The sequence below is a fragment of the Lissotriton vulgaris genome, chromosome 3_1 (genome assembly GCF_964263255.1).
Source record: "Lissotriton vulgaris chromosome 3_1, aLisVul1.2, whole genome shotgun sequence".
Taxonomy (NCBI): Eukaryota; Metazoa; Chordata; class Amphibia; order Caudata; family Salamandridae; genus Lissotriton; species Lissotriton vulgaris.
This window is the reverse complement of record NC_141689.1, coordinates 1,775,628,387-1,775,700,475: the sequence shown is the minus strand read 5'-3', so window position 1 is coordinate 1,775,700,475 and position 72,089 is coordinate 1,775,628,387.

Genomic DNA, 72,089 nt, shown 5'->3' with positions numbered 1-72,089 from the left:
GTAATTTTCAGTCATTTAAGCGTTTGTAAAGCGCCACTACCAGGGCCAGACTGGGAACCACAACCGGCCCTAACAAAGGCCTTATATCTCGCAACTGGTTCTTATGTAAAGCGCTCTGACACCTTCGGGGTAATGTTCACGCTATAGAAAATTGCATTAAATAAATAAATAAATAAATAATTAAATAGTGTCCGTAGGTGTTGGCTGATGTGGCAGTGGCACAGTAGGGGGAGGAAGCTGGAGCATGAGTTTTGCAAATGAAATCAGCTCGATCTAATCTGTCTATGAGTGTGGATTAACTAGGAACATTGACTAATTATGAGATTTACTAACACGGAAAATACTTACTGTACAATTTGGAAATGTACAAAGGAAACTCGACAATGTTTCCTAAGTGTAGAGAAAATGAAAAATGGTCAAACGTAATGAAAAAGAGAGAGATCTCTTTCAGAAAATAATGGGAAACAAGTAACCTGCATAATGCTTGGAAACATAGACAATTAGTAATAAATGATTAATGAAAATGTATTTTGTCTATCTAACAAATGTGATTCATGTCTCCTAAAATGCAGAAAGTATGTCAAGTTCAGAAGAAAGTGCTTTTTCCTTCGTGGAAGACTTTATGATTCTTTAGAATTATTTTCTTTTTGCTAAAATAAAGTCGGCCTTGGATGTTGTTAGAGGATGTGCCTTTGTCCTTCAAATGTTTATAATGTTTATAAAATGCTGAACATTTGTCTTTTTCTGAATGAATATGTCTAGGCTTTTCCTGTTTAGATGAGAGATGATGTTTCTTTCACTAGGATGGCATTGCTGTGCTCTATCTGGGCTGCCAAAACTCTGATGCACAGAGTTCCAAAAGGGATGAGCCAATTAAAAGAATGGAAAAGTATAAGCCACGGAGCAGTCATCCATTAAAGAGCAGGATGTGTACTGGTAAAGGATGGTGGGGACACGCAAGATACCTTATGGCCTGCCACTGCTCAGAATCACCAAACGGAAGGGCACCCTCATCACTGCTTTTGAGGAGGGTGTATGTGTGCAGTAGTGAGTAGTGTATCCTAGTTAGGCCTGCCTCCAATTGTGGAGGTAGCCTGGAAATGTGTCAGATGTAGAGAAGCCCAGCTGGTGGGTGAAGAAGTACACTAGCTTCAGTAGTAGATAAAGATAGATCCTTTATGAAGTTGTACACTCCAGAGACCCCATCCACCAGTGGTCTGTCAGCTCCAACTCTCTGCAGAGAGCTCCAGTATCTGAGCATACACATTCCGAGCAGGAGTCCCCCCTGCTTACCATTCTAACTCCATTACGTGCACTTGCCACATGGTGCTTTGAGATGGGACCAGAGGAAGAACATGATGAAAGGGAAGAGTGTCGAAAACTTACCCTGAGGGGGCTGAACCAGACCCCAATATTCATTCACATCCAGGAGTAAGATATAAGACATCACCAAATCAGAATATTTTGCCACCAAAATAGCTCCCAGTATGATCCACAGTCTCATTTCAACCTTGCAACCGCCTGCAGGACTTTGTTGTCTGAATGACTTGACTGTTGCTGGTTTGCTTCATCCACTTACAAACAAGTGGCCAAGATGGTCTCTTGTTGTAGTTTGGGGAGGGATGCTATGTTCTTTACAGTGAAAATAGTGCTCCCAAATGTCTTGGTTGCATCCCCCACTGGGCACACCAATGACATTCCAACTAAGGAATTCTTCAAATTAAAACATCAAGCCTTATGATTTCTTTCTTCAAGCTTTTTGAATTTTATTTTGTACTCGAATGTTGAAATTTATTTCATTTCACATTTTTATTCATTGTTCTGCATTATCCAAATGCTTTCTTTTGCATATTGTACTCCAATGCATTTCGAACTTACGCTCTTCATCAGGGAGCAATATCTACAATATAACAATAATGCACTGAATGTTCAACCTTATATGATTATGCACACAACAATTACATAATAACAAATATTGTGTTTTTAGTGATCTTTTCTTGCAGTTGTTTGTGCCATGACCGTCATTCATGTGATGATAACAATATTAACGATCGTGTGTGTGTGTTTGAAACACGAAGTGTGTTTCCGTGCTTAACGAGATACATGCGTGGCGTCTTACTCAATTTTGACAGTGGTCCTATGTATCTCCTGAAAAAACTGAAAGAGATCATAAGATGTGCATATTTAGACTATGTTGACCAAGATGTTAGTTCATTTACAATCTATCGCGCTATGCGAGCGCTTCCCATCACTTACATGTTCCGCAAGTATGTACGCCGTATCTCGGGGTTCCTATTTCAAACGAGCGGGTTGCAAGTGCCAGCGTTTCGAAAGTGTGAAGTTCCTCGCCAATGTTATCAGTAGTTATCAGACCCGCGTTAATTTGATGTTTACAACGTAGCGTAACTTGTGCGTATGTGGACTCTAACGGAAAATGTAGACGGACTGTATTACTGAAGGCTGTTTGTGGCGGCCATGTTAACGGCCATTGTACAAATTGTACTCTGTACAGCTGATGTTAAATCACTTTATACATCGATCCCACACATTATGGGATTAGAATCAGTGGAATATACATTATTACGCACAGATCTGCAAACACCTATGCAAATTTTCCTAATGGAGCTAGTACATTTTACGCTATATCAAAGCTATTTCCAATTGCAAAAGGAGTGGTATCTTCAGCTCACCGGAACTTCCATGGGCAATTGTATGGCGCCTGCGTACGCGAACCTGGTAATGGAAAGATTCGAAGAGGAACACATGCTATCAAATCCAGAAAGGAAAAGTCACATTAAAGCATATTATAGGTATATAGATGATATATTTATGCTGTGGTATGGCACACATGAAGAGGCACAGACCACATTACAAAGATGGAACACTATAAACGAACATATACAATTCACAGGTGAGACATCGGAGACTCAAATAACTTTCCTAGATGTAATGATTACCAAAACAGACAAAGGTCTGGAAACAGACATTTACCGCAAGAAAACAGACCGGAATAATACACTTCATTACAGTAGTCACCACCAAACATCTCTAAAGATTCATTTGCCCACATCGCAAATGATACGAATAAAGAGAATAGTATCTAACCCGGAGAAATTAACATAGAGGATTTCTGAAAAGGCAGAAAGATTCGAAGAAAGAGGGTACCCTCCATCGGTCATAGAAAAAGCCAAAAAGAAATGTCAACGTATAACTCGTGCACAGGCACTAAAGCCAAGTGAAAAACAGAAGAATAGCTGAACAGTGGTAGTGTCAAAATGTTCCACATCTAGCAGAATATTCAAAAAAATTATTTCTAAACACTGGCCAATACTAACAATGACACCTGACTTTAAGAATTCATTTGCACAACCTCCAATCTTCACCGACACCAGAAACAAGAATATAGGAGAGATACTAAAACAGGAAAACAGAGAAATGAAGAAACATAGCGGTACACAACCGTGTATGAATTGTAACAACTGCAACAGCATAATACGTGGAACCATCATTAATCACCCAATGAAGGGTCAAAAAATTAAACTTCACGTAGCAGCAACTTGTGACACATCTAACGTAATATACCTACTAAAATGCCCTTGTGGCAAAGTCTACGTAGGAAGAACAGAAAGGAAATAAAGGATAAGAATTAATGAACACAAGTCAAATATCAGAACCAAGAACATGAAGTCAACAGTTGCGACCCACTTCATGGAAGAGAAACATAATATATCTCAACTCAGATTCATGATATGAAGTAATCAATAGAAAAGAAGGGAGAGATAACAATAAACATTTGTAAAGAAGAGAGAACTATTGGATAATGAGGATGCAATCTTGCAAACCACATGGACTCAACGAGCAAATTGAATATGCCTGTTATCTCTGAGTAACAGCCATATTGTTCTGCCCCAAGGAACTGTAGCAGTTGCTCGCTCATGTAAAATCAATGTATATATGTATAATTTATGCTACAATGTAACATTGTTTAACAGTTTGAGTTTCACATTTCATGCCCGTTAACTACACTCAACATGGCCGCCACAAACAGCCTTCAGTAATACAGTCCGTCTACACTTTCCATTAGCGTCCACACACGCACTGGTTATGCTACGTTGTAAACATCAAATTAACGCGGGTCTGATAACTACTGATAACATTGGCGAGGAACTTCACACTTTCGAAACGCTGGCACTTGCAACCCGGTCGTTTGAAATAGGAACCCCGAGATACGGCGTACAAACTCGCGGAACATGTAAGTGACGGGAAGCGCACGCATAGCTCAATAGATTGTAAATTAACTAACATCGTGGTCAACATAGTCTAAATATGCACGACTTATGATCTCTTTCAGTTTTTTCCAGGAGATACATATGACCACAGTCAAAAGTGAGTAAGACGCCATGCATGTATCACGTTAAGCACGGAAACACACTTTGTGTTTCAAACACACACATACGATCGTTAATATCGTTAACATCACATGAATCACGGTCATGGCATAAACAACTGCATGAAAAGATCACTAAAAACACAATATTTGTTATTATGGAATTGTATGCAAAATCATATAAGGTTAAACATTCAGTGCATTATTGTTATATTGTAGATATTGCTCCCTGATGAAGAACGTAAGCTCGAAATGCATTGGAGTACAATACGAAAAAGGAAGTATTTGGATAATGCAGAATAATTAATAAAAATGTGAAATTAAATAAATTTCAACATTTGAGTGAAGAAAGAAATCATAAGGCTTGATGTTTTAATTTTAGGAATTCCTTAGTTGGAACGTCATTGGTGTGCCCAGTGGGGGATTCAACCAAGACATTTGGGAGCACTATTTTCAGTTTAAGTATTCAATATGTTAAGCAGGATGGAAACGTCACCCCGAGAGCACCCAAACTAAACCTAAAACTTTACTTAATCTTCAACTAGAAAACTCTTTAAAACAGCGTTGTGCACTATCGACCATATACCATTGCATGTTCTTTACAGTGCCACTCATCTGGCCTTTGGGTCAAGAGTAGAGTATTTCTGTTTCTTGATGCATGCTGCAAGTGCCTGAGATGCCAGGCATCGCATCTCAGGATCAATAAATGGAGATATTCCCTGTTCTGTTAGGAAGTCCATGTACACGCGCTGGTGCTACAACACAACATATATGTCAATGTGTGCCTTACAATAAATAGCCATTCTCCCAATATTATCTGTAACTGATAGATGACTCTAGCGTCTGATGTTTGAGAGTGTACGTTTAATTAGTAAACTCCACTTATCATGCCAGCATGGGCAGGAGCCCTTCTAACCTGAGGCCTGAACAGCTCTCCTTTCACTAAGCTGTAAGTAAACTGCTGGCCTTTTAGAGCATCAGTAAACACCACTGACAGGCCAGCACATTGAGAACAATTCTGGAATGTTTGAAAAGCATTATTTACAAGCTGGCACATTGAGATATATTATTAGCAGACCCCTGGACTTTTTAAGCATAAACCTACAGCATAATTTTTAATATCATGGACTATTTGAGCAAGGATTATATACATTGGGTGTGCTCTTACATATGATGACAACACCTTGGCATATAATGGCATTCATTCTGACATTATTTTGCTTTCTGACACAAGGGTTTGATTGGCTATTCCTGGCACAGGAAGAGTGATGAGCATTATGCCATTTCACGGTACGTGTTACGGTGCAATTGTTACAGATTGATGGTCAGTTTTCACTTGTTAGGTCTCGCCTAACGTTCAGCACGCATGCACTGCACGCTCTGCGAGACATATTGTGGTAGAGGAGATTTCACAAGGGGACTTGAAGCTTCATTGGCTGGCGTCATCGTTTGTGCTAAAAGGTGGCCTCCGATTGAAAATGAGGCTTCTTTGTTACCACCCTGTCTCCTTTTGGAAAGGCCCATCCAGGCTGGATCATTTGCTTGACAGCTGTCGTGAGGGTATTTCTAAAGGAGGCCTGTAATGACGGATCATGTTTCCGAAGTCTTGTTATGACTGGAGTCTGCACAAAGAAGCATGCAAGAGGACACAAGGAGCTCTCAATGGCTGGCTGCTCACCAGTGTCCTCACACAGCACCTTACTCCGAATTCCCGATGGCTGCTCACTGCACCAGTTCAGCATTCCCAGAAAATTATACGGGCGGTGCTTTGATAAAAATTAAAGATTCTTCTCGGAGAATTATTGGTGAGTTGTGACCTTTGTCAAGAACCTGACCCCATGAGTTAGTATTCTATACAGACAGGCACACTCGCACACCAGAGGGCTCCCACAACACTTCAGGGGTAGGGAGGGGCATACACACAAACGCGAAGCCACGCACACAAACGCTTGATTACCGTGCTTGTGAAAATGAGATATTTGCCTGTATTTACATTAATTGTTTTCAAGTTTTTCTAGGCGCTTACTTCACCCGAAGGCAACATACACCGGAGATAAAAAAGAAAACATTAACTGTGGCCCCAGGTTATTATTATTATTATTATTAAAAATATGTATAAAGCGCGTAGTCACCCGGAGGTATCCCAGTGCTAAGATCCCTACACCTGCGGGTCGGTGGGCAAAGAGAAGGGGAGGGGGGGAGGTCAGAGTTCAGGGAGGACAACGTTTTAAGGGAAAAAATGGGTTTTCAGGCGCTTCCTGAATCGTAGGTAATTTGATTCTATTCTCAGGTCGCGGGGAAGTGCGTTCCAGAGGCGTGCGGTGTGGACCGAAAAGCGTCTTCCACCCGAGCGTGCCTTCTTGAATCTGGGGATGATGATAAGAGACTCCTTATCAGATCGGAGGGATCTTGAAGCTTTATAAGGTCTGATAAATTTTCTTAAAATTGGGGGGCCTTTATTTTGAAGCAGTTTGTGGGCCAGGCAGAGAGCTTTGAACTTCACTCGCTCCCTCACTGGGAGCCAGTGAAGGAGCTTCAAGGCTGGTTTGGCCGAAGCTATGGCAGGAGTATTAGTGAGGATCCGGGCAGCGACGTTTTGGATCCTTTGTAGCTTGTTCAAAGTTGCCTCAGGGGCGCCCAAGTAGATAGAGTTACTGTAATCTAGCCTAGATAGTATCAGGCCTTGGATTAACAGTTTTTGCGAGGTGGGAGGAAGTAAGGGCAAAATCTTTCTCATTGACTTAAGGAGCCCAAAGCATGTCCCGGCTACTTTTTTTGCTTGTGTGGTGAACGAAAGATCGGTTTCGAGCCACACACCCAGGCTTTTTACCTCATGTTTCGGGTCTGGGGGGGGGGGCCCAACAGGGTGGCCAGATGTTCTGGGGGAAGGCGAGCCCTTTCTGACCAAGGAGGAGAATGTCAGTCTTTGAGCCATTCAGTTTTAAGGCTGAGCTGTTCATCCAACCTTGTATCTGTGTCAGACAGTTGTATAAGTCCGCAGGTTGTTGGCTTGGGTGGGATAAGGACACAACTAATTGTGTGTCGTCAGCGTAGCTGACGATACTCACTCCGAACGGGATGACAACCTCCTCCAATGGGGACATGTAGATATTGAATAATGTGGGGCTCAGGGAGGAGCCCTGAGGCACGCCACATTGGAGGGGTGTTTCGGAGGAGCGGGTGTTGTTCTCCCAGATCTGAAAGGATCGTTGGCCCAGAAAGGACGAAAGCCAGGATAGTGCGGTACCTACCACACCAACCCTCCTAAGCCGTTTGATAAGGAGCTGGTGGTTGACGGTGTCGAAGGCCGCACTAGGGTCGAGGAGGATCACTGCCACTGATCCTCCTGCGTCTAAAAGTGCTCTGGCCTCCTCCACCGCCGCAAGGAGGGCAATGTCAGTGCCCTGCCCTGGGCGGAAACATGGTGGGATCGAGTCGAGGATTTTCTGGATCTTCTCTTTGAAGAAGGAGGCTAGCTGATGGCATTTTTCCTGATCTGCCTTGGGGTCTGGTGGGTTTCTCGGTCCGGGATCTGGAACCTTAAGAAGTTCTTTCAAGATAATAAATGATTCTTTGCTGGAGCAAACAGAATTTCTATTCTTTTCTGAAAGAATAAACTTTTTGTCTTGCATATGGCGGTTTTGTAGGTTAGTAGAGAGGTGAGGTAGGAGTCCTTCTTTACCTTAGACTTATCCTTCCTCCAGGAACGTTCTGTTCTCTTACATTCCTGTCGCAGAGACTTAAGCTCTGGGGTATACCAAGGAGCGGGGGGCACTCGTTTGGTATGTTTGAGAGTGGCGGTTTTAGGGAGGAGTTTGTCTAAAGAAGATGTGATCCAAGAGTTGAACTGTTCGTCGGCCGTAACAGGATCGGTGGAGAGGATAGGGATAGAGTCTGAAAGAATGGTGGCCCATTCGGTTGGTACAAGCTTGTGCCACCGTCTGTCGGTGACCTGAATTTTAGCGGTTTGGGGGGGGGTGCTGTGGGTGAATCCCAAAAGATAGGGATTAGAAAGTGATCTGTCCATGGCAGAGGCAGGGGGGGACAGGTGGTAATATCTGCGATATTAGTGAGGACGGGGTCTAGGAGGTGTCCCATATCGTGGGTGGGTTCGTTATTAACCAGCCGGATGTTGAATGACATAAGGTCCAGAAGAAGGTCGGATGCTGTCCGGTCTGTGGGGTCTGTAAAGTGAAGATTGAGATCGCCCACGATGAGGAAATTAGAAGCGGAGGAGGCTAATTGTGATACCATTTCAGTGAGAGCATTAAGGAATTTCCCTGGTGTACCCGGAGGGCGGTAAATCAGCAGTCCCGAAAGGGAATGTACCGGGGAGGTTTGGATGGCAAAATGGCAGCTTTCACAATCTTCAAGGTTGGCGTTGCTGATTCTACAGATAAGTGCAACAGCAACCACACTCACGTTTAATCTGTGAGTACATTCCAGTAACAAGCATTAAAAGCGGCATAATTTGCGCAGTGCAAAAAATGGCAGCCTTGCTGCAATGCAGATGCATTAGATGTACAAAGAAAGGTCAAACGGGGGGACGTCCGGCCTAGAGGCCTTGTATTGTGAAATGTGTGTTTACTGAGCTGACGGGCAGGGTACAGTGACTTGAGGTCACACGCGGCTGTTTGTTAACGTATAGTTTATAAACACAAGGAGAGAGGTATTCTGAGGGCTCAGGGCTTGTCAGGGAGGGATCTCTGAAGCCCACAGCAGACTCCACACAGCACAGTGGCGGCTTCAGTGAAGATGTCATCACTGTAATGCAGGAGCATGCCGCTACAATGCACTGTAATTAGTTACAAACCATACAATTCTGTACGCCATAAAAGAACGTTTGTGGGACAAAAGGGGGTGGTGATGGACGGAGCATCTGAACCAATCAAACACTCACACCCAGTCAACAGATCTGGGTTTAATCCATCACCGTTCTTTAGCCCACTCTGCCATCCCAGTTCAGACATGGCCATATGCAAATCAGTCTGACCCTGTGCCTCATGGGAACAGTCCAGCCCAAATTGCCAAGCCAGGTCTTCCCTGGACCGGAAACAAGCTTCCGAGGACCGGTTTCTGGCATTTCAGCCGTCTTCAGCCCGGCTTGCTTGAATCCAGTGGCAAAATGAGCAAGGGACTCATGTCTGAGCATACCCTGCCAACTTATGGCGAACAAAGTGGTACAAAAGGGGGTGGTGATGGATGGAGCATCTGAACCAATCAAACACTCACACCCAGTCAACAGATCTGGGTTTAATCCATCACCGTTCTTTAGCCCACTCTGCTACCCCAGTTCAGACATGGCCATGTGCAAATCAGTCTGACCCTGTGACTCATGGGAGCAGTCCAGCCCGAACTGCCAAGCCAGGCCTTCCCCGGACCGGAAACAAGCTTCCGAGGACCGGTTTCTGGCATTTCAGCTGTCTTTAGCCCGGCTTGCTTGAATTCAGTGGCAAAGTGAGCAAGGGACTCACGTCTGAGCATACCCTGCCAACTTATGGTGAATAAAGTGGTACAAAAGGAGGTGGTGATGGACGGAGCATCTGAACCAATCAAACACTCACACCCAGTCAACAGATCTGGGTTTAATCCATCACTGTTCTTTAGCCCACTCTGCCACACCAGTTCAGACATGGCCATATGCAAATCAGTCTGACCCTGTGCCTCATGGGAACAGTCCAGCCCGAACTGCCAATCCCGTCCTTCCCTGGACCGAAAACAAGCTTCTGAGGACCGGTTTTTGGCATTTCAGCCGTCTTCAGCCCGGCTTGCTTGAATCCAGTGGCAAAGTGAGCAAGGGACTCACGTCTGAGCATACCCTGCCAACCTATGGCAAACAAAGTGGTACAAAAGGGGGTGGTCCATCATCATGAGCTAAAGAATGGTGATGGATTAAACCCATATCAGTTGACTGGGGGTGAGTGTTTGATTTGCTCAAACGCTCCATCCATTATCCCCTTTTGTATTGCTTTGTTCGCCCTAAGTTGGCAGGGTATGCTCAGGCGTGAGTCCCTTGCTCACTTGGCCACTGGATTCACGTTAGCCTGGCTGATGAGGATTATGAATCCGAAACTGGTCCCAGGATGCTTGTTTCCAGTCCATGGAAGACATGACTTGGCAGTTCGGGCTGGACTGTTCCCATGAGGCACAGGGTCAGACTGATTTGCATATGGCCATGTCTGAACTGGGGTGGCTGAGTGAGCTAAAGAATGGTGATGGATTAAACTCAGATCAGTTGACTGGGGGTGAGTGTTTGATTTGCTCAAACGCTCCGTCCATCATCTCCTTTTGTATCGCTTTGTTCGCCCTAAGTTGGCAGGGTATGCTCAGACGTGAGTCCCTTGCTCACTTGGCCACTGGATTCAAGATAGCCTGGCTGATGAGGATTATGAATCCGAAACCGGTCCCAGGATGCTTGTTTCCGGTCCAGGGAAGACATGGCTTGGCAGTTCGGGCTGGACTGTTCCCATGAGGCACAGGGTCAGACTGATCTTCATATGGCCATGTCTGAACTGGGGTGGCTGAGTGAGCAAAAGAATGGTGATGGATTAAACCCAGAACAGTTGACTTGGGGTGAGTGTTTGATTTGCTCAAACGCTACGTCCATCATCCCCTTTTGTATCGCTTTGCTCGCCCTAAGTTGGCAGGGTATGCTTAGACGTGAGTCCTTTGCTCACTTGGCCACTGGATTCAAGATAGCCTGGCTGATGAGGATTATGAATCCGAAACCAGTCCAATGATGCTTGTTTCCGGTCCAGGGAAGCCATGGCTTGGCAGTTCGGGCTGGACTATTCCCATGAGGCACAGGGTCAGACTGATTTGCATATGGCCATGTCTGAACTGGGGTGGCTGAGTGAGCTAAAGAATGGTGATGGATTAAACCCAGATCAGTTGACTGGGGGTGAGTGTTTGATTTGCGCAAACGCTCCGCCCATCATCCCCTTTTGTATCGCTTTGTTCGCCCTAAGTTGGCAGGGTATGCTCAGCCGTGAGTCCCTTGCTCACTTGGGCACTGGATTCAAGCTAGCCTGGCTGATGAGGATTATGAATCCGAAACCGGTCCCAGGAAGCTTGTTTCCGGTCCAGGGAAGACATGGCTTGGCAGTTCGGGTGGACTGTTCCCATGAGGCACAGGGTCAGACTGATTTGCATATGGCCATGTCTGAACTGGGTGGCTGAGTGAGCTAAAGAATGGTGATGGATTAAACCCAGATCAGTTGACTGAGGGTGATTGTTTGATTTGCTCAAACGCTCCGTCCATCATCCCCTTCATAAAATAAAGGATAACATGGCCTGACCTGAACAAAACAAAAGCAGTGGCATTCATTCTTCTGAGTCAACATATCGCTGCCTCGCACACACATAGTGGTCAAGAGCAACTCTGTTGGAGGGGAACACTGTCTATAGGCACACATCAGTTACGTGCAGCCCAGTAAATTCACGAGCTGAAACACAGTTGTGTGCATTACAGTCCAGCACTGTCTATTACAAGCCTGATCCACACTTAAAGACATCCTTTGAATATTTACTTCATAGCTACTGTCGCGTACATGTTTAAAGCAACTCCACTGCCGACAGCGACATCACCAAATATTTATTGGAAGTGTTTGACATTGTGTGTGTGTTTATATGTAGTGTGTTTGCTCTGTGTAATTGTGTGTATGGTGTTTGTGTGCATTGTGTGTGTAATATGTTAGGGGGAGGTTTGCTGTGTGTGAGTGTTTAGTAAAGGCTGGGCCTGGTGTGTTAATTTGATATGCAAATTTGTGAGAGTGTTTGTGTGTTGTGTTTATGTAGTATGCATGTGTGTGTGTGTACATCGTGTGGGTTCTTGTGCGTGGTACGTGTGTGTTTTCTTGTGGAGTTTGTGTTTTTGTTCCTGGTGTGTGTCTGTGATGGTCCATATGTACGTGTAGGTAATGTGTGTGTTATGCGGTGTGTGGGTGCATGGTGTTTGAGCGTGTGTTTGCATGTATCTGTGTGCATGTATGAGTCTGTGCAGATTGTGACTGTATGTGTGTTATCATCACTAATCACTACAGTAATCTCAACCTGACGATCATTCCTAGCCTCGCGCTCCGTGACGTCGGTGAGCGCCTTATTTGAGCTCAGGGCGTGGGCTATTTTCCTGTAACCAGCTTTTATAACTGTGCCTCTGATAACGTTGGTGAGGCGTCAAGGCAAACACATGTTGCCGCATATTTGCATGCAGAGTATGTGCGTACAGGCATGAAGGAGAAATGGTCTATCTTCTAAGTAACCTCTTTACCTAATTTACAATCGCAGACTTCAGGCGAGATCTCTCTCCCCGCTATACATAGAATTCAAAATATTCCTGAATTTTCTAAAAGTTGTGCAATAAACTTTGACACAAACTGTGACTCGTTTAGAGTGTTTGCAGGAGACACAACTAGAGATTGGGGGTCTAATGTTTATTCAAGACACCAGAAAGTATGCACGGGTCCCTTCATTTTGTGACAAACGATGTCTGCTTTCAGGTGAAGTTGCTGTTCTTTCAGTATTCTGAGGTGCTTTCATCTGCACCAGTCAGGGTTTTTGCTCTTTGACCTGATATATTTAAGGTGCCCTTTTTATTGGTATAAATGGTGAGGTTCATTGCATTTTTAAGCTATTAGTATTGTAAATAACAATGCCTTGTATTTATGTTCTAAAACCCAAAACATAAATAGAAGGCATTGTCATTTACAATGCCAATAGCTCAAAATCGTGTGAATGTGAGACCTGCTGCATTGCAAATGCTTGTTCCAGCAAGGTGCAATGCAATGGATCAGCACAGCATCTGTAGTGGCACAAATATATCGTTTTTAGTAGAGTGCATTTAATCAGATCAACACAGTATTTGGTTTGGCACAAATATATGTTTACCAGTGGGCTACATTGCATAAGATCAGAACAGCATATGGTGAGGCACATATATATTTTTTCAGTAGGGTACAATGCATCGGATCAGCACAGCACCTGGTGTGGCACATCTATAGGTTTTCAGTAGGGGACACTGCATCCGATGAGCACAGCATCTGGTGTGGCACATATATATGTTTACCAGTGGGCTACATTGCTTCGGATAAGTTTGAATCTGGTGTGGCACATTTATTTATGTTTTTCAGTAGGGTACATTGAATCGGATCAGTTTGAATCTGGTGTGCCACATTTATATGTTTTTCACTAGAGTACATTGTATCTGATAAGGACAGCATCTGGTGTGGCGCAAATATATGTTTTCAGTAGGGTACAATGCATCGGATCAGTTTGTATCTGGTGTGCCACATTTATATGTTTTCTTGTAGGATACATTGCATCCGCTAAGCACAGCATCTGTTATGGCACCTATATATGTTTACCAGTATGGTACATTTAGGCTGTCCGGTTTTAGGTTTAAACCTATAATAACTGATAAAACCTCACCGGAAGGGAAATAGCCCTCACCAGTGTAAACATATAAACACTGAAAAAAAACTGCACAACCGCAAACTAAATGCCATTCAAAGAAAGGAAAAGGAGAGTGAAAGAGTCATTTTTATTTCTTCCTGAAGGGGCCAGTACAATGTAACTTTGTTATATAAGGTAGCAGTAAGAAAGACTGGGCTAACATTATTCTGCTTGAGTAGTGTTGTGTAGGGATGTCACTAAAATAGTGTTTTTCTTCCTTTTTTCAGTTTTGTGGTCTTTGGCCCAAAGATACATGGGTTAGAAGCATATTGTTTATTTATTTTATAAACTGTAAGGAATCAGGAAATATCAAAATCATATTTGATTTTTTGGCTACGTTTCAGTCTTTAACTGATAGGAAAAATATAGGTTTCATACGAACCTTTCCCAATATGTGCCATCACATTTACCCACATAGAATGGGTAAAAACTTGTGATACATCAGCCCACTTTTCTAGTGAGTCATTATTGATATTGTTTAATTGCCAAACACACAGATTTTAAACATTCAATGCAAGACATAGTGACAGTTATATGTGAAAAGAGTGCAGTCACAAAGCATCTGAGATACTGGTGAAAACATGACACCAAACTTTTGCAAAACATGGAACACAGTGTCACTTTGAATGCTGCTGCGAAAAGTTTTACGAAGTTCAACAAAGATTGGAGTGATTTTGTTTGTATTTGCAGTGATTCAGCTACATATATGAAAAAGTTGTGCGATGACCTGTTAAAATCAATACCTGAGCTGAGGTGCTTCCCTGTAAGAGATCCTGGCCACTTGTTAGATGGTATGCGGAAAGCATCTTACAATCTACAGAGCTAATGAAGAATTCTTTTGACTTTTTGGTTTATTTCTGGTGCACAGTTTTGTTATACACAGAAACCAAAACACAAATAATGCTCATTTTGTGCTGTGTGGGGCATCAATGAAAGAGTCCTCCCAACTGTGTCACTTAGCTGGTGGTTCTCAGTCCTAGAGGCCATGAATGCTTGTCGTGGAGTGAGTGTAGCGGGCCGGAAAAGCAGGCGAGGAGGCCGTATGTAGTGGGCAATATTTGGTCTTTATTCTAGATTTACAGTATAGATAGTCCCAACAGGTCGAGGGTGTGGCACCAGGCGATGAACACAGAGGCGTCGCTTCTTCCTCTTCGTGATGTCCGCAGATGGTCCGGGTAGATTTCGATGACGGGGAGACTCCCAGGAGGACCGGAAGAGAGGAAAGAAACAAAGGACCGTTAGTCTGATCGAGTCGACAGAGAGACTCAACTGTACACCTTCACCCAGGTAGTGCAAGAACGGGGTCAGAAACGGACAGTGGGGAAAGGAAGGTACCGGGAATAAGGAACACAGGTTTGGGTAATAGAGAGGGTGCAGGGGTGGGGTGTGCGAGTAACGGAAGGGCTTTATACAGTGAGGTGCTATATATTTATAATACAGTGCAAGGGTAGTGAGACTATGCAGAGAGGGTTTATATACAGGGACTTTAACACGAACTCCTAGTGAGTAGGGATAAAGGAGGCAAAAGGCACTCACGCGGTCCGCCGTAACTCTCCAGTGAGTTACGGCCGCTCTCCAGCCACCTCCAAGGGACTCCACCACTCCTCTGTCCACACTTCTTCCTCGCACGTCTGGTCACCTTCTCCGTCTCCAGCCAGAGGGTCCTGCCACGAAACTCCGACACCTTGTTGTGCTGAATCCGGGCTTTTATCCTGTGCTGACTCTGTCAGGGGGGCGGGACTTCCGGGGTCAGCTGGATATGGTTCCTCCCTTCCTGTTGCTCGGGTTGGCTCCTGTGGGAGAGAGAAGGGCGGGGTTTCGTTGGTGATGGAGGTTGCTCGGCGTCCTGTCTCGGTGCTGGCGTTTCGGTGAGGTAAATTCAGTCCCGGGGGTGTCGGACAAGGCATGATAGGGGGGATTGGGTCCTCAGATAGGGTTTTACGGGCCGTTCCATCACAATGCTATATTATCCATGTGGAAACCGTTTACAGAACTTTTGCTGAGTGATGATATGTGAAGAAATGTGAGGCTCGTTGGTCACATATTGATAGTGATTTGAAAAAAAGTACACTCTACTGAATTGTTAGATTTTTACAGGAAAGAATTACTGTAGTAGTGGACATAATAAAACAACTAGAGATTGAAAACACCCTTGTCTACCAAGTGTTCAGCATAATTGGTGTAGATGTGAAACATCTCCTTGAGAGTAGGCTGTGCGACACTTTTAGTGACTTTGGCACTGCAACATATTCCATGTTAAGGTGCTTGCCACTTGGTAAGCAAAGAGATGTTGAGGAGCAATTCATGAACTTTTATTTTACAATGTGTGAGAAATAGCCCTTCACTAACTATGGCATTTGAAGTCAATGAGGCCTCACTGTGGTACTCTGTACAAGTTATAAATGCCTTTCGTAAAGGGACGTTTTCTCCGAAGTTTCAAAAGTGCTGCCTCATTTTTGACCGCTTCAATAACTCTGAGGGCATATGCGCCCAGTTCAACACATATGTTGCAGAACATGATGCAGCGAATCATAATCTTCAGGTGCACCAGTATTGGCATGGAAAGCTATGTCAGTGACCAGAGTTAGCAAATTGTATACTGGCTATTTTGGTGTTGTGTGTCTCAAGTGCTAATGTTAAGAGGGCCTTTTCAGTGGCGGTGCGTCCATTGGGGGCGTTGGGGCGTTGCCCCACTAGCCATGGACGCCCGCCGCTGGTGCCAGCAACATATTTACAGTATGAGCATTTTTATTTAAAGTTCCTTTTGTGTATAAAATAAAGTAGAGCGCACAGCGCTACAGGGCCGGGACGAGCCCGACAGAATCGGGCATTGCGTATGGAAGTGGGCCGTGGGGGGCGGGGCTGCGGCAGAGAGTGATTGACAGCGCACACAGGCAGGCAGCCAGAGCGTAAGCACCTGCAGCGGGGTCGGGGTGACTCGCTACGCATGTAACAGCCAGGAGTGCTCATAATTGAGACTGGCCTGCGCATGCGTAGTACTGAATAAACCTCGCCCCCCCCCCCCCCCCTGTAGCACTGAGAGACATGGCAGGGACCCGGGCCCCGGTTTCAATACGGGCAGTTTTTCTCCTGCTCGTAGTCCAATCCTGGCGCAGTGGCGCTGTTAAGCCTGCGCCAGGATTGGCTGAGTAGAGCAGGGGTCAGGATCATGGTGCCGCGCCTGGGTGTTTGCTGCTAGTTCAGTAATGGCCAATCACATATGGCTATATCAAGCCAAGTTGAGGTGATTGGCCATAAGCTACAGTGACGTGACCGCGCGTGAGCAACTGAAAGTCGAAGGAAGGTTCTAGAAGACGTTGAACTCCAGACTAGGTGACCACTGAGACAGAAGACCAGTCGATCCAAGCGCGTGACGGTGACTGACTCCTGTCCTGACTCGTCGTATCGTATGGCAAATTAATGTAAGTGCAACGTTATTATCTTATTATAGTACTACTTGTATGTTAATGCAGTTTAATCTTTTTTTACACCCTCTCTCCTGTCCGACCTGTCGCCCTGCAGTGCAGGCCCATTTAGTGCAGCAGGCCTCAGGCCTGCTGCACTAAATGGGCCTGCACTGCAGGGCGCCTCAGCTCAGCCCATCTGAGTGTCGGACACGCACACGAAGGAACTAGGAAGGGTCCCCGACTCCCAGGCCCATTTATTATAGATAGTGCACTGTGCAGCAGGCCTCAGCTCAGCCCATCTGAGTGTCGGACACGCACACGAAGGAAGGATCCCAGTGTTGGTGTATCTGTTTCAAGATCTTGCTTGGCGAATAGGCATAGCAGGTGTGTGTGTATCCAAAGCACTATTAAAAAATGCATTAGAAAATAGGCCCCACTGTGCTCTCAGAACGTTTGCGCCTTGCACTGATGGCCGCACGAAGGATCAGTGCACTGACTGTCGTGCTCTCTGAGGGCTGTGAAGAACACTGTCAGTGGAACACACTGCGGGCTACATACACATTCTCAGTGCACCAAAGCAAAGCGAGGCCTACATTTATTTATTCGATTTTATATAGCGCAAACTTTACCCGAAGGTGTCAGATTCTCAGAATGAATGTGCTTGTCTTCTGCCGACAGTGTTAAGTAAAGGTTGAAGGCAACGCGCGTGCAAACTACCGGCTGCTTTTTTCTTTCGGAAAGTCATCTGTATAATGCCGCATATTAGCACTAGAATTTTGCCAGCCGCAACCCCTCAAAGGTCTTTTGCAAACACGTTGTCAGTCTGTCTTGCGCTTTTTCCTTTCCAATTAATCACACAATGCCACCTGGCTGGAAGCATATTCTGGCCCCTCAAATTGATATTAAAATTAGGTGAGCAGGCCCGGCAAGGTAAAATAAAGCAGTGATTTGTGCTGTTTTTCGGGTCTTAGGAAGCAGGGTTTAGAGGGGGGCTGCGCCATTTTATGAAAGCACCAAGCAGAGAGCCCTGTAGCTACAAGAGCGTCATTGTGTAACTTTGGTCTCAAAGACGGTGTAATTTACACGTTGGTAATCGGGCAGAAACCACATGGACGCCCTTTCGAGTTTCACAAAAGGTTGCTTTAATAAAGCAGCAGGACGTAACGCATAATTGTACCGTCGCACCCAATTCATCATAGAAGCTGTCACGTTCCTCAGCCGTGCTGCACTGTCTCTGTGCGCTACGAGGGCTCTGTGCACCGCCTGTAAGGGCAGTGCCGACACTGTCACACGCACTCACGGGAGGCGTGTCAACGGTCACCTGCAGTGCAGCACCAAGGGCCGAGTGTGCTCTCAGAACGTTTGCACCGTGCACTGATGGCCGCACGAAGGCTCAGTGCACTGACTGTCGTGCTCTCTGAGGGCTGTGAAGAACACTGTCAGTGGAACACACTGCGGGCTACATACACATTCTCAGTGCACCAAAGCAAAGCGAGGCCTACATTGTCAGTTGACTGTACAACGACAGCTGCATGCACTGACAGTTGTGCATATTGAGGGCTGTGTGCACTGGCAGTGTCGCATATTGAGGGCTGTGTGCACAGGCAGTGGTGCGCGCTGAGGGCTGTAAACAACTAGCGTGACCGACTGGGGACCTTTCAGCTGTAAAGCATGGGAGATGTGTGCACTTAAGTAGTGGCGAAGGGCCTCTGCAGAACCGGCCCTGCAGACTGACAGGTGTATTAATTGCACACTGAGGGCTGCATGCCCCCCTTACTCTCTACAGTGTTGGTGTATCTGTTTCAAGATCTTGGCGAATAGGCATAGCATGTGTGTGGGTATCCAAAGCACTATTAAAAAATGCATTAGAAAATAGGCCCCACTATGAGCAATTATTGCATCACTAGGTCTCTGACCACGAGGGACTCTATTTTGTATGCTATCGCAGTTCTAAAACAAGAGAATTGTTTTTTTTTTTTTACTTATGACTATACCTTTTTCCAATTTTCAGCTCAGGATAACTGTGAATGATGCCTCGAATATGAATCCTTTTTTTCCCTTTCCCGTGTAATGATGCATGCCCGAGCACTGTATCTGATACCCGAACAATAATGCATGTGTCTGTTTCATGTACTTCCCTTTATTATCAGAAGTGCACACAAGATCAAATAAATGTTATGTGGTAAAGGTGTCTCTGCTGTGTCCATGACACAGTCTGTCTGATCATTTTCCCCGCTTAGCATGTATCTTGTTAATTTCATGCACGTGCTAGTTTGTAGTGCTGGAATATTTACCTGCAGGTACATGTTCTCTATGTGTACTGTGTTCTGTATGACAAAGCGTGTTTTTTTATCGAGGCTTTGTCAACAGTTTATATTCCATTGTTTAATCGGAATGTATGCTTAATATAGATCCATACTACATATTATCATTTCAATTGGATTATGTTGCACCAGTTTGGTACATTGGGTAATATCGAGCTCGGCATTCTTTTTATTTTGATTTGTAATAATGGTTTTCGCGGCTTGAGAAATACAGCCAAAATAACTTAGCATCAATTGTTTGCAACTTTATGGTCTTTTGAAGTTAATACGTTTTGTTCGATTAAATGAGCCAAGGAGTGTTTTGATTTGTCATTAGACTGTCCTCTATACTTTAATACCTATGCATATATTACTGCAGAGTGACGTTTCACTAACACTGACAGATTAATCCGATTTGCCCTTTGTTGACTTGCAGATTTCTGCCTAAGCCTGCCATAAAACAGCATTGCCTGTTGCATCCCCAGCTCATATGTGCCGTAGAACTCCCAGCCCAGGCCCATTTAGTGCAGCAGGCCTCAGCTCAGCCCATCTGAGTGTCGGACACGCACACGAAGGAAGGGTCCCACTCCCAGGCCCATTTAGTATAGATAGTGCAGCAGGCCTCAGCTCAGCCCATCTGAGTGACGGACACGCACACGAAGGAAGGGAACAGGATAGAATGGAATAGAGAAAGAAAGTGACCAGGGGGAAGACAACCTAGAAACACATGCACGCTGGAGCACTAAATTATAACAGATGAATGTTTTTTGAAATGACGCAATGGAGGGGTTTCTTCTGAGTTAAAAAATACCTTGCCAGTGGCTTCTATTACTTTAATACATGCCCCAGTCGGTATGGTTATTGGTTATAATATGTGAAAGGGATTGGGAAGTTTCGAGGGGTTCAATGGCCCTAAATTCCCCTTTGTACCTGGTCTACATTTTTCTGCCACCCTTTCCTGTAGCTTCGCTAAGACCGTAAATCTTAATCCCTGAGATCACTTCTTACATAAATGTAAGGTGCATACCAATCACACATACTGCATGCCAAAAGAAACATTTACACAAAATACTTAACAGTGCTCCATAGGTCCACGGATGTGAGGCGTGTGAGATCTGGATGCAAGAACCCGGCTTCCCTGTGATAGGTTTCACGGCCCCAGCCCTCACTGCCACTCCGCTATTTCAGATATGGAGATTTACAATGACCTTTGGGCTCCGACAATCCGAAAATTTGCCCGCTCTTTGATAGAAAAGTGCATTCAGGCTGGCAACTTAATTCCCTTCAGAACGGTGTGATGAGACTGCAGCAGTCACGGGTTCCATTCCCTCACAGGGACACAAAAGGACAGAATTCCTCCTGTGCGTTCAGGCCAACCTCAGCAGCCTTATTTGCTCTTGGCTGTGCCACTGCACAGGGCCTATGGTTGTTGATGCCACTAGTGTAAAGCTATTGCACGTGCTTCATAATGAATGTTGTTTGTAGACTCCGCTTTAGATAGTCACTTGTATGTTACTATTGAGCCAGCTCTGTATTTCACCGGAAAGACATGTCATTCATTTTACTGGTCAGCAGTGCACATTCACGTTGGCACAAAGTGTGAGAAGCTAACACTGGTCAGCATTACAAGAAGCTAGCTTTAGTTGGACATATGAGTAGCAGGCACTTGTGAGTAGTGTGGAAGCCACCACTAATAGACAGTGTGAGAAACAGCCACAGATGAGCAGTGTGAGAAAAGTCCACCGATGGGCTGAATAAGCAGCAGGGAATTTTAGGCAAATTGCATAGGTAAGAGTGTTTACTGGTGGGAAATGTGTGTAGTTGGCAGTTTACAAAAATAACACTGGTGAGCAAAGTGAGGAGCAAACGTTAGACAGCAATTTAAGTTTAGGGCACTCATGAACAGGTGCCAAACAGGTGTTAGCATAAGGGGTGCAATTTCTCTCTCATCGCAATGTTTTCGCCCACCGTCTAAAGCATTTGAATTTTCCAGCACTCTTACCTGTGGCTTGTAGATAGATTTGGGCAGCCGCTATTCGAATTTGTCAGCCAGTATTTTCATTGGCATAGCCTACAGGTCGCGCCTTTGGGACCTTATAAATGTTTAGCCATGCAACACTTGTTGTTGCACCAAGGATATTGTTAATGTTTTTCCTAGAGAGAGAGATCAGAGTTTTGTGTAATGAAAGTTTTGACTCATGGAAAGGTAGCGGATAAGGTTAATGCGCCTGCTGCAAAGAACATGTACCTGATGCAGATCACAAAATGCTGTAAATAGGTCAGTGAGTCACTGCATTTCTCAGTTAAATCATTTTCTCACTTGCAGTTCGTAAGTAAAAATCCTAACATACAACAGTGAACTATTGAAAACTGCAAGGTTAAAATTGTACTGTTATGTCCCCCCCCCCCCAGTCTTTGTTTGATTACCCTAATGTCTCAAAAAAAAATGGTTATATTTTTATTTCCAGCACCTGGTAAAGCCTGACAACCTGAACCAATTGTTGGAGAAAGAACAAGAGGCCCAACCTCCTTACTGCTCTTTCATCCCGGCTACGACCCAGCAAACAACCGTGTTCAAGGTAAGGAAACTGATGATACTTTTTTGTAGCTTGGAGATAGGGCTATGTTTGTGGTCACTCACTCTACATGGTGGTTGGGGTGGGTGCACATTCTGAACATTGTACCCTGACTGGATGGAATTTAATAATACTGAGCCTGCCCTTAGTCCTGTGCTTTGGGCAATAACGGTTGTTAAAGGCACTATCTATCCTTGCCTTGTTAAAGGCCCTCAAACTGTGTCTGTTTCAGTGCCACTATGGCACACAGAGGAAGCAGGCAGTCAGGCTGTATTTTTTTCCCTATCCTGTTGTCCAAAGGGGAGCGTTATGTAGGAGAGTAGGGTCTGCTTTCCTATGGTCACCCCATTTCTTTGCTTTTTGCTTTACTGGTTTATGACTTAGAAAGGCTGTGGGCCTGCTAATCAGACCCACAGCACAGCTGTCCTCTCTCTAAATTCACACAATGTACATTAGGTGCATTTGCCAATTGGGTATTGGGTCACTCTTGTGAGTCCCTGTATAGTGTACCATAGGTACCTAGGGCATAGGTGCACCCAAGTCCTACCAGGGGCTGGAGCATGTATTATGCCACCCCTGGATGGCCATTAAAATGAGCTGTTGGAGCTATATCACTTGCTGTCATGCACAAGATATATGTATTTGTACTGACATTTGATATTATTGCACCAAATCTTATACGTTGTACTTTGACTATTGACAGGCTTCTTTCATATTGGTACGGACAGCATCGGAAAGATGAATACGGTACAACAGTTAATTACATGGTCATTCCATGCACGCCCACTAGAAGATAAACTACAGATAAAGAGGTTAGGACCTCATCAACCTGACCTTCAACTCCAACAAGTTACCAAGGACAGAGGAAAATGTTACAATCGTACATTCTCAAAAACCTGGTACACAAAAGCTGATTGGCTTACAGGGTGCCCTTCAAAAAACAGACTGTTCTGCTTCCCCTGCTTGCTGTTTAATGGTGACTTTACTTGGACAAAAGAAGGCGTGTTGGACTTGAAGCATCTGTCTGAAAAAATAAAGAAGCATGCACACTCAAAAAAGCATATGGAAAACGTGACCAGACTGGGAATGTTAGGAGACGCACCGATTGAGCAGCACATCAGCGATGCATATCGACAAACAATACAGAAACACAATCAAACAGTTGATAGAAATAGACACATACTATCAAAAATAATTGATTGCATTCGTTTCTGTGGTGCTTTCGAACTGGCATTGCGAGGCCATGATGAATCGGAAGGGTCCACAAATCCTGGAATATTCATGGGTCTTGTAGATTTAGTAGCAAGCCTAGACAAGGAAATGGAATCACATTTAGCAAGTGCTACAGTCTTTAAGGGCACCTCTAAAACGATACAAAATGAACTCCTGGAGTGTATGCTAGAAATTATGAGAAGCCATATTGTCCAAGAGTTGCAAAACACAGACTTTGTGGCTATTCAGGCTGATGACACCACTGATGTGGCCACACAAACGCAGTCCGTATTAGTCTTTCGGTACCTGGACAAAGGCTATAATGTTGTGGAGCGGTTCTATAGTTTCACTCATTTAAAAAACTCCACTGCAGAAACCATTACTGCTGCTATACTGCATCAACTCAACTTTATTTTCCCAGAGGTGCATCAAAGAAAAAAACTTATTGCACAAAGCTATGATGGTGCGTCCGTAATGAGTGGAAGCCATGGTGGCGTACAGAAAAGAATTAGAGATGTCTACCCGTATGCTCATTATGTGCACTGTCATGCCCACCAGCTTAATCTTATCATGCAACAGGCAGTATCGAAGATCCCAGAGACACGAATTTTCTTTCAGGATATAGGAGGCATGGCAGCATTCTTCTCACGTTCCCCAAAAAGAATGGAAGCACTTCAGGAGATTGTGGACAAAAGGGTTCCGAGGGGAGCCTCAACTCGTTGGAACTATAACGTACGTACAGTCCAACTAATATTTCAATATAGGGAGGACCTTCTGAAATGTTTTCACGCCATACAATCCAATGAAACCTTTGATTTCAAAAGTCAGAGTGAAGCCCGTGGCTTTGCTAGAACACTAAATGATAGAGAGTTTCAGTTCTTTCTATTTTTATTTGAAAAGATAATGTTAAATGTCGAGAGTTTATACAATCAGTTACAAGGACGAGACATAGATACTGTGTTTGTGAAAAGATGTACCACGGTCTTTGTCGCAAGCATAAACCAAGTGAGAGATGAGGTTGACAGTTTAGACAGCCAACTGCCAGCCGGTTCAATTTTTTCAAACCACAGGACAAACATCACCACTCTGGTACGAAAGGCAAAAGAGATATGTGACATTGTAATTGTACATGCACAAGACCGTTTTGCTTTCACAAAACATTTGGAGAGTGCCGCATTATTGGAAAGTACATACTTTGCAAAATATAATGAATCCTTCCCTGAGCATGCTCTGCATGCGGCTGTGGAAGCTTATCCGATGCTCAACCAAGAGGACCTGAAAAGTGAGTTGACAGTAATGTACTCAATGCCTGTGTACCAGAAGGCCACAAATGCCAGGTCTTTGCTGTCTTTAATTCATGAACTTCATATGGAAAAGACCTTTACAGAGACAGTAGCTTTACTAAAAATAGTAATTACCACTCCTATGACCACCTCAGAGGCAGAACGATCTTTTTCCACCTTAAATAGGATTAAGACATTCCTGAGGAACACCATGCTTCAGGAAAGACTCAATGCATTAGCAATGCTCTCTATAGAGAGCGAGCTTGTTCAAAATATTGCTGACTTTAACATTCAAGTAATTGAAAAATTTGCTGCGCTTAAAGACAGACGTGCTGAATTTAGATACAAAAAGTAAATATGTTGAATGGTGATAGTTTGTGACCTGTTTAGTTGGTTCTTTTGTTTGCAGTTCAAATAAAAACAATCTGTGAGGTTCTCAGCATTGTATACTGCTTGAAGTCTGTTATAAAGCTCTGTGGTTATACTGAATAAGCAGCTACCTATGTTATATGACAGCTCTTTAATAATGTAATACCTGCACTTTCACAATTGCTTTATTAACCTTCCTGCTTCCTCAAATTTTCTTGAAAATGCACCATTTTTTCACTATTTTTTCAAAATTTTCTCGGGGGGATTTCCTCCCGAACCGTCCTTAGGGGGTTCGGGCTCGCTCGCTGCGCTCGCTCGCTACGGTGCAGTATGCTGCCGAGTTTCTGCCTCACCACTTTCAAATGTCACCAGCCGCCACTGGGCCTTTTCACAGATAAAAGTTTACATGGGAAGGAAAGAGCAAGCTTGCATGACCCAAGCCTCACTGAAGAAGTATTGTATGGTGTACAACGATAAATTTGAATTGTAAATATGTATTTGGACCTCATTGACACTGTACGTACACTGTCTATATACCATGCACTATCAGTGCAGAAAGCAAGCAATAATAAAAGAAAAAAGTTCCATAAACACCAGAAAAACACTGTTTCTGTTGTTTTTAATGGCGTGAAAATGTGTAACCATTGATAACCACTTTTTTTAATGTATTGAAATCACTTAAAAATACTGAAAAAACACCCCCAGAATTTACAAAAAATAGAAACTGAAAACAGGAAAGCCTAGGTACATTGCGTTGTATAAGCACAGCATCTGTTGTGGCACATAAATATGTTTGTCAGTAGGGTACAATGCTTCCGATCATCACAATATTTAGTGTAGCACAAATACAATGTTTTCAGTAGGGTACAATGCATCAGATTAGCACAGTATTTGGTGTGGTGCATATATATATATATATATATATATATATATATATATATATATATATATATATATATATAAAAATATATATATATATATATAAATATATATATATATATATATATATATATATATATATAAGCTTTTAGTAGGGTGCAATGCATCGGATTCGCACAGTATTTCGTGTGGTGCATATAGGTATATATATATATATATCAATCGAAATACGAGCTTTCTCGCTCGCAACGGCTCTCCTAGCCACTTTGTAACGGCGGTCCATGACGAGGCAGGCAGCCTCTAAACAAATACGCCACAGCGGTTCCCCTTTACGAAAAACAGCAGTCACGGACACTCCAGAGATTACTGCAGCAAAATTGTATTTATTCAAGTATTAGGTCTGGCAAGAAAACACTCAACGCGTTTCAGGATCACTCCCTTGTTCACGAGAATGTATATATATATATATATATATATATATATATATATATATATATATATATATATATATATATATAGATATACATATAGATATATAGATATATAGATATATACACACACACATATATATATATATATATATATATATATATACATATGTGTGTGTATATATATATATATATATACATATATACATGTTTTCAGTAGGGTACAATGCATCGGATCACCACAGCATCTGGTGTGGCACATATATATGTTTTCAGTAGGGTACAATGCATCGGATCAGCACTGTATTTGGTGTGTCACCAATATATGTTTACCAGTCGGGTATATTGCATCGGATCAGCAGAGCATATGGTGTGGCACATATATATGTTTGTCAGTAGGGTACAATGCATGGGATCAGCACAGCATCTGTTGTGGCACATATATATATTTGCCAGTAGGGTACAATGCATCGGATCAGCACAGCATCTGGTGTGGCACATATAGATGTTTTCAGTAGGGTACATTGCATCGGATCAGCACAGCATATGGTGTGGCACATATAAATGTTTTCATAGGGTACAATGCATTGGATCAGCACAGCATCTGGTATGGCACATATATATGTTTACAAGTAGGGTACATTGCATCGGATCAGCAGAGACAGCGTCTGGTGTTGCACATATACATGTTTGTCAGTAGGGTACAATGCATCGGATCAGCACAGCATCTGGTGTGGCACATATATTTGTTTTCAGTAGGGTACATTGCATCAGATCAGCACAGCATATGGTGTGGAACAAATATATGTTTTCAGTAGGGTACAATGCATCGGATCATCACAGCATCTGGTGTGGCACATATATACATTTACAAATAGGGTAAATTGCATCGGATCAGCACAGACAGCATCTGGTGTGGCACATATACATGTTTGTCAGTAGGGTACAATGCATCGGATCAGCACTGCATCTGGTGTGTAACATATATATGTTTTCAGTAGGGTACATTGCATCAGATTAGCACAGCATCTGGTGTGGCACATATATATGTTTACTAGTAGGGTACATTGCATCGGATTAGCACAGCATCTGATGTGGCGCATATATATGTTTACCAGTAGGGTACATTGCATTGGATCAGCACAGCATCTGGTGTGGCACATATATATGTTTTCAGTAGGGTACAATGCATCGTATTATCACAGCATCTGCGGTGGAACATATATACATTTACAAGTAGGGTACATTGCATCGGATAAGCACAGACAGCATCTGGTGTGGGACATATACATGTTTGTCAGTAGGGTACAATGCATCGGATCAGCACAGCATCTGGTGTGTAACATATATATGTTTTCAGTAGGGTACATTGCATCAGATTAGCACAGCATCTGGTGTGTAACATATATATGTTTTCAGTAGGGGACACTGCATCCGATGAGCACAGCATCTGGTGTGGTACATATATATGTTTACTAGTAGGGTACATTGCATCGGATTAGCACAGCATTTGGTGTGACACATATATATGTTTACCAGTAGGGTACATTACATCGGATTAGCACAGCATCTGGTGTGGCACATATATATGTTTACCAGTAGGGTGCATTGCATCGGATCAGCACAGCATCTGGTGTGGCACATATATACATTTTCAGTAGGGTACAATGCATCAGATCAGTACATCATCTGGTGTGGTACACATATATGTTTTTCAGTAGAGTGCATTGCATCGGATTAGCACAGCATCTGGTGTGGCACAGATATATGTTTTCAGTAGGGTACAATGCATCAGATTAGCAAAGCATCTGGTGTGGCACATATATGTTTTCAGTAGGGTACAATGCATCGGATCAGCACAGCATCTGGTGTGGCACATATTTATGTTTTTCAGTAGAGTGCATTGCATCAGATCAGTACAGCATCTGGTGTGGCACATATAGATGTTTTCAGTAGGGTAGATTGCATCGGATCAGCATAGCATATGGTGTGCACATTTATATGTTTACCAGTATGGTACAATGCATCGGATGAGCACAGCATCTGGTGTGACACCCATATATGTTTTCAATAGGGTAGATTGCATCGGATCAGCACAGCATATGGTGTGGCAAATGTATATGTTTACCAGAATGGTACAATGCATCGGATGAGCACAGCATCTGGTGTGACACCTATATATGTTTTCAATAGGGTAGATCGCATCGGATCAGCACAGCATATGGTGTGGCAAATGTATATGTTTACCAGTATGGTACAATGCATCGGATGAGCACAGCATCTGGTGTGGCACCTATATATGTTTTCAATAGGGTAGATTGCATCGGATCAGCACAGCATCTGTTTGGCACATATATATGTTTTTCACTAGAGTGCATTGCATCAGATCAGTACACCATCTGGTGTGGCACATATAGATGTTTTCAGTAGGGTAGATTGCATCGGATCAGCATAGCATATGGTGTGGCACATGTATATGTTTACCAGTATGGTACAATGCATCGGATGAGCACAGCATCTGGTGTGACACCTATATATGTTTTCAATAGGGTAGATTGCATCGGATCAGCACAGCATATGGTGTGGCACATTTATATGTTTACCAGTATGGCACAATGCATCGGATGAGCACAGCATCTGGTGTGGCACATATATATGTGTCTGCTGTGCACCCAATGTACTGTATTACCTGCACAGTTTTCTGAAAGGTGCATGCATAGTGTTCTGCTTCGGAGAACCAGTGCTTCCATGTTGTTTTGATGTACTCTGAAGTATTGAAATATGGCATTCTCTTCCTTTCACTGTTACACCAGTGTTTATAGCTGCTATATTTGAAAGGGGCGCTATTATAACTCCTCTTTTGACTCGGATGTGGGTGACTTTGCTTTGGGTAATGAGGGGCTGGTATTTGCATGTTAGGACTGCCTGCGGTTTCGCTATGACGTAATTGTGTGTGTACTGGTATTTGTATAGCGAGAACCTAGCTAAGAAGCAACGAGCGCTGGACAATAGATCGTGTCAACAAGATCGTGTACTCTCGTGGAGATTACACAAATACATTTTACGCTTTAACTACTTTTTAAGGCACAGGGAAATTAAGTGATTTGTCCAAAATCACACAAGTTGAGCCAAGCGCGAGACCTGAGTTCACAGGCTTAAAAATCACCAGCTCTGTTATGTTAATAAAATTTATAAAAGCGCACGAATACCAAATGGTGTCTTGGCGCTGAGGACCACATTAAGCCTGCTAGCACTGGAACAGCCAAGTTTTCAGCTTTTTCCGAAGTTAAGTAATAATGAATTATTAATGAGTTAATAATTTAAGTAAGTATGTTAATGATATTAAATTTGTCATATGGATTTATTTTAAGTTTATTTTAGGCATGGGTTGCTAGGTATGTAGGGGTATAGAGTGGGAAGTTAATTAAGTAATAATTAAATATATTACGCTAATAATTGTATTAATATTTTTATGTATTTAGTATTATATATTTTAGTTACATTTTAGACGTGGGCTCCTGGGTTTGTAGGGGTATGGGGCGAGAAGTTTCTTAAGCAATAATTAATTATAAATTCTTAATTCATTATGTAATTGATTATTAATTAGGTACATTGTTTTATACTTCTTTGCTTTAGTTATATTTTAGGTGTGGGCTGCTAGGTTTGTAGAAGAATAGGATGGAAATTTAATTACCCAATAATTAAATACTAATTATTTTTAATTGATAATTATTAAATTGTTTCATAATTGTCAATTTTCTTACTGACTTTTATTTTTTAGTGTACATATTTGTTTTAGATAAATTAATATTGTTTATATTATGAGTTGTATATATTGTTTTTGTAAATTATTAGGGTTATTCAAATATGTAATGTGTTTGAAGTGAAATACTTTTCCTACTATTGCGCAAACTGGAGAGGGAATAGTAAATTTAAGCCTTCCGAAGTCCAACATTTTCCCTATTGTAGCACACACTGGAGTGGGAATATTAAATCTTACCTTTCCGAAGTCTAACACATTCCCTACAGTAGCGCAGACTGGAGTGGGAATAGTGAATCTTACCCCTCAAAAAGTCCAATGCTTACCCTACTGTACAGAGTAGAGCGGAATACTAAATCTTACCACTCTGAAGTCCGACCTTTTTCTACTGTTGATCTCCCCCCCCCCCCTCCGAAGTTTAACACTTTCCCAACTGTTGCAAAGACTGGGGTTGGAGAATAACTTTTGCCCCCAAACTCCAGCACTTTCCCTACTGTTGCATAGACTGGAATGGGAATAGTAAATCTTACCTCTCCGAAGTCAACGCTTTTTCTACTGTTGTATGGACTGGAGTGGGAGTAGTCAATTCAACCCCTCTGAAGTCCAACACTTTCCCTACTGTTGCACAGACTGGACTTGAAACAGTATTTTGTTTTACAGAGTTTTATATAATGCGAACTTGACCCGAATCGGGTATCAGATCACTTTACATAGCACCAGTTGCATTTCATGAGGACACATTCATTTTTGTCTAAGTGATTTGCCCAGAATTACAGGATGTTCAGCGTCACTGCCGAGACTCGAGCCCAGGTCCACAGATTCGAGGTCGACTGCCCAACCCCTAAGGCCAACTACTCTCCCCAATTCTAATAAGTCCAACACATTCTCTAATGTTGTATGGACTGGAGTGTGAATACTAAATGTAACTCTTCTGAAGTCCAACGCTTTCCAAAGTGTTGTATAAGCTGGACTGGGAATAGTAAATCTTCCCCTCTCCGAAGTCCAATGCTTTCCCTACTGTTGCACAGACTATAATGGGAATAGTAAACTGTATCCCTCCGAAGTCCAATGATTTCCCTACTGTTGTACAGACTGGAGTGGGAGTAGTATATTTAATCCCTCCGAAGTTTAACGCTTTACCTACTCTTTATAGAATTTAAATCTAGGTTTTACATTTCTAATATTTAATTTATTGTCTAAATTAATTAATATAGTTTTGCTATTGAATGTTTTATATTTGTCTGGTTTTATTGTGTATTTATTATATGTTATATACATATATATGTCTATCTTATTTTTTGCGAATAATAAAGTGTAAGTATTATTAGAAATGTATATAATGTAAAATTAATATTTGTATTATGTCACACTATATATATTTATATAAACACAAATATATATATATATATATATATATATATATATATATATATATATATATATATATATATATATATATATATATATATATTTATACATGTTTGTGTGTTTACATAATCATAAATGTATATATAGTATTAAATATTAGTGGAATTTATTTTATTTACATTTTTTATTTATATATTAAAAAACCAGCCGCGCCAGCACCCGCACTTTAATGGAGACTTCGGGCCGGGGAGAACTACGCCTCCCACACTCACTAGTCTCCCGAGATTGCCAGCGCACCCAGAGGCGCATCAATTTGACAGCGCGGCCCTGCGGCTGGAGAAACCAGCCCTGCATGCACCTGCACTTTACTGGAGACTTCAGGTCTGAAGGAGTACGCCATCCAGACTCCCTGGTCTCCCGAGATTGCCAGAGTGCCCAGAGGCACAAAAATTTGACAGCACGGTCCAGCGGCCAGTGAAACTAGCCCCGCCTGCACCCACACTGTACTGGAGACTTCGGGCCAGGGGAGTACTACACCTTCCAGACTCCCCGGTCTCCCGAGATTGCCAGCGCACCCGGAGTCACATAAATGTACAGCGCTGCACCGCGGCACAAGATGCAGATGGGTCGCACTTGGGCAAAGCCCAGGCCAAGGGCGGGCCGTTCCCACCCGTCAGAGCCCAGAGGAGGCTGGGCCACCTACATTGGTTTTTTCTCGAGGACAAAGAGCTCCTGAGGTCGACCTTATCATCAAGCGCATTTTCAGGTACTGATTCTCCCCCATTCTTTCTTTAAAAATGTTGAAAAGGGAAGACACTGCTCCATTGAGGGGGAAGCTTTACTGCCATCTACACCAACTGTTGTTATAGTCACAGTGTTACGCACTTGTCTGAGCAGGATGGGCAAACGGAAAGCCAAGGGAAGTCCAAATGATGCCCCCAAACAACACGGCGGGTGCTGCAACCAACTGCATATTGGAGGATATAGACACCTTAATAGAGGAAGTCGAAATATTGCTAAGCGGCCAGAAGAAGCCAAGAAAACGGGTCAGAAAATAGCTGATATTTTTAACTGAAAAAACAAGACGAAAAAGTCACTACTCCACCTTTCAGCTCCCTGCGGAACAGCTTTGTGCTCTGTGCATTCTAGTGACCGAACTAATAAGGAGCAGCAGGATCGTGTTCCCACTTGTACTTTTTCTGGAAATGGTATTACAATTGCCAATGTTGAGGAAACAGTAGCCCTGGACATTGAATGTACAAATCGGGTTGACCCTCTTGCCACCTATAAGGAAGTGCCTCACAAAAAGACTACTAATGAGATCATATCCACTCCTGTGGTTCATGTGGCTGAGTCTAGGAGCATGAAAGGGAACAGACCCGGTAAAGTGGACAATAGCACTATTTATAGTGAACTGAACAAACTTTAAATTAACAGTCAAGGAATTAACTTTAGAGGTACTCTCATTGAGAAAACCTGTAGGGTCTCTCACAGACCAGTTCAGTTGGGCATGCCCAAGTACTAACAGAGGGATGGATATGGGTAACACCAACTCTCAGAGTAGAGCTCGAGTGGCTATGGGAGAGGGATTAAGGAGCTCAGTGATCTCCACACAAACAATGATTTTTGCACGCCAGAATAAATCTGAAAACCATCATACACACTATCAGCACTTGCAAACATCAATGCCCTCTTTTTTAACTCAGGGAAGCCCTTGGTGTAGTTTACCTTACTCCGCAATCCACCCGCAGATTGGGGGTCCCAGAGCAGACTATGCGAACAAGTGGATGTGCTAGGGGAAACACACCCAGAGCCAGGACTTCCCTCTGTAACTGTTCCACCGGGGTGTTTGGTTCAAGCCCACTTTTGGGAAGAGCTCGTTCTGCCGATGAAAAAGGTAAAGTCTGGAAGGGGTCAAATAAAACCAGCCCCTGGGAATCACTAAGAGGGCTCAGTAATAGAGTGTATATGACAAATGTTCCCAAAGTGGGTTCTGCCCTAGAAGAATCCAGTGAATTACTGATTAATAAAGTTACTCATTAGATAAGGCAGGTGAGGCCATTGTGTTCCATTATAAGGTCAGATATAATAGCTGCTAAGCTCTGTATCACAGAAAAAGAAGTTGATTGCATCACACTGGATTTGGTCAGTATGGACCTAGTGGACGGCCTAGTCAATCTGGACCTGCTTACTTTACCCCCTAACGGTTCATCTATTCAATTCAAACACTTTTTACCTACCTAGAACCTGGTATCTAGGCGAGACCAACTGTTAATCCCAACACCAAAAACCTTAGGGAGTGGTCATGCATGCCTGTCATGCTCAGGGACTGTCTCCCCATTACGCTAGGTCATACACTTCAAAGGAAGGCGATCTCCTTTATATTCCATCACAGACGGACCATCCACCCGGGACCAATCGGATAGTGGTATGGAGAGGCAGTCCTTATCTCTAATGACCAGGCTGCATTCCACCCTCATATGTCAGCTCCCCCAAGAGGAGATGCTATCTTTATTAACTCCTGATCCTACTTAGAAACTGAGACTTTTGTCCTGGAAGCTAGCAGGTATCAGATCCAAAATCATCAGTGAAAAATGGGGAAAATGTGTGGATAACTACGACATATGTCTATTTCAGGAGACATGGGCCACTGAACAAATATTTACAGTAGGTTTCACCAATTATAGTGTGGAAGCTGTACCCTCAAAAAAGGGCCGCCATGCAGGTGGTCTCATCATTGATCTGGGGGTTTGTATTAAAAAGCATGATATTGACTCAAATAATATTTTGGCCTTGAACATCAAAGTTACCACTATATATAACTCAGTAATCCTGGTTAATATCTACAACAGATTTCTCTCCCAACACCACGATTCTGCCACAATTCTAGAACTAGATGAGCTCCTTGAAAAGGGAGGGTCATCACATAACATGGTCATCGCAGGTGACGTAAACACAACTTTCGAGCCCCTTGAGGTAATTAAAAATGTAACCAACGAAGAGGATGGCTCATTAGGCATCCCATTCCTGAGCCGGGAAAAGCTAGCCAAAAATGTGAGGTTAGTATTTCAAGTCACCTCTCTACCGCTGGAATTCGGGGTGAGGGCTGCAAACGGGCGTTCTACCTCTCACCTAAAGCTTGGACATACATTCAAAAGAGCTACCTGCAAAACAAGGATCGATTACTTTTTGCTTGATGTATTTCTTTGACCCAAGCTGGTTGATATGTGGATGACTGAGAGATTCGACAGTGACCACAATGCCCTGACCTTAGAACTAATAGATGTTTTCAACACACATAGGCCTTCCTTAAATATCACCCTACCCACTTTAACTGTCCTTAGCAACAACAGAAGAAGGGTTAAGTGGCCTAATAGTGGTGGCAATGTTGATACTGGCACAAATTTATCATACAGTGGTGCAATTTATAGTCAACATGAGCAGTAAGGGATCTTAGAAGCAACCTCTGGTGGTAACATTGATAAGCCTACTCAGTAACATCAAAAAAATTTTCTATAAGGGAACCAGAGGTAAAATAATGGCCAAAAATAAGAACACCTGGTTTGATGAGTCATGTAAGCTAGCTTGACAAACTTTGATGGACGCTGCCAAAGAAAGCTCAAGAACCATAGTATCCATACAAAGGAAAGCATATAAAAATGCTCAGGCAGAGGCTAAAAGGAATTGGCATGAAGGTTATTGGAGAGATCTGCTAGCCGTAGCACAAGCCACAAAGAGTGGACCATTCTGGCACCTGATATCAAAAGGGTTAAAATATATAATTTCAGAAGAAAACTACCACATACTGCCACAGACCTGGTAAGAACACTTTGGTCAATTGTATCCAGGACCCAAGGATCTTAAACGAGGTATTACTGATTATCCGGTATTAGACCCTGACATAGACCCACTTATTTTTTTCTCTCGAAGAAACTCAGGCAGCTATTAACACTCTGAACTGGGGCAAAGCACCAGGTCTAGATAAAATCCCGGGCGACCTTTTTCGTTCTGAACCCATTATCTGGAGTGTGATATTAAATCATACCTTTAATGCTATTTTTAAAGGGACAGAAATGTTCTTGGCTGGGTGCAGAGGTAGTGCCCATTTTCTTAAAAGAGGATAAAACCAACCGGGCAAACTATAGGCCCATCAGCCTCATTGACATTTCACAAAAAATATTTTGTCTGCAATTGCTGAACGGACTTCTTGATTGAATGAGGGATGAGAATATATTGTCACCCCTGCAGGTGGGATTTATAGGTAGTACTAGTACCACTGATCAACTTTTCTGACTCCTATTGATATTATGGAAATTTGTGACAGTTAAAAAGGATCATGTGTACGTGGTGTTTGTCGACCTACGAGCTGCATTTGATCTAGTCCCCCCTGAGAAATTGTAGGCAGTCCTAAATAAAATGGGGATCCAGAGGAAATTGCTGCAAACCATTATTAGGCTCCTCAAGGACAATTATGCCCAGGTTAGGTGGGGGCGAGAGGGTGAGTTGACTCGCTGCGTCAGGGTGGATAGAGGAGTACAGCAAGGTTGTGTCCTTGTGCCTACTCTCTTCACCTTCTACATTAACGGTCTGATTGAATGTTTAATGAACTGCAAGGGTACCCCCCAAACTCACAGGACTAATAGTGCCAGCACTACTTTTTGCAGACGACACACTGCTCATATCTAGAACTCTGTCTGGGTTGCAAAGGCTATTGGATCAGTTTGGTGTGGCATGTGAGGAATTTGGTTTCGAAATAAATGCCCAAAACTAAATTCATGGCATTCAACCGCCACAAGTCCTACAGGGGGAACATAAGGCTGGGTGCTTCCCTACTCGAGGAGGTAAAGCAATTAGATTATCTGGGGGTAAGGCTGACAAACACACAATCATGGTCCCCAAAAATTGCAAAAAGTCATCTTTCGTAACAACATGTTGCAACTGCCCTAACCAATAAGCTGAGGGTATCAACATTTAGAACTCTGACACCACTGATTCAAGTATGCCAAGCACAGGGCATTGGGGCAGTACTTTATGGGGAGGAGCTATGGGGTCACACTAACGTAACTCTCATAGAAAAAATCAAAAACCAATTCATGAGATCAGCCCAGGAGCTTCGCAGGAATGCTCCCCTGACACTGATGCATCTGGACCTGGGACTGAAGAATGTCGCTCATGTGATTGCTTTCAGGCCCCTTACTTTTTGGATTTGCATTTGGTCGAACAACACCCCACTACCGCTAAGAGAATCTTTACTCAATGTACTAACCGTCGATACAAAAGGGAGTATTAAGTGGTTTAATTTCATCAAAAACTGGATGGTCAAATTGGGTATGCGTGACCTTTGGATGGATCCCAACAGTTTTCAAAAAAGGACTTTGGCCATCCTCAAAAAGAGATACTGGAGTCATGTTAATGACACTTAGTTAAATAAAGATACGGAAAGGGGCTGACAGGTAGATTCATGAGTTTTAAAGACAATATGTATCAAGAAGAATTCCTTACCGTATAGAACCACAGCAAGTGAAATCACTGTATTTGCAATTTAGGTACAGCTTCTACCATTGAACAGTTTCTGTAGCAAATGGAAGGGTGCTAAAACCTCCCCTCCTGTCCTGCATGCATGTCTGGATCTGAAACAGAAGCACATTCTTTATTCTTCTGCCCTATGTACAATCAGATTAGAAGAAAAGGGTTGATCAGCAAACTGATTGGTTGAAATAATCAGGATCTTAAAGAGTGATTGTACAGAATTTGTAGTTTTTGCGGTGTCTAGATAGTTGTTACTGGCCTGGAGACTGAGATCAAGTATATTGAAACTGTTGTGCAATAAGTGAACCAACTAGAAGCTTCACATGTGTTCTCTTTCTATCTTGAACCATCGCTCGGTATAATAGTATTAACTTATTTGTTCAGGGATTTTTATGAGATTTTACAAATTTTTAGCACTAAATTAGTTTTTATAGTGTAAATTCTGTATGTAGTAATTGATGGAATGAATAATGCATAGATCACTCTGTGAGTTTTCTAGTGATTTGTGTACATGTGAAATCAGAACGAACACAGCCCGCCATGAGCAATGTTGTTGATGACAGATGTGGTCTTTACACCCCTCAAATTATCACAAGTTGGACACTGGGTCTAACCTTTTTATTAACATTCTTCGCTTCATCCGGTCTCCAATGAGTTTGTACTTATCTATATAATGTAATCCTCATGTAGAAACCCAAACAAAAGATTTCTGCACTTAGCACTTTACCTATTGTTATAGCATTTAGTAGATATTTTTACGATAATACAACTGAAGGAAGTGGCCCATTTAGGGTCACTCGGGTCACTCGCAACCACCTGTCAGCATTCCATATGAATTAAGAATCGGTCAGACAGTACAGAATACAAACCAAAGGTAGTAATTAAAGGTACACTCAAATGGAGTCCGGTCTGACCAGCCTCCTTAGATTGCTGCAGAGGGACTGACTTCTGCCAACCTGGTAACACATAATGTACACCTTCAGAATCATGAAAGGCACACCCGCTTGGAAATTTCCAGTGGGTAGTTGGTGAACAAAAGAGATACAGAAGGATGAGTTGCAATCCTGGGACCAGGTACATGCTATCTCAGCATCAAGGTTACTCTGCCTGCACCCACTCCCCTAAGGGTGGGAGCAGGCCTATATCAAGGATAAGTATGCACTAGCAAAGACAGTGTATTCATTAGCACAGCGAAACTCAGCTTTGAAGAAACAAAACAAACCATTGCAGTTGCTTTCAGCTGAAATAGAGAGAAAGTGGGACAGAAGTTAGTTTCGATCATAGCTCAAAATGGCGGCTCAACTTAAAATGGTGCAGTGAATGTTAACTTTACATAGAGCAATATACAAGCAGTACAAATGTGTACAATTCAACAGACCCTCCTTTTAGCAGAAGCTAACCATTTAAAGTTGCGAAAATAGAGAGTGTAGCATAGCATGTATACAACAAATAGTCTTCAGAATTCAGAGCAATCCATGTATTCAGCATTAAGGGAAGAGGAGTCCTAAAATATAACCTTGTCTATTTGCATAAATCTATCTATTTCCTTCTGAGTCATAATCACAGCATTAGTATCATGGATGAGCTTCCTCTGCTTTGGGGTGAGGGGTGTGACACAATAAGAGCAACAGGCCTGAAGATATTGTATACAGAGGTAACATGTGAGGAAAATACCAGCGACTACAGCTAAGAAAGCAAGGATCTTCCAACCCCAGGACGTAAACAGATCCCAAAACCACCCAGATAGGGTCCGAGTACCATTTTCTTGGTGTATGTCAGATGAAAGCCTGTGCAACTTCTGTATAGCAGCATATTCATTGGGGGCCTGGTCTGGGATGTACACGCAGCAGCCGCTGCCAATAATGGAACAATCCCCACCCCGATCAGCAAGGATGACGTCTAACACCATCTGGCTTTGCAAGGTAACGAGCCTCATTGTCTGGAGCTCAGCAGTGATGTTTGTCTGTATACCAGCTGTCGTGCTAATAACACCTTCAAAAACCCTTTTTAACAGGCGAATGTTAAGGCAATTAGACATGGAGCCCCAAAAGGGTACAATACCCTTCATGGCATCTTCAAACTGTTGCAAAGTGGCATCTGTCTGATCTATATCTTCTGTGTTAATAACCCTTCTAACTCGGGGCAAGTGTGCACTCCAAAGCTGCAATTGGTGATCTTTATGGTAACTGGGCGGGGCAAAATACAGCGGGGGAAGAAGAAAAGAGAGGGTACATCTGCCAGACCATCCCCTAGGGAGCCAGACATATGCCTGGGAACCACAGACAAAATATATGTTTGGTGGTAAGATCAGAAGGGGACTATTGATTGTGGTGAGTGGGTAAGTAAAATTGCATCTGCTTTACCCCACCTCTATCTCCCCCTTCCGTTGGACACAAAAGGCAGCTGTAGAGCTGACCACAGATACCGGTATTGGTTTGTCCTTAGTGACATTATGGCCTTGAAATGATTGGAAGTACTCAGAGGTATTAAACTTCTCGAAATCAGCCATTTCCATTTGAAGCCATGTATTATTCTTCACCTTATCATATTTGCTCATACAGGAGTCTGGGGACAAAGTACCAGAGATATTTTGCAAAACAACAGTTGATGGACAGAATGCAGAATAATGTCATACATTCACCCCAGTACAGAGATCTGGGCCTAAATCCATCGTTTTTTTGCACTCCACACCACCCCAGTTCAGACATGGCCATATGCAAATCAGCCATGACCCTGTGCCTCATGGGAACAGTCCAGCCCGAACTGACAAGCCATGTCTTTCCTGGACCGGAATCAAGCATCCTAGGACTGGTTTCTGGCGATCAGCCGTCTTCAGCCAGGATAGCTTGACTCCAGTGGTGTGGAGAGCATGGGACTCACGTCTGAGCATACCCATCCCACTCGGGTGACAAAATGCAAAACAACACTTGATGGACAGAATGCAGAGCAATGTCATACATTCACTCCAGTACAGAGATCAGGGCCTAAATCCATAGTTTTTTTGCACTCCACACCACCCCAGTTCAGACATGGCCATATGCAAATCAGCCTTGACCCTGTGCCTCATGGGAACAGTCCAGCCCGAACTGCCAAGCCATGTCTTTCCTGGACCGGAATCAAGCATCCTAGGACCGGTTTCTGGATATCAGCCGTCTTCAGCCAGGATAGCTTGACTCCAGTGGTGTGGAGAGCATGGGACTCACGTCTGAGCATACCCAGCCCACTCGGGTGACAAAATGCAAAACAACAGTTGATGGACAGAATGCAGAACAATGTCATACATTCACCCCAGTACAGAGATCTGGGCCTAAATCCATCGTTTTTTTGCACTCCACACCACCACAGTTCTGACAACAGGGAGGGGTGCACCTTTGAACAGACACTGCTTAGTGCTGACCTCATTCTGGCCCATTGTTATGTAAACACTTTCCGGTGTAACAATAAATATTAGCATGCAACTTCTTTATTAAATCTAAGCCTATCAGATTTTTGCCGCAATTAGATGTCAACAAAAATGGCGAATCCACAGTAAAAGAACTTATAGTCAGTGTAAGAGGTTTGGAAATGGGGCTCACAACCGGTACACTGGAAAATACTACTGAAACATTATTGTGGCCCACAGAGCTGCCACGGGGACCAGTAAACAGAAAATAGAGCCATTCATTGCACCTGTATTCACCAAAAATTCCTTAGCTGAGCCATGGAAATCTGCAGTAACGTCAGAATCGCGCTGATCTACTGGTATCTGAGCTGGTCCCTCACCCTATCCCTGGCTGTCCAATCTGTGAGACATCCCTGTCACCTCATCCATGTCATAGTCATTGTAATAATACTGTCCACCCTATTGTCATCGAAGTAGTTACTATCCAAGTGATCCTGTGAGGCTGCGCCTGCTGAGCTCTGTCCTGTCCACTAGCTCCACTACCCCATCCACGAAAACCTCGTCCTCTAGGGCCCGCGACTTTCTGCAACACCACCGGACACTGACTACGCCAATGTCCCTCCTCTTTACAATACGCACACTGATTCGGCCCTACAGGCGTAGTATTCTGGCTAGTACACAGAAGCTGCTGGTCCGAACCACCGCATCCTCTACCATTCCCCCTAGAAGCCTGCTGCAACAACACCTTCATCTTCAAGTCCTTATGCTTTTCTCTGTCTTCTCCATGTCCTCATTTTCCCTATGCTCATAATACTGTGCCATGTTCAAAATAACAGAGGGGGAAGACTTGGACCAAGTACTTTCAGAAGCCTGCAACCGAGTTGTGATCTCCGGAAGTAAATTTGACACAAACCTATTAACAAACAGACACCTCAATCAACAGACAAATCCTGCCCACTATAATCCAAAAATACACCTTCAAACCAAGTGAAAAATATCTGACACACTCTTGTCTTTCTTCTGACGACAAGCTGAGAGCTTGTCCCAATCTACCTTTCTTGGCAGGATGAGAGAATGCATATAAGTAATAATATGGACTGGCAAGGCATGTGTTTCCGCTCTAGGCTTCTCACCAGGCTTCCACTCCTGATCCCATGCCTTTATTTGATCCCAGGTTCCTCCCAATTCTGCAACATGATCTTGCGTGTGCACTTCTCTCCAAATATCAACCAGACCCAACAATCCAAAGAACATTTCAATATCCACAAGAGTCATGACAGTGGAGGATGCAGCCTCGATCAATTCTTTATAATATGCTGTAGAGTTTTTCCTGGGATCAGGCAATTGAGTCTTGAGGGATAAAACGTCACTCCTTTTCCATGGAATGTAAACCTACTGTTCTTGGAACCGGGCCTCTACTCGTGGTCTAGTAACAAAATTATGCTGATCCCGTAGCTCTGGTATTTCATGTGCTACAGCGTTCTTAGTCAATGTCTGCATTCTCCCCTTCCGGGCCTCGTTCTCTGCTTTCATTCGTCTCTGCTTAGCCTCCTTTTGTCATGTTCTGAGGGAATTAAACATTAACTGTCTACTCCTTTCGCAAACAATTCTCCTGTAGAAAATTAATTTTCTGTTCATCAAAAGTGCCCGTCAACGACCCTGTCAACTCGGCATTGTCCCTTGTATATTTGTGCCATAACGTACTAAACATAATAGGGCCAAGGCCATGTTTTACGTACATATCAAAATTTGATATGTATGCCTTCTGGAGGCGCTGGCTTACTTTCTTCCAATCGAGCATCAGCATAACAACAGCAACAGCCCAAACAAAACACTTTACTAAGACACTTTGGGGCATATTATCAAGGCAGGCGATAAAATGATCGCAGTTTTAGCGGCAGAAAACTGCCGCTAAAACGGCGATAATCGGCTTGATAATATGCTCAATGGAATTCCAATTGAAGCCCATGTTAAATGTGAAGGACATCTAACATGGGCTTCAATTGGAATTCCATAGAGCATATTATCAAGCCCATTATCGTCGTTTTAGCAGCAGTTTTCTGCCGCTAAAACAGCAATAATTTTATCGCCTGTCTTGATAATATGCCCCTGCATTTTTTTGTAAAGAAAACAAGTTCACTATTTATGTTTAGCAGATATTTGCAAATACCCTTACCAATGTCTGTTCTCAAATCTCATCAAATACAAATCAAAAATGGTACAATGTTCATAAAGAATTCGAACAAATTCAAGAGCTTGTCCAAAGGCGGTCCTCAGACCGTGTCAAATCCAAATCAAAATGGCCCCATCCACAAAGAACCAAAGCAAACTCACCTGGTGCGCACAGGTCAAATGAATTTATTCTCCACTGCCGACTCTTCGGACAAAACGATCAGATCCAAGGGTTTTGCCATTCAGAACCCTGTCAGACAGACAGGCAGGTGCGAGTAACAGACTCTCTTGTGCAGGGATCCCCAGTCTGATCCGACGTGGCCCGGACCTCCTCACTCATCAGCGGGCAAGGATGGGTCACCCAATTGAGTAAAAAAATGTTTAAGGGAAGGGCACTCCTTAGTTACTTCACTTTTTACAGTCTGTATGAAGAAAGTACTCAATGCGTGCTACTGAGGTTTGCGCAATGTCTCAATTGCGCCTAAAACATGAATAACAACCAAGCGCAACCGCTTGCCCTCCGTGCACTGTTGCTGGTCCCTGTTGGGAATTAGTAAACAAAGCTAATCAAAAATACTGCAAAACATTCCACAAAATGTTCAATTGTGGTTTTGATCAATGTTTTTTACTGAAAGTTGATAATCCATCCGAACATTATTATAATTCATAATATAGAACGGCATATCATGCTGTTCTATCTGAAAACAACAAAAATGAGGGTTCAGCGTTCGTAGGTACCTCAATGTGTTTGAGGCGAACCCTCCCGCCCAAAGGAAGTGGCCCGCCGTACCTTGCCAGAAGTCAAAAGAATTGCCGTTACTCGCGGACGGAGCCGCTCGAACACATTGAGGTACCTACAAACACTGAACCCTCATTTTTGTTGTTTTCAGATAGAACAGCATGATACGCCGCGTTTTGTGTAACACGGACGTTACTTTATTTTAAAGGGTGAAACCGACTTCATTGGACAGCCCGTTGAAATACAGGTTTGTGATGTGTTTTTTTACGTTTTTTTAGTTATTCACTAGGCACTATTCCGTTTACACAGAAGGTAGTGACTTTAATTATGCACTTTACAGGCACCCAGTATATTGGATACCGAAGTATACATATGTATGAATACAGAGCGCCGCTCCGTTTAAGGTCAGTTTCGTGCCACCTAGGCTCGCGCTAATTTTTTGTTCTATTGCTATCACAGGGGAGTCAGACCAGTCCCGTTTATTTACAACCAGGGGGCCAGTCCAACAAGAGACATCTTGGCATAACTCAGACGTTTTTTTTCATTTGTTGAACACTATGGGTTTTCACGCATAAGCGAGTGTTGCTTTAAGTGTATCCAGTCCACGAGTACAATTTTGTTACTATTTCGTTTTCCCTTCTGTTCACCATACACATAAACCAGGTGGTCAAGATTTTTTGTTCACATATAACCAATGTATGAGATCAAATTGTATATGTTATGAGGATGCTATAGACTGTAACCCATGTCATTGAAGATCTGATTAGTGTAGTGAATGTATTATTTAATGTTTTTCAGATACAACCCCTGACGAAGGGCAGTGGGGCCCGGAATGCATTGGGCATCTGAGCATTTATTGAAAAAAATATTGGATTTCTAAAGGAATGTAACGTACATGTACACTGGATATTATGAATTATAATAATGTTCGGATGGATTATCAACTTTCAGTAAAAAACATTGATCAAAACCAAAATTGAACATTTTGTGGAATGCTTTGAAGTATTTTTGATTAGCTTTGGTTACTAATTCCCAACAGGGACCAGCAACAGTGCACGGAGGGCAAGCGGTTGCGCTTGGTTGTTATTCATGTTTTAGGCGCAATTGGGACATTGCGCGAACCTCAGTAGCACGCATTGAGTACTTTCTTCATACAGACTGTAAAAAGTGAAGTAACTAAGGAGTGCCCTTCCCTTAAACATTTTTGTTCGTACCTTGTCCACAAGGAGGGAGCACCCAACTGGTAAACATGTCCTTCGACGCCATCACAGGTCTAACAGACAACAGGGCCAGCACCTTGGCCTACACGAATGAACAAGCTACGGAAATATATTCTCTCATACATGACATCAGATCATTCAACGTACAGGGAAACAGCCTACCACAGCAATTAAAACAATTAGAGTTTCTAACAAAAAGACAACTGAACCAGCGTCTGCACGCATCCACTCTGGTACAGTATCATCGGGCAAAAAGTATCCCCAGAGGTTTAAGAATGCCAATCAAACCAATGTTATTTAGGTTCCACGTGAAAAAGGACTTTATGGATCGCTGGTATGCAGTGTTGAATAAATGCTCATTGGATTTAATACTTCTACTGGTAGAGAAATTGGCTGTAGTTATCAAAGAAATCACAGATGAAATATCTCTAATTGAAACGGATTTACAGAGCAGAATGGATTCAGAAGACTGGTCAAAATTTCTTGAAGACATGAACAGCAGAATGGATAAATACACAAAAGACATACAGGAAGGTAAACTCAGGAAATATAAAAGAGAGACGTTGGACTACAAACTGAACGAAGTGTATACGTGGGCAGACGTCTACGCACAGAGGAGAACCTTCACTAAAAGAACCCCAAACACATCATCACAGGAAAGTGTGGCTTCAGAGGGAGATACCAACATCAATAGAGCACCCCCAAGAGTCGAGGAAACTTCTGGAGTAACAACGGCAAGTGCATCCACCAGCAAAACGTATTTTTCCGCCCAGGACGCGGACACAACTCAACCGCCAGGGAAACCAAAAGGAAAACAAGGCAAAGCCAAAGAAATAATAAAACCAAACTTAAGGAGCACGAAACAAACATAGTAGTCAATATTTCATCACAAGTGATAACCACGCAACAGATCAAAGTGCTCAATAAAGGCTTGAATTTCGTACCTACATATCACAACAACTTATTGGAAACAGAAATCGATTTCTTTAAATTCATGAGAATACTACGATTAAAATACTTTTTCTCTAATCTTTCTGATCAGAGCATCACTGAAATTCAAACAGAGTACCAGGAGTTTAAACCGAAATCAATGTTTCAAGCACCTACATCGCACAAAATATTGGATGCATTTGAAAATTTAGTACTCAACGACATCAAGAAAATCAAAACATGGAAGAAGCGGAACATTAATTTTTCAAAACAAGAGAGATCAGTTCTGAAGGATCTAGCCAATGATCCTAAAATACACATTCAACAAGCTGACAAAGGGGGAGCAATTGTTATAATGGACCAGCAATTCTATGAATCAAATGTCAGAGAACACATATCAGACATAGACACCTACCTCAAATTGGACAACGATCCCATTAAAGAATTGACCAGTACCCTGGAATCTATCTTAGATCAAGCTGAAAACATGAAATGGATTACCAAAAAGACCAGACAATTTTTGACAGTTTTGTGTCCCAAACAACCAAGTATATATATGCTGCCAAAAATCCATAAAGACCAAACCAAGCCTCCTTTTCGACCCATAGTCAGCGGGTGCGGCACCATCTTCGAGCCCTTGGGCCAGTTCATAGACCATTTTCTCCAACCTTTTGTTCAATCTTGGTACTCTTATACCAAAGACACCACACACTTTCTGCAGAAGTTGGCGAACATTCAATTTGAACCAGGAATGATAATGTGCACCTTAGATGTCGAGGCCTTGTACACCTCTATCCCCCATGTAGCAAGGTTAGAGGCAGTAGAGTGGGCACTTCTTAAACAAGAGGAACTACAAACAAACAAAGTTTTCCTGTTAGAGCTTCTCCATTTTTGCCTCCATCACAGTTATTTCAAACAAATTTTATTTACAGAATAAAGGCACATCCATGGGTTTTTTCGGGGCACCGGCATATGCGAATACGTATTTGGCTAAATACGAAGAATATTTTTTACTTAACGATAAGAACTGGACCGAAAATATTACCTTATATTGTCGTTATATTGATGACATTTTTTTGATTTGGCACAACTCCAAGGAATTGTTGGAAAAGAATATACTTCAGTTGAATACATATGATGACAATATTGACTTCACCAAAAATATAGAGACAAGCACCATCCCATTTTTAGACGTTCTGGTGAAAATTGAGAACAATGCTTTTCAAACTGAAGTGTACCACAAGGTCACAGACAAAAACACGGCATTGATGTTCGACAGCTTTCACTCCAGGAACCTTGTTAACAATCTACCATACTCCCAAATGCTGCGAGTAAAGAGGATTTGTTCAGATAATGACTCATTAGAATCAAACTTGATCACCACAAAATACATAGCAAAGAAATATCCCAAAACACTATTGGAAAGGACAAGAGACAAAGTGCAAGAACAAGAGAGAGAATCCCTGTTAAAGACTAAAGTTAAACCCGCAGAAACGCGGCAAGTGTTTGTTTCTAAATATTCCACCAGCACCAATGAAATCAAAAAAAGTATCAATCGTCATTGGGAACTTTTGAGCAATTAGTCTGATTTCAAAGACATGTTTACAAAAAAGCCTATTTTTGCCTACAAAAGATCTCAGAACATAAAGGAATTATTGAAACATAAACCGCGTGAAATTCAAACAACATACAGAGGAACCAGGAAATGCCAAAACTGTGTTCAATGCAATAACGTCATGATGACCAACATTGTCAAACATCCTTACACAGGAGAAACCATCATTACCAAACACAATGCAGACTGTAATACCATGAACGTAATTTACGCAATAAAATGCCCATGTGGTCTCTTGTACATTGGGAAAACGGAACGTAAAGTAAAAACGCGTATTTCTGAACATAAAAGTACAATCCGAAACAAGAATTCAAATAGCAGTTTGGCAGTACATTGGGAGTCAAACAGACATTCTATTGCACAAGTAAAGTTCCAGGTTCTTGAAGTGGTGGTCCCCACTCCCGGGAAAAACATCACCAAATGTTTACTCCAGAGGGAAGTTTTTGGGATAAAACGTTTAGATACTCAGGATCCCAAGGGGATCAATGACAGAGTGGATCTAGGATGTTATCTGTAATTGCTGTACCATTGTTGAGAGCATGCAAACCTGAGTTCGGTTATATGTTTCCAATTTATTGATGTAACCATGTTTATTTTTGATGGGGATTGTTCATTTAATTTATCATGTAAGCAACATTAGGTTCATTTTCTTCAACACCCCTCTATTTTTCACATTCCCTTTTTGTTCTATTTGATCGTGAGCACCTTTGTTTATCCGTGACACGCTACAATATGGCGTGCCGTATCAGTTAGCATAGAGTCCTTCGCAACCGAGTAAGTCCTCTTTCTACATCTATCTATCTCTCTTTAACACGCTAGCGTGAGAGAGTGTTGTTTACACCGGGCGTCTTCCATCACCTCGAGCGGCTCCGTCCGCAAGTAACGGCAATTCTTCTGACTTCTGGCAAGGTAGGGCGGGCCACTTCCTTTGGGCGGGAGGGTTCGCCTCAAACACATTGAGGTACCTACGAACGCTGAACCCTCATTTTTGTTGTTTTCAGATAGAACAGCATGATACGCCGCGTTTTGTGTAACACGGACGTTACTTTATTTTAAAGGGTGAAACCGACTTCATTGGACAGCCCGTTGAAATACAGGTTTGTGATGTGTTTTTTTACGTTTTTTTAGTCATTCACTAGGCACTATTCCGTTTACACAGAAGGTAGTGACTTTAATTATGCACTTTACAGGCACCCAGTATATTGGATACCGAAGTATACATATGTATGAATACAGAGCGACGCTCCGTTTAAGGTCAGTTTCGTGCCACCTAGGCTCGCGCTCATTTTTTATTCTATTGCTATCACAGGGAAGTCAGACCAGTCCCGTTTATTTACAACCAGGGGGCCAGTCCAACAAGAGACATTTTGGCATAACTCGGACGTTTTTTTTCATTTGTTGAACACTATGGGTTTTCACGCATAAGCGAGTGTTGCTTTAAGTGTATCCAGTCCACGAGTACAATTTTGTTACTATTTCGTTTTCCCTTCTGTTCACCATACACATAAACCAGGTGGTCAAGATTTTTTGTTCACATATAACCAATTTATGAGATCAAATTGTATATGTTATGAGGATGCTATAGACTGTAACCCATGTCATTGAAGATCTGATTAGTGTAGTGAATGTATTATTTAATGTTTTTCAGATACAGCCCCTGACGAAGGGCCGTGGGGCCCGAAATGCATTGGGCATCTGAGCATTTATTGAAAAAAATATTGGATTTCTAAAGGAATGTAATGTACATGTACACTGGATATTATGAATTATAATAATGTTCGGATGGATTATCAACTTTCAGTAAAAAACATTGATCAAAACCAAAATTGAACATTTTGTGGAATGCTTTGAAGTATTTTTGATTAGCTTTGGTTACTAATTCCCAACAGGGACCAGCAACAGTGCACGGAGGGCAAGCGGTTGCGCTTGGTTGTTATTCACCCAATGGAGTACCTGTTCGGGTGCCAAATGAAGTAAGTGGCCCGTTTAGCATCACTCAGGTCACTCCCAACCACCTCTCAGCCTTCCATACAAATGAAGAGTCGGTCAGACAGTAGAGCATACAAACCAAAGGTATTTATTAAGGGACACTCAAGTGGAGTCCGGTCTGACCAGCCTCCTTAGATTGCTGCAGAGGGACTGACTTCTGCCAACCTGGTAACACATAGGGGTCGATTCTGATTCGGGAAAAACCGCTCCGAATAGCCGTTCGGAGCGTTTTTCCCGTACGAATTGTACCCTGCAACGTCCCCCGTACGTACGACGAAGTACGATTCGTACCAGGAGCTGGACTCCGTACGAATCGTACAGAGACCGTACGAATGAAATCCCCGTACTATTCTCCCTCGGAGCCTGCTGTACGCAACATCCATATGGTTCGTGGCTGGTTTTTCTGACTGTGCAAGTACGATTCCTGTCGGGTACGCACCGTACGACCCTTTTCCTACGAGAGCCAAAAACAGCCGTAAAAGCAGAGTTCGCCTCGAAACAGGTACGCATGATCACAGGGGTACGGTGCGTACCCCTGCGATCATGGGGTGTACGCACCGTACCCCACGATCATGGGTTGTACGGACCGTACCCCATGTTCGCAGGGTCTACGGTGCATACACCCTGTGATCGAAGGGGTACGATGCGTACACCGCATGATCCCAGGGGTATGCACCGTACCCCGCGATCATGGGGCGTACGGACCGTACGGTGTGTATGGGATTGTGTGCTTTTCCGTACGAATCGCCCTTACCTGACGTGGGCTGTACGAATCGCATCCTCATACCCCGTTCCGGATCGTACTCGTCGGGTCATATGGCATGTGCACAAGTCGTACGGTTCACGGTTTCAGCCTTGCAATATGTACTGATCGCGACGATTCGGACGGATTCACAAAATACGGATCGTACTACGCGACTCGGACGGACGGGTATGATTCGTACGGAGATGGCTCCGGATACGAATCGTACGGACGTTTTTCTACCAGGAACGGAATCGACCCCATAATGTACATCTTCAGAACCACTAAAGGCACGCCCAGACTGGAAATTTCCAGTTGGTAGCTGGTGAACAAAGGAGATACAGAAGGATGAGTTTCAACCTTGGGACCGGGTACATGCTATCTCAGCGTCAAGGTCACTCTGCCTGTGCCCGCCGCTCCAAGGGTGGGAGCAGGCCTATCTACAAGTAAAGGTATGCACTAACAAAGAAAGTGTATTCATTAGCACAGCGAAACTCAGCCTTGAAGAAACAAAAAAACTATTGCAGCTGCTTTCAGCTGAAGTAGACAGAGAGTGAGACAGAAGTTAGTTTCGATCATAGCTCAAAATGGCGGCTCAATTTAAAATGGTGCTGCAAATGCTAACTTTACATAGAGCAATATGCATGCAGGATGAATGCATAACATTTACATTTCAACACAGCCATGACGTGAACTATGGTTAACGCCAACACCTAATAAAATTCAAATAGACAATTATTTTTTGTAACTGAATTGTATATAGTGTACTTAAGAGCTGGGATTTTATCAGGTAGTTTCTTGAATGGCAATTGGACTTTTTTTTAGATTGTTTTTATGTTGACGTGCTTTTATAATTTTCATAAAATCGCATAAAGAGATTACTACTTTTATTAAAATATTGAACCTTTTATCCTTTAATCTCAATTTTTTGTGTTTAAATGTGTTTTATTGATTTTCTGAAAAAAAGGTTATAAGATTCCAACATAATACAGGTGTAACAATCACACAGTGTTTGCATTACAATACAGTAATGGCGCATGGACCAAGGTATCAATGTGGACATCTCTAAATTATGCATCTATGCTTTACTGTTCAAAAAAATGTTTTCAGTATATGGTCATGAACCTGATAAGTATAGGATTTGGCTTTTTGCAACACAACATTGATATGATAGGAAACACATCACATTGGCCCCTACATTTGGACTTATAGCATTAAATCATAGAAACACAATGCACTACAAATGTCTGTTAGCTGCAGAAGTTAGTTCACACATCCGCACTCAGCACCTGGATAGAGTCTAATCGCTCTGTTCCCCAGCACTCAAGGTATATGCCACACCATGTTAGTCTTGACGCCTACTGTCATAGCTGGCATAGTCAGTGGTCAGACGGTGACATACACCCGGCCCACTAAGCACGCTGTAGGGGCAGATGATGACACAGGTCCTAGGACCCATCAGTGTTCCCACAAAACTAGCTTGCATGTAGCGCAGGTGGGCCCCCAGTATGAGCCTGCAAGGTCGTGCGGAAATCTGACATAATTGCATCCCAGTTGCCCATGAGTGGTTGTTTACGAATACCCACCTCATCCTGCCGACACAGTGCCACACTCTCCCCCTACGCCTAGCAGAGGAGCGAGTTGCCAGGCACTCGCCATGGGGGAGTCAGGAGACTTCCAGCTCTGTGTAATGAGACGCTTGGCAACTATGAGTCCCAGGTCTATATATCGAGATGTCACTTTATCCTTCGGGGATATGCTAAATAGTCCCAATATGCAGACTTCCCAAGACCAATTCAGTACTCGGTCCGTTCACTGCGTCAGGGCCGTGGTGACGGCTCCCCTGTAGGATATTATAGCAGGACAGGACCAAAGCATATGGAGTAAATCAGCTCCCGACTCCCGACATCGCGGACAGTCAGCGTCAGTACGAATATAATACTTGTTTATTTTGGCTGGGGTTAGGTAGCCTCTATGCATTATGTTATATTGGATAAGACAGAATCTTGCACTGCGTGGGATTCGGGCAGGACCCACAAGTAAAGCCAACCATTCACGATCGGCTAATGGGTGTAGTAAATCATCTTCCCAATGTTCGTGCAGAGCGCTCAACTGTGGTGCTATGTGCGTTCTCAGCGTCCCAATGAGCCACTTAATGAGATTCCGGCCTGTACCCAGTTCATGCAAATATTGCACCACTAGGTGCACTGGCGGTTCCTGCTCTATGTTGCCCCACGTCATCCGCAGCGTGTCTATAATCGCTGAGTGCAGCAAAAATTGCCCCCGCTGCAGTTCTGAGTCGTCTGTCAACGTCCCGAAGGGCAACAGCTGTCCCTCGCTATACAAATCCCCGATCGTCGTAATGCCTGCTGCCTCCCACTGCACCAGCTCTTCTCCTGTTAAGCACGGTGTCTCCTAGGTGTACCCACCAAAGGTAATGACGGCACATACGGGATCACGTTGTGCGCGTCTTGCATGCTACTGCGGTAGCAGTAGTAGGCTACATCCAGCATCAGTTGAGCCGGTGGCCTGCCTTTCCTATTCGGGTGGAACAGCTCGATCATTTGCGAAGCAGGCGCTTGAGTCACCAGATCCACCAGATGCTGTGCGCTCAACCACTTTGCCACCCATTGGAGTTGAGCAGCAAGGTAGTACTGCTCCATATGCGGCAGTGCAAGACCTCGGTTAGCTGTTGAGAGATATATTTTGGATATGGCTACTCTGCTCCGCGATGTGCGCCAGACAAACCTTCTTATGTCTACTTCAAAGTTCTTAAACAATGTCGGCTTAAGGATGGACGGTAGATTTACAAAATAGTACAATAGGCGTGGGAGCACCACCATTTTGACTAGAGCAATTCGGCCCATGACAGTCAGCGGCAGTGTGTCCCAGAAAGACATCTGATCATGCACCGCAGTAATGGCACGCAACACATTGCTGTCCTGCAAATCTATCGGATAGCTGTATATGCGTATGCCTAGCTATCGAAATGGAGAAAGCTGCCAGTGCACCGGTCTATTGGCTATGATCAAGTGAGGGTTCAGGACAGTGTCAGCAAACGGATACAGGCACAACTTGTCCCAGTTCACATGCAGTCCTGAGACAGCTGCAAACTCCAATAGTGTGCGCGCTCCACATCTGCGCAAGGCAGTCTGACTTCCACGAGCTAAATCAACAAGTCGTCTACTTATAATGACACCGTGTTGACCGTCTCCTAGAGGGATTCCCCATTCTGCTTGTGACTCACCAGTAATGTAGCTAGGGGTTCGATTGCCAGCGCAAAGAGAAGTGGCAACAATGGACAGCCCTGCCAGATGCCGCGCTCAATAGGAATCTGTTCAGATAAGTATTGCCTGTTTTGACTCTGGCTACCAGTTGTGTATAAAGTGGTTGAACAAGGCTCAGGAAGTCATCACCTAGATCATTCTTGCGCAGCACGGCAAATGAATAGTCCCATTCTAGGGTATCAAACACCTTTTCTAGGTCTAACACCAGACACCCTGAATACTCCGAGGCAAATCTGGAATAATTTGCCACTCTAAAGAAACGTCTTGGATTCAGCGAGGTGCTTCAAGTGGGCACAAAACCATTTTGGTCTGGATGGACCAAAGACGGGACCAGTGGAGACAGCCTACTTGCCAACAATGTTGCCAATACTTTATAATTGGTTTCAAAAGTGCTAGTTGGCGATCAGAGCCAAGGAGCAACGCGTTTCGATTGGGTTTCAGCAGTGATATCAGGAGTGACTCCCGCAGCATGCCAGGCAGAATCCCAGTCTCCTGTGCCTCCTGAAACATATTAAGAAGCTGCGGTGCCATGTGTTGTTGGTAAGCTACATAGTATTCGGTCAGGAATCCGTCTAGACCCGGCGATTTGCCTGTGGCCAGGGAGCGTATTGCCCCATGGATCTACAGCAGGGCGAGCGGCTCATTCAATTCATCTCGTTGTTCCGATGTGATCTGCGGCATTGACAGTGGGGAAAGGAAGGAGTCCAGATCTGGGGGTGTGCTCCTTATGTACTGAACGTTATACCTTAGAGTAGTGCATTGCAAACTCTATGTGCATATCATATTGCTTAGTGAGAATGTGTCCACCTGCTGACTGTAAGTGTAGTCTTGGTGACGCCGCCTCCTCTTGTTTAATCATTCGCGCCAGCAATATACCCCCCCTGTTCGCTGATGCGTGCATGCGCTCTGAGTGCGATGCGTAATTCAAACAACGCAGCCTTTCCAAAACCTCTGCATGCTTCTGCTTCTGCTCCTCTATTGCACATTGTGTGTTTCTGCCTCATGCTGGGTCAGCCTCCAAGCCTGTCAGTGTTTTCCCAATATGTGTTATCTCACTATCCAGTTTGCGAACACACCAGTTCAAACCCATACAACAGCCCCGGATCGTCGCTTTGCCCGCATCTGACACTGAACCCATATTGTCCGTAAAGTATGTACTGATAGCTGTTCCAACCACCTCTCTAAATGGGGGATCTTCTAGTGCTAGAGGCTGCAGTCTCCATATGCGCATGGTGGGCCCTACCTCATCGCCACAACGCCGCCCTATAGGAGGGTTATGGTCCGATTGAACTTTGGCTTTGGATCAACACCAGCTTGCCTGCAATGAAGCGATCGATCCAGACATGTAGGCCTTGTGGATGGGAATAGTGAGAGTCTAAGCGTGTCAGTGGATTAAGAGATTGCCATACATCCAGCAAACCCCAGCGGAGCAACCAATCACCCAGGTCACACGCAGCAGATGTTGCTTCTCCAGTGGACAGGCCACGCCTCCTGCGACTGCCCCTACGAGCTCTTGGGTGAAATGGCACACCATTGCCTAGCTGGCTCGGGGACGTGTGATGCCCCAGAGATTTAAGCCAGTCCCAGACCTCAGTTTCAATAAAAAAGTGAGTAGTGCCGGCAGCCACCACCTTCTGGCAGCCACCACCCGCAAGCGAGCTGGGTAGATAAACAATCAATCAGTCATTTGTTAAGCACACTACATACCCGCGAGGGTCTCAAGGTGCTGGGGGTGGGGGGAGGTGGTGAAGTATTTGATGTTGAGACCCCGCATATGCCTCTTAACTGCGAGAAATGAGTAATCCGGAAAGAACAGGACTTGGGAGTTGTCCACTTTAATCCCCTCCATCTTTCTGGTTTCACAAAGGATTACGTCTTTTGTCTTTGTATTTAAGGAGTCTAAGAAGAAAAGGGAGGGGCAATCTTTGGGCGCCGCCCTACCCAATGGCACTCTATGTGCTTGCTACACTGTGAAATATGGGGAGAGGAAGTCTGCTGGCAAAAGGGACCTTAACCAAGTCTCTGTGTATGCAGTAGCATCTCGGCCCTCCATGCCCTCCGGCAGGCTTACCACTCTGATGTTATTCCTGTGGGAACGACCTTCGGCATCATCCGCTCTGCGTTCCAGGTGAGTGTAAACTCGCTTTAAGTTCCCTGACATCCATGGATAGCTCCTTGGCAATCGGAGCGACCGCTGCAGTCTCTGCCGCCAGCTCACCCACTTTCCCAGACAGTTTCATGTGATCTGCATGAAGTAGTGTAAAATCAGACGTGACCTTGTCGATGCAGCTCTCCAGTGTAGCTCTAGTCTGCACAAGCATTTCGCTTATGTTAGTCACCGCCTGAAGGACTGAGTCAGTTTTTGATTCCTGCGTTGAGGGCCCGGCCATCTCTTGATCCATGGGCAACTGGGTTGACTTTGCTGGATCTGGTGCCGGCTGCGTGCAGGTGACACTTTTTGGCTTGACTGTCGGATGAGATCTACAACCGAGCCCATGGATTAAGGAAGGGCCAAGTAAATCTGTTGCAACAAGGCATTCTGAGTTCTTTGTGTGTCACCACAGTCTGGCCCTGCTTAGCGTATCTGGTAAGGTGTGGGATACCTGTCCTCAGTGCTGTGAGACTCCGTACCGCTCACCTCTGCCCAATAGTTTATGCGTTGCTGATGATGGAGTCCCTACAAGTGCGCCACTAGTAGTACAATTCATGCCGCTATAACCAACCAGTGTCCGCTTCTGAGCAGCACAATGGGAACGGCAGGGGACACAGAAGCCGACTGCCCGCCTCAGGCATCACGCCAAGGCCACTATAAACAGCCTGTGACACTGTCCAGCATCCGTGTCTAGGCCAAATCGCCTATGTCGCAACTACACAGCCTGCTCCACAGTGTCCAGTGGTGTCTGGGGTGGAAGAGCTTCCGGGGGGCACAGACCGACCAGTACTCCCTGTGGCCCCGTAAGCTTAATACACAGTAGTGGGTAGATGCAACCTAGTTCCCTGCAACAAGAAGGCCCAGTCCGCGTGACAACAGTGGGCCGGATCACTGGAGACTGCCCGGGTGTGGAAGGAATCACAGGTAGCAGTCATCCCCGATCAGAAGTGACTCACAACGCATTTAATTTGTTTTATTTATTTCTTTCTTTACCTATCTCCGATCGCCCGTATGCCGGGCACTGACTTGGGGTGGGGGCGCCATGTTCATCCTTTTAAAAGCACCTGATGCCTGTACAATTTCCCAACAATTTTCAGGCATCAATAAAAATGACAACTCTGGTGATTTCTTCCTGGAGAGAGACCGGAATTTTGTCTAGTGAAAGTTTTGAATCATCATAGCGCAGAGTATTAATATGCCTGCTTCAAAGAAAGTGTCCCATTCACATCACAAAGTGCATAAAAAATAAATAAGTCAAAGGGTTACCACTTTTGTCAGAGATCGTTTTGTTACTTGCAATTTATAAGCTAAAATCCTAATATAGAGCGGTTAGCTATTAACTGCCATCAAAGAGCTGCAAGCAAACTGCAAGGAAAATATTACAGCTACATATGTTTTGCCCCGTTTTTAGTTGGGCTAATATTGCAAAAGGGGTCGATTCGGGTAGAAATCAATTGTTATTATTGAAGAAAACCCCTTACAATAGTGATACATTTTAAATTCTGAATTCGTGCTTTTCCAGTCCAAGGACTCTTAAAGTATACTTCCTACCAGTATGGATGAAATGTGACTCCTACCCCTTGTAGGCCTCTGTCTTATGTAACATTTCTTATGCACTGATTTACACACCGATGATTGATTGTCTCTATGCAATGCGTGTGTGATGTAAAGTGTTCTGATGTCTTAAACTGGTATGAGTGGTGCAGTAAAACTAAATGAATCTAGGAGACAGGGATTATGGAGACTTGAGGGGTACTGTCAAATGGTGGTAGTGAGGGAATCTGTAGGAGAGGTGGTCATTGGGGGGACGCCAACAAACATTATCGAGTAGGGCGCCAACAGTGCCCCGCAGCCCTCCCTCCAGGAGCCGCTACTGACAAAAATGAATGTGTCCTCATGTATTCCAACTGGTGCTCCTGTAAAGAGCTCTGATACCCGATAACTTAGGGTCAAGTTCGCGCTTTCTAATACTCCGAAAAAAACATGGCTTTCCTTCTAATCACCATCCAGGCCGACATATTTGTAGTTAATTATCTGTGGTTGTCTTGACGTGTCAGAAACCAGTCTAGCGTTACCTAATAATGCCTAGCACATTCGACCAGTCTGTGAGGCGCTGTAACGCCGGCTCGGAGTCCCCTCAGTGCTCTGCTGTTTAGAACAGTAATTGGTTGTCTGTCTGCGTTGATCTCTTCCAGCCCTCCGTTTCTTTGTGCGCCGGTTTTATGTTGCCGTTACAGTGCATTTCAACGTTTTTAATACGTCTTTATGTTCAGAGAGCCCTTTTGGGCCTACCTAACCGTTATTGCGTCTGGAGGGTGGGGGGGGCAGAGTAAACCAGACCCGCTCCGAGGGAGTTCACGGATTTTTAATGACAAAAAGCAAAGGCTCCCGGCAGAGCCGTTCCAGGAGTGACCGCGCTGACCACTCCAAGGAGGGTCCCAGGCTTCCCCCGCGAATCCTCTGGCATTCGAGAGTCTCGGTTTGACACTACACTCAACGAACATTTTAATTTCAAATGGTTTAAAATAAAATAGCTCCAAGTGGGCCAGTTGTGCTTGCTCTCTATCTCTTTCTTGTCTGGTCTGGTTCGTTGTGGCTGCTGCGTGTATCAAAGCGTATGTTGGTAATATGAGTTTTCTAAATTGCGTTATCTTGAGATTGAACGTTTAAATACCCACTTTTGTTTTTTACTGCACTAGCGCTATGTGGGGAGCTTTTTTATAAGGACAAAATACAGTGATTGGAAAGTGAGGAATGGCATACTGGTGAAAATCGGAAGTGCTTTACAAGTAGAAACGAATATAATCGAGCTACTAAGAATGACAGAGATGAAAGCGATTTGGCCAGTAACAGAAAAACTCCTCAAAAAAAACATATACACTGAGGACCGAAAGGAACTGTCAGTCCCATCTAGCCTCCCTAAACCCTGCCTAATGTTTGCAGCTGGTCTAGGGTGTTACAGACACTGTTAATTGTCCTGGACGTTTGTGTGATAGCCTTTTGTGTTCAACATATTGTAGTCTTGTTTTGCTTACATTGAAGTAATTTGACTAACAAACCTGAAATCAAAGATTTGTGAGTGAAATGTTCTTCAGTATTAAAGACACTGCTGATAATGCCCTGGAGGGGGTGATCACCCCAAGCAGACCCTACACGTTTTTTTTAGCTCTGCCCTTGCTCACTCGGCACTGTTTTTCACCTATGTCTGTCTCAGGTCCTTTAGAATTAATCTTTTTCTGTTTCCATCTCGTCTACTGGGAGACATTTAAATGCCTTTGTCAGCTTTTCAAGAAGTAGTTATCTTCTGATTACCTTCCAAGCATTAGGCGTTATGCATGAGATGTCTACAAATAGGGTTTCATATTTATTAAAGGAAAGCTTCAAAAGTGAGTCTCTCTGCATAATCTTCACCTGTCTTCCAGGCTACCAGACAGTGCAGCTTTCTGGTTTGCTAATGACATCTTGAGGACATTCGGAAAGCTTCCCTGGGAAGGCATATTGCCCATTGTTTATCATTGGCTTTGTGGTTTGTAATTCATATTTGTTTGCTTTCTATTTGCTAGCTCTATTTGCAGTAGCAGCTGCTACCTACCAGCGGTGGGGAGGTGGGTCACTGGGGGAGGGGATGAAAAGAAAAATCACTTACCGTGTGCACCGCCTCTAGGTCCTCTTCGCCAGCTTCCAGGGCTCCAGGGGTAAGAAAAAGGCACAGGAAACACCCAGGCTTCCAGACTCCCCTAGTCAATCACAACGCTGCTGATAGCAGAATTGTGATTGGTCTGAGCACCGAGAGAGACTGGGAGCCTGGGCATGTTCTTCACCCATGTTGTGCAGCACAGCCCGGTGGAGAACATGCCATGTGCGCATGACTGTTTGGCCGGCCCAAGTCGGCCGGGCAAACTGTCATGTCCACTTACAGAGTGCCACCCTCCTCCCCCTGCTCTTCTGACACAGCCCAGCCCAGCCCCACCCGCCCCTAACCTGCTGAGCAAGGACAGGAAAATAAAATGATACTAGCAATGCGTTATTATAATTTTATTTTTCCTTTTTCACCTGCTCACAGAGCAGTGGGGTAACGCTCCTCCGCCTTAATGGAGGAGCCACCCCTTTCTATTTGTTTTAGGCTGTCGAGCTTGAGTTCCTCTCTTCCGTTGCCCAAATCCTATTTACTGTTCTTCCACCAGTGCTCGACTTCTGTAACTAGGCCTTTAAATCTTGTTCTTATCTTGTCACATTTGCTGTGCATTCAAAAACAGAGGTCAAATGTCAGGCTCTGTCTTCAATGGAGCTTGGTGTTTACTTTCTTCCTCCACCCCACGTCACTCACACTCTGTCACAGCACTGTACTCTGCACCACTCCACTCTACACCGCTACACTCCATGCAGCAGCAGTGCGTTCATTGGGGCGTAGGGGCATAGCCCATCCAGCCACATGGACCCACCGTCGGCGTCATTGCATTGCGCCTTAAGCATTAATTTAGCAGCAATCCCCCCTAATAATTTAACCTGCAATCATCCGCCTGACCGCCGGGACACATCAGGCAGGGGGGTGGCCTCAGCCTGCTGCAGCTTGAGTGACAGTCACTCAGTCCATGACCACACCCTCAGGCTGCAGCAGACCAGTCCAGACCGTGGGGCGCAAGTGCAAGTTGGTGTAAAACTTGCCCGAGCATGCGCACAGTTGAACGCTCCCTTACACAGCGTGACCAGAGGGTGCTGGTTTACCCGGCCGCAGCCCCCGGGGTTTACAGAGGGCGACGGGGCGAGCAGCAAATATGCCCCCCTAGCCAATCCTGGTGCTGTATGCAGCGCCATGATTGGCTGGTCCACTGCGCAGCATCGATCATTGGATGCCGCGCGTGGGGGTGACACACACTGCCTCAGCCGCACTGTTATGGCCAATCACTGTGTGACTTCATGTGAAGCCATGCAGTGATTGGCCATTATCGCCGGGATGCGTGCGCTGGCTGCTGTGAGCAGAGACCGTGTCCCGTCGGTGTCACCGACCGTGACTGACTCCCCTGGCCCTGAGGCGCCTCACCGACTGAAGGTTTGTGATTGTGACTGTCTTGTGCTGTAAATTACTTGCTGGAAGATGGGAGGTGTGTGGGGCTGATTTTAAGAGACAATTGTAAAAAGAATGGGTATTTTTTCTTCGTCTCAGATGTATGGGTTGACTTCTTTAGGGGATATTATTGAGTGTCGGTTCCGGTTAGGAAGAGATGGGTGAAAAGAGGATGTGACAGGTACTATTTATTCTGTTTAGCACCCTGTGCACTTTATTTGCATATTTACAGTGAACGTGTGAACACCACATCGTTTGTTCAGTATTAGCACATGCAGGATGCAAGCCCCTTACGTAGATAGTCCGCTGCCAGGGAAATGCTGTTCCAAATTAATTTGAGATTGAAAATTGTGCGCATCATAAATGTTTTCGATTGCTAAACTGTATTATTGACCAGTTGTCACAATCTCCACTGTTGGTGTGCGAGGAAAAACATCAAGCACGCATGACCTGGGCTCAACACGAGTTTCACAAGTCAGTGCAAAAGTGAGACATGGTGTTAAAACAATGTACCATGTGGGCTTAAATATCGGACAGCCTTCTGCTGTTGTGGCTGAGGGCGCAGTACTGAAACACTACGCCATTCAAAGAGGGCCGCTGCAGGATTATAACGTGCGAGCAACGAGCTTAATGGGCCCTGAACAGTGACTGGAGAGCTGCAGTTCATTTTTTTTTAAAAAGAGCCGCATGTATGCACTTGTAAATAGCGATTTTCTGTTATCGTGTTCAGATCTCTGTGGGCTAGTTTTCCAGTTTAGTAGTTGATACCGAGTTCTACCGGTTGATCATGAATCACAATTCTTGTCTGTCTGTCATCCGTATTTCAATCCCCCACTCTCCAGACTGCCTCGTTTCATTAAACACCGTTGCTGATATACTGGCGCCATGCCATTCTGAAATGGTAGACTCATTCCCTGCACCTGAGGCCATTGCGTCAAACTGTAACCGGCCTATGGATGTTTTTGTTCGTAATGTGTGTATTTGTTCTATGTTCCTGGAGTCTAGTGAGAGCCAGTGTTTCTCTTCCTCTGCTGTGTCTTTGATGGCAGGGCTTCTTTGGTGTACTGGTTGTTGCCATCCTATAATGCTGATGTCAGGAGTTGCTTCGTGTTTTTGGAGCATCTCTGACTAATTGAAGGCTTGCATGTGCCTCCTGCAGTGCAACTTCTTTCATCGAGGGCCCAATATGGCCAGAAGGCAGAACTTGATCTAGAATAGACTGTAATGTACTAGGCTGCTGACTGTACATTGTTAACTTTGCGCCACGGTCTATGTTATGGGATGGGTTGCCTTGAAATGGGCATCCCTGTGTTATCTACTGTGGTTGATCTTTTTGACTATGGTGCTGACTATACTGCAATGTCTAAGATTAGGTAAAGGAAAATCCAGGAACAGAAGTGAAATATTAACATCTTTTGGTGACATTTGTAATATAGCTTGAAACATTGAGAGAACATATTTGAACCAGTTGTTGAATGGTTGCACAGATTGATGCTGTGGTGGCACTTGAGTCTTGGTTACCTGGTAGCGTCTTAGTTTGCAGCTCTGCAGCATTACCCAGGCCAGGAGTAAACGCCTCAGGACCCAGGCCAGGAGTAAACGCCCCAGCTCATCTGCTGCAGCTTTGGTATGAAATTTATATGTAAATAATTAAGGGAGAGGTGCTTTGGTGGAGCCCCTTCACTCGTTTTATGGTCCAGTCTACAATTACAATACATAAATACAGATTTTTAAGTATGCTTTCACCAAATTAGCTTGTTGTTTTCACAAGGTTTAAAACACCTGAGCCCTGTAAATGGTTTGAAATAAAGGAGATGAAAGAAGTTAATTTGTTCGTTGTGTTTTGCTCGGCCCATCACTAAATATGTTTTCCATGCGCTCTGCTGCCTTAATTATCACACTGAATGAGTTGCTATTTTCATCATGTGGCTGAACCTGTAATCTGTGTGTAGCAAAGGTGTGGGTGCTATGCTGTTGGAAACCTTGCTGAAGCTGATAAGCTGGAGAGTACTTTTAATGCCAATTACGGAGTCTGTAATAGGACGGAATGTATGAAGCTCTGTGGTTATACTGAATAAGCAGCTACCTATGTTATGCCATCTATTACTGTAATAACTGCACTTTCACAATTGCTTTATTAACCTTCCTGCTTTCTCAAATTTGCTTGAAAATGCACTTTTTTCTTCTTTTTTTCCAAAATTTTCTTGGGGGGGTAACCCCCCAAACCCCTCTTTTGGGGTTTGGGCGCGCTCGCTGAGCGCGCCCGCTACGGTGCTGTATGCAAATCACTTTGCGCCCCACCACTTTCAAATGTCACCCACCGCCCCTGACTCTATGCCTCTCTACTCTACACCACTCTACTCAATGCCAATGCACTCTACTCCACACTATTCTACTATGTACCACTGCACTCTTCGTCACTGCACTCTACACCACTCCCCTCTGCACCACTCCACTCTGCCCCACTGCTCTCTATGACACTGCACTATATGCCAATGCACTCTACTCTGTACCACACCACTCTACACCAGCGCATCCTATGCAAATCCACTCTACGACACTCTTAATCTACTGTGCATCACTCTATGCTATGCTGTACCATACTCCATGACACTGCTCTCTACACAACTCTACTCTGCACCATTCTGTTCCAATGCACTCTGCACCACTCTACTATACACCACTGCAATTTACAACAGTCTACTCAGCAACACTGCACTCTGCCACTGAACCCTCTGTCCCGCTACTCTACACCACTGCACTCTACACCACTGAACTCTACACCACTGCACTCTACATCACTGCACTCTTCTCTGCACCACTCCACTCTACGCCACTTTACTCTACGTCACTCACCACTGCAACACTGCCCTCTCTGCCACTGCACTCTCCGACGCTCTTCTCTGCACCACTACATTCTATGTCACTGTAATCTACTTTAAGCCACTCTACAGTACGCCACTCTACTGCACTCTATATGACTCTACTCTCCATCGCTCCACTCTTCTGCACGGCATTCTATGCCTATCCACTCTAAGCCACTTTAATCTACTCTGCACAACTGCACTCTATGACAACACACTCGACAACACTGCACTGTATTTCACTGCCCTCTACTTTGAAACAATCTACTTTATGCCGCTGCACTTGATGTCACTCTATTCCACTGTGCTCCACTCCACTCCACATCACTGCAATCTAAACTGCACCACACCACTGTATTATACACCACTGCACTCTACGCCACTGCACTCAATGTCAATGCACTCTGCACCACTTTACTCAAAAACCAATACGTTCTGTGCCACTCCACTCTACATAAATCTACTCTGCACTGTATGCAACTATACTCTACTCAACTCTACTTTATGTCACTGAACTCTATGCCACTCTACTCTACACCACTGCACTCTACAACACTCTACTCTTCAACACTGCACTCTCTGCCACTCTACTCTGCACCACGCAACTCAGTTCCACTGCACTCTACTCTGCACCATGCTATGCCACTCTACTGCACTCTATGCCAATTCTATCTACACCACTACACTCTATTCCGCTCTAATCTACTGTGCACCACAGCACTCTATGACACCTCACTCTATGCCACTTCACTCTACAGCTCACTACTCTATATAACTCTATGCCAGTGCACTCTAACCCACTCTACTATGCACCACTGCACTCTTTGCCACTGCACTCTACACCACTCCAGTCTAAACCACTCCTCTCTACTCTGCACCACTCTACTTTACACCACCCCATTATATACCACTCTACTCTGTAACACTGCACTTTCTGCCACTGCACTCCATGCCAATGGGATCTACGCCACTACCCTATGCTATTGCACTCCACACTGCGCCACTCCACTCTACCTTGTACCACTGCTCTGTACTCCAATTCCCTGTACTCTGAAACAATCTACTCTACACTAGTGCACTCTACACCACACTACTTCACTCTGTACCACTCTACTCTACGCAACTGCATGCTACACAACTCTACTCTGCATCACTCTACACTGCGCAACTGCGCTCTTTGCCAATACTTTAAACAACTTCACTCTACCCTGTACCACTCCAGTCTACCCTGCAACAATCTGCTCTATGCCACTCAACTCTACTCTGAAACAATCTTGTTTATGCCACTGCACTCTACGTCACTCTACTTCAATCTGCGCCAGTCCACCCTACGCCACTGCACTCTATGCTGTGCTGCTGCACACCACTCTACTCTACTCTGCACCGCAACACTCTACACCACATCACTCTACGCCACTCTATCTAAACCACTGCACTCTACACCCATGCACTCAACACCACTTTACTCAAAACCAATGCACTCTACGACACTGCACTCTATGCCAACTACTCTGCACCACTGTACTCTATGCCACTATACTCTACTCTGCAACACCCTTTGCCACTGCACTCTATGCGACTCTATACCATTGCACTCTATGTCACTGCACTCTACACAAATCTTTTCTACTCTGCACCACTGTAATCTGCGCCACTGCTCTCTGCACCATTCTACTCTGTTCCACTCTACTCTGCACCACCCTACTTTACACCACTGCTCTCTACAACACTCTACTCTGCAAAGCTGCACTCTCCACCCCTGCATGCTACACCACTGCACCACTCAACCCTATTCTAAAACAATGTACTCTATGCAGCTGACTCTACACCACTGCACTAAACCCAACTGCAATCTGCTCTACACCACTCTACGCCACTCTACTTTAAGTCACTGCACTCTATACCAAAGCACTCTACACCATTTTACTCAAAACCAATGAACTCTAAGTCACCATACTATATGCCAATCTACTCTGCACCACTGTACTTTATGCCACTTCACTCTAGGCCACTCTGTGACACTACACGTTGCAATACTCCACTCTAGTGCGTTCTACTGCAGTCAACTCTACTCCACTTTGCCACTCTACTTCAATCTATGCTACTCCACTCTACAACACTTTACTCCTGTCTATGCCACTCTACAACACTACTTCACTCTACGCAACTCCCTCTTTGTCACTCCATGCCCCTTTACTCCACTCTATTCTGCTAAATACCACTTCACTCTATGCCACTCAGCTCTATGAAACCCTATGTCACTCCACTCTATTCTGCACCGCTTGACTTTACAGCACTCTACTCCACTCTATGCCATTCCACTCTCCTACACTACTCCACTCTATGCCAATCCACTCTACACTACTGTAATGGCAGAGTTTTTGGCTCTATTTAGCAGTGATATAGATCTTAGTCTTGCTCACATCTAGGATAGGTATTCTTAGCTTGTGTTGGCCCTTTTAAGCCCTTTCTTCCAGACCTAGAAGAGGATAGCTGCTTAATATGATGATAGATCCTTTATTCTTGACTCTAACCTGTCTATTGCCTATTGGCTTTGACATACTTGACACATTGGTATGGTTTATGTAGGTATTCTGGCAGAGCTAAGGGGCATTTCATCCCTTTCAGGCCTACAGGCCTAGAACTAGAGGGACTCCATCTTGATGGAGCTGAGAGGCTTTTCAGGGTAAAGGTAAAGTTTATAGTTAAGGCTGTTGTGTGCTAGAGGAAAATCCAGTTAGGACTGCTTCTTATCCGAGGAATGTGTTTTTCTCTTGGGCCCAGACGTAACATGCAGATGCGCACAACGGTTGCGTGGAAGCCTGGGAGCTGGCACAGGAATTCGGTAGGAGACAGCCCTGTGTTGGAAATTTCCATGAGGGGAGGGGAATCCATATTAGCGAGCTGCAGGAAAGGAGGAGTGTTCATTCCAGCTTGTGTGCAGAACAGCTTGGAGCTCAGAACAGCTTGGAGCTCAGAACAGCTGGGAGCTCAGTTCAGCTTGGAGCTCAGTTCAGCTTGGAGAGAGAGAGAGGATGTCTGCTGGAGCTGCAGAATAGAGTGCAGTTCTTGAATGGAGAAAGAAGGCAGACGATTGCTGAAGATGAGGAGAGAGAGAGCAGTGCAGAGAGCATCAAAGAAGGCTGTCAGCTGGAGCAACTGAACCAGAGGCGTGGTGATGTGGTGAAGGAGGGAGAGACAGAGAGAGAGCCCTAATCCCACCAGAGGCAGAGAGAGCCCTGATCCCACCAGAGTCAGAGAGAGAGAAATCTTCCTTCTAATAGGTGAGGTAGTCTGAACCAAGTCCCCTTTACATGTACACCTTAATCTTGTTCTTATTCCCTAGGCTATTGTATGTCTAATCTTTTCCCTTTATAAATTGTATGTCTAATCCTTTTCTTTCAGCGGGGTGTTAAAGTTACTGCTAGTTATAGAGACCCCATAGTTTTGTGTATGTGTACTTTATTATTGTTACAATAAATGACCCCATTTTAATTAGTGAATTAGTGTGCATGAGTTTTTTTATGATAAAGCTATCTTAGCTTCTAGCCAGTTGCCGTTGAGCCACTGATGGATCAGAAGGGAGTAGGAGCGCTTAAATCAAGGAATAACTCAATCACATAGTGTGTATATCTGCCCTGGGGTAGATTAGTCTGGGTCTGAGTGGCCGCGAGACTATAAGGTAATCAGTGAGTATTCTTAGTATCCCTATAGATTTAGTGGTGTTTCTAATAATATGAGCTTGTATATTGCAAGTTCCCCATCCTCAGGTAGGTACCCAGGTGCCTGGATAGATGGTCCTGAGGAGGGATGTGGTTACGTTCTGGCTGGGTTGGAGGGCCCCCTAGGGGCTGATCCCATCTAATCAGAAAACCCGACCATTACATCTGGCGTCTACGAACAGTTTACGAAGCCTGTGTGCCTGGCCATGTGCTTAGATTGTTTCCCATGTGTTGTGGGGGAGTGCCCTGAGCGCCAGACATTACATCTGGCGTCTACGAACAGTTTACGAAGCCTGTGTGCCTGGCCATGTGCTTAGATTGTTTCCCATGTGTTGTGTGGGAGTGCCCTGAGCGCCAGACATTACATCTGGCGTCTACGAACAGTTTACGAAGCCTGTGTGCCTGGCCATGTGCTTAGAGAGTTTCCCATGTGTTGTGAGGGAGTGCCCTGAGCGCCGGTTCCATCTGGCGTACCCTTGCAGTTTATGTAGCCTGTGTGACCTATGGGCTTGAACAGTTGCAGCGTGAGGAGATTGCATTACATCATGGCATTTGGTTTATTCAGGGTGGAAGGAATGGTTTTCATCTTGGTGTTTAAACTGTCAGGGTTGAAGGATGGCATTAAATGAGGGAGCCAGTTACATCTTTGTGGTGGTCCAATTGTATAAATGTGTCTAAAAAATGCTTTTAAATTGTCCATTAAATTGCTTGCTGCATCTGCTTATGCTGTGCAATGTGAAATGTGTTCATTGTAATATGATTTGTGGAGTTCTTTGCATATAGCTCCTTGTAAATATGGCTTGTGAATAGCGCCATGTTGATGTGGCTTATGAGGTGCATGTTCTTATGTTGAATTGCTGTGTTCCTTGTGCATTGCGCCTTGGATATATTGTTTGTGAAGAGCTTGTCTTGTAAATATGGCTTGTGAATAGCGCCATGTGGTCATGGCTTGGACAGGGCATGTTATCATTACGTTTGGCAGGAGAGAGCTGGATCTCTCTCGGGTGCTTGGGGATAACGTTTTGAAAATGTGTGTATGTGTTATCTGTAAACGTGAAGAGATGTGCTCATGACTTTCCCATGTATCCATGGACATTGGGGAATGATTGTGCTTGAGCTGCCAAAGGGTTAATATCTTGAATTGTGATGGCAGTCTTTATTTTTAACATATGGTTTGATTTTGACTTTTATTGATTCCTGGGTCTGCCTATGTGCTTTGTCAGCTTCTTGACGGAAAGGTAACATCTTGTGCTTTGCGAAGGGTTCTGTTCATTTCACATTCTTTTTGAAGTGCGTCTACGAATTTGTGTGGGTTTGCCTTGGAACAGATGACTTCATGTGTCTGACTCTTAGGGGTCGGTAAGTTATAAATCAACTAGTCGGATTGAGATAAGGGTTTGCACGGAGAGAGTAAATGTACTTCTTAATATGCATCCACAGACGTGTGGAGAATTATTTTTGAATGCATGATTTCAAATCTGTGAAATGTTAAAAAGATGGCCCAGTTAGAGTGCACGCTACGGGGCTGTTTTCATTAATTATTTCTTTGAGGGTTTTCCATCTAGAAAGGAATGTGCTGGCCGATGTTTTGCAATGATCACAGGTTGAGAATAATCAATCTTGCCCGACAGTGCATGGTAACATGTGCTTTTAATTAGTGAAAGGCAACCGTGTGCTTTTAAAATAAATGTGTTCTCATTATTATTTTCCCAAATGCAAGCTGAACCTTTTTTCAAATGTGGATATTTTAATATGCAAATGTAAGTTAATCCACTCAGTTAGAAAATTAATGGCTGTTTGATAATATATGGATTTGGCCCTTTTATTAGGTTGGATTAAATAGCTTGCATGTTTAATTACGCTGTAATGCAAAATTACATGGTGTCCCTGGTTGAACAAAATACAATGGTGAAATGTGTCTGCATTTTATGTTGTTTTAAAATTATTTCTCTTTCAACAGCTGACAATATATGTTTTTAATACCTTGCACGATAAACATGCTGCCTGATAGATATATGTGCAGAGAAATATTAAACCCAATAGTCCATGTTAATTCGGTTTTTTTTAAATGCAGACTGTATAATCTTGTGTGCAGAAGTAAGTTGCCCCTTTCTAAATAAGTGCCCATGTTTCAATTATCTTGCCTTTTAGCTGCATTAGTTAGACAAAAGTCTTTTTAGAAAGTGGAGCTTTTAAGTAGCAGTACATTGTAACAGAATTGTTTTTTTTTTTAAAAATGCTAGCTTTCGTTAGTTAGAAAATCAAGCCTGGGAACAGTTTCCAAAGGAATTTGTTTGTCGACCTTGGCAGACCAGCTGGTTTGTGAAGACAGGTTTTTTCCTCTGCAGGCTCCGAACACGGCCCTGTCTCGTTATGATTGGCCATAATCCAATTTTGTTCTGCGGACGGAATGTTTATGTAAGGGTGGGGTGAACTCGCTCTTCTTGGCTGTCGACGCAGGCAGCTTCATTGCCTGCTGATAAGGGATTCTTGCAGACTCTTGGCCCTTGGAGTTAGTTAGATACAGTAGGCCTGGGCGGGCTTCCCTGATCAGGGAAAGGGAGGCTTGCAGCGCCCTGCTCCTGCTATGAGATCATCATTTGGCAGTGATTCAAATTACTTCACACTGTAGCCTGGCTCCTGCGTATTCTGAAGGGAGGGGCTGTCTCACAGAGGATTAGGGTATGTTAGGCCCTTCTGGATTTACTTAAAAATTAGATTTTGCTAATGTTTTTAATTAATTAGGATATTTTCTTTTCAATAATGAAAGGCACCCGGGGTGCTTTTTAAATAGAAAATGTTATCATGCAAGATTAATGATACTTTTTTCTTGTCCTAGGATTGCTGGGTTGTGGTGTTGGTGTGTGGGTCGCCCCCCCCCCCCCCACTTCCTTTCTTATTTTAGTTTTTTACTTTCATGTTTTTATGTTAGTTTGTTATTTTTGGAAGATGGAACGAGACCAGACCAGACCGGATTGGTGGTGGATGGCCGCATCGGAGGAAGTGTCCGGATACCGAAGATGCCGGGTGGTGACCTACACTGATGTCCCAAAATTGACATTGGACTTTTTTTTTTTTTTTTAAATAACAATTATACTTTTTTTTAATTTGTGACAGACTCCATCATCATAAATTTCCTGCAAAAGGATTTGGTTCTGTAATTCCTTGGCCTGCATTATTCCCATGTTTTTCAATCACTACAAGCAGGCCCCACTTTTAAAAAAAAACATGTCACCTATTATAGTTTTCCTGTTTTCTTCAAAACAGTTTTTGCCAATGAAGGACTTTTTTTTTGAATGGTGGTGCACACATGTGTTCCACAGTGTGATGTAAACTGAATGTTAGCTGTTTTAGGGTTAGTGCTACACCAGCTATCTTATAGTAATGGGGTTGTCTTCATTTTTTACTGTTATTACAATTTCACCTTAATTGATCAAAGGGTGGTTACCCTAGACTTTAGATTGTCCTGGGAGGTGTGTCTTTTAGTATGATTATGTATTAATGTTTGCCCAGACCTTGAAAATAATTTGTCATGTCTATTTCTCAGATTTCACTAAAATGTTTCCTTACATTGACCATAGTAGGTAGGCCTCATTTAGGCCCATTGTTATTTTCATCCCACAAACAAGCCCCTACACCAATAGATTTCATGAGTCATCATAGTAGGTAGGCCTCATTTAGGCCCTTTGTTGTTTTTTCATTAGAAGTTGAAACACATTTAGTTCTTAAGTTGTCCGAAGTAGGTAGGCCCCATTTAGGCCCCTTGCTGTTTTCATTCAACACTTACGTCCCTACATCACTAGATTTCACCAGTTATCACTAGAAGTTGAGGCACATTTAGTTTGAGGATGCTTTGGTTAGTTTCTGTTGTTATCAGATCCAATCTTAGATATGTTTCAGCATTCAAGTCAAGGGTGCTTTGATTTGTTTTCAGTTGGTTGTTAGATTGATATTCCCTACAATCGAGTTTCAGGTAGAATTTCCTTAAGTTGTCATTCTTTTTAGAGAGTTTTTTAGTTTTTGATTTGTTGATAGATTGTGTTGATGTTTGTTTATATGGATGTTGTTGTGTATAGATGTTCGCAAGATAAGGATCTAAGGGTGGAATGTAATGGCAGAGTTTTTGGCTCTATTTAGCAGTGATATAGATCTTAGTCTTGCTCACATCTAGGATAGGTATTCTTAGCTTGTGTTGGCCCTTTTAAGCCCTTTCTTCCAGACCTAGAAGAGGATAGCTGCTTAATATGATGATAGATCCTTTATTCTTGACTCTAACCTGTCTATTGCCTATTGGCTTTGACATACTTGACACATTGGTATGGTTTATGTAGGTATTCTGGCAGAGCTAAGGGGCATTTCATCCCTTTCAGGCCTACAGGCCTAGAACTAGAGGGACTCCATCTTGATGGAGCTGAGAGGCTTTTCAGGGTAAAGGTAAAGTTTATAGTTAAGGCTGTTGTGTGCTAGAGGAAAATCCAGTTAGGACTGCTTCTTATCCGAGGAATGTGTTTTTCTCTTGGGCCCAGACGTAACATGCAGATGCGCACTGCGGTTGCGTGGAAGCCTGGGAGCTGGCACAGGAATTCGGTAGGAGACAGCCCTGTGTTGGAAATTTCCATGAGGGGAGGGGAATCCATATTAGCGAGCTGCAGGAAAGGAGGAGTGTTCATTCCAGCTTGTGTGCAGAACAGCTTGGAGCTCAGAACAGCTTGGAGCTCAGAACAGCTGGGAGCTCAGTTCAGCTTGGAGCTCAGTTCAGCTTGAAGAGAGAGAGAGGATGTCTGCTGGAGCTGCAGAATAGAGTGCAGTTCTTGAATGGAGAAAGAAGGCAGACGATTGCTGAAGATGAGGAGAGAGAGAGCAGTGCAGAGAGCATCAAAGAAGGCTGTCAGCTGGAGCAACTGAACCAGAGGCGTGGTGATGTGGTGAAGGAGGGAGAGACAGAGAGAGAGCCCTAATCCCACCAGAGGCAGAGAGAGCCCTGATCCCACCAGAGTCAGAGAGAGAGAAATCTTCCTTCTAATAGGTGAGGTAGTCTGAACCAAGTCCCCTTTACATGTACACCTTAATCTTGTTCTTATTCCCTAGGCTATTGTATGTCTAATCTTTTCCCTTTATAAATTGTATGTCTAATCCTTTTCTTTCAGCGGGGTGTTAAAGTTACTGCTAGTTATAGAGACCCCATAGTTTTGTGTATGTGTACTTTATTATTGTTACAATAAATGACCCCATTTTAATTAGTGAATTAGTGTGCATGAG